This window comes from Miscanthus floridulus, chromosome 2 (genome assembly GCF_019320115.1).
Source record: "Miscanthus floridulus cultivar M001 chromosome 2, ASM1932011v1, whole genome shotgun sequence".
NCBI classification, from domain to species: domain Eukaryota; kingdom Viridiplantae; phylum Streptophyta; class Magnoliopsida; order Poales; family Poaceae; genus Miscanthus; species Miscanthus floridulus.
The window spans coordinates 52,640,994-52,713,082 of NC_089581.1; the positions used below are offsets into that span (position 1 = coordinate 52,640,994).

The 72,089-nt window shown below is 46.3% G+C and overlaps 2 protein-coding genes and 1 pseudogene across 3 annotated transcripts; 2 read left to right on the top strand and 1 right to left on the bottom strand.

The window, feature by feature from the left end:
* Positions 1-1,581: 1,581 nt before the first annotated feature.
* On the top strand, positions 1,582-6,343 carry LOC136538794 (cytochrome P450 84A1-like). Its single transcript, XM_066530750.1, has 2 exons — positions 1,582-2,622; positions 5,219-6,343. Exons 1-2 carry the CDS (start codon positions 1,666-1,668, stop codon positions 5,849-5,851), a joined length of 1,590 nt encoding a protein of 529 aa, XP_066386847.1. The 5' UTR covers positions 1,582-1,665; the 3' UTR covers positions 5,852-6,343.
* Positions 6,344-28,815: 22,472 nt separating this feature from the next.
* Positions 28,816-47,607, top strand: LOC136538795 (uncharacterized; annotated as a pseudogene).
* Positions 47,608-48,298: 691 nt separating this feature from the next.
* Positions 48,299-60,365, bottom strand: LOC136524018 (zinc finger CCCH domain-containing protein 44-like). 2 transcript variants are annotated; one of them, XM_066517509.1, is made up of 12 exons: positions 59,673-60,365; positions 59,489-59,568; positions 58,706-58,887; positions 55,529-56,480; positions 55,324-55,451; positions 54,108-54,167; positions 53,961-54,011; positions 53,779-53,851; positions 51,759-51,902; positions 49,863-51,668; positions 49,638-49,792; positions 48,299-49,520 (listed from the first exon to the last, which is right to left on the bottom strand). In XM_066517509.1, the coding sequence occupies exons 1-12, from the start codon at positions 60,116-60,118 to the stop codon at positions 48,579-48,581; spliced, it is 5,019 nt and encodes a 1,672-aa protein (XP_066373606.1). In that variant the 5' UTR covers positions 60,119-60,365; the 3' UTR covers positions 48,299-48,578. The 2 variants fall into 2 exon arrangements, with proteins under 2 accessions (XP_066373606.1, XP_066373610.1); XM_066517513.1 differs by lacking the exon at positions 53,961-54,011.
* Positions 60,366-72,089: the final 11,724 nt, after the last annotated feature.

Genomic DNA, 72,089 nt, shown 5'->3' on the forward strand with positions numbered 1-72,089 from the left:
ACCGTCTGACCAGTTAGTGTGTAGCTGAGTCTCCAGCCCTAGCTAGCCCATAGTCCATAACGTCGAGCGCGGAGCCTGTGCACGTGTAGGAGGAATAGGCGTGACCAAGGAGCCGCTGCCAACCACCCATAACGCAGAGCGTAGAGCCCGTAGCACATGTAGGGAGGAGCCGGAGACAGGGCCGTCTCTGGAGGTGTCCGGGCATCAACGCGACTGTTCGGGGGTTCGGAAAATCGTTTGGAGAGCAAACATGGAGAAAACAGCTTGGAGAAACATCATGGCGATATACGGAGATTGAAGAATATTTAGAAGAATATTAAAGCGTAACTTAGCTTTAGACAGAAAGTCTGGTCGGCGACGTATGGCGTTATCTGGTCGGTGTTGACGGCGAACACCTGGCGGGCGGTGAGTTGTTGGTGAAGGCGACCTCAGAGGTGGTTCCGAGATCGGATCTGCTGTCGCAGGGGCTGGTGTAGCCAGCGATGAATCATCGTCGTGGACCGGCATGGATCTCCACGAGATTGATGACGAGAACGCGCTGTTGATTTGAGGTCCATCTGGCTCGCCATGGATCAAGCGCACACCCCTACCTGGCGCACCAACTGTCGACAAAAGATGCTCGGCAGTCCACCGAGGGGTATCCCACGATGATAGATTTATCGTAGAGGTGAGCGAGATCAGGAACGAGATGGTAATACAAGCACCAAGATACAAGATTTAGACAGGTTCGGCCGTCAGTATGACGTAATACCTACATCCTGTGTTCTGATGTATTGCATTAAGATGTATCGATCTGTCCACTAGGGGACCCCTGCCTCTCTTTATATACTCTAGAGGGGCAGGGTTACAAGAAAAGTATTATATTTGGTACTATATAATAACTTGCGGTGCACACCGAGCAGCGTCGTGTACGCCTTGATTTTGTGGGCTGGGCCACCTCTGATGGTGCGGCCGTACGGATTCCACTGAATCCATCCGTTAATTAACTTGCTGCATAGTAGTATAGCATAATACACAAAAAACTTGAGGGGTTAAAAGGAAAACCTGTTGTGCTCTAGTAAATCAATATTTTCTTGGATTAATTTAATATCCTTGTTCTCACTGTCAACTGTGTGAGTACTCCAGCTCTATGCCTTTCTCATGATCCTAGAAGACAAACCATAACCCAATTTCAAATGCAAATAAAGAAATAAATAAAAATGTATTCAAAGAGATCCTATTCCTATCACCATTAGCCACAATCCAATCTGAAAGTTTTTTTTTTACTAAAATCTCTATTTCTAACCATTAGGAAAGATATAGAGAGTGTTTTGGAGTTGCTGCGAGTATTCCTGCTCCGTCCCTTTCTCATGACTAGCAGGCGAGCCATAACCCAGTTTGAAACGAATACAAAAAGAATAAATAAAAATGTATATAGGTGTATATTAAAAGAGATCCTATTCCTATCACCATAAGCCACACTATCTGATCAAGTTTTCAACCCAAACTGTAAGACCTCGTCCTCGGTCCTCACCTACTCCTCCGGCTATATATAAGCCGTACTCCTGCCCCCTTTCTCAGCTCTACTCGAAGAGCGCTCTACCACCACACCACAAGTCCACAATCTAAAACCCAAACGACAAAAAAGAAGGGGGGGAAATAAAAGGTGCTAGCTGCCGATAGATCATGGCGGCCGTGGCCAAGATCGCCCTCGAGTGGCTCCAAGACCCTCTGAGCTGCGTGTTCCTGGTCACGCTGGCCGTGGTGCTCCTGCAGCTGCGACGGCGGGGCAAAGCGCCGCTGCCGCCTGGCCCGAAGCCGCTGCCGATCGTGGGCAACATGGCGATGATGGATCAGCTGACCCACCGCGGCCTGGCGGCGCTTGCCGAGAAGTACGGCGGGCTGCTGCACCTCCGCCTGGGCCGTCTGCACGCGTTCGCGGTGTCCACGCCCGAGTACGCGCGCGAGGTGCTGCAGACGCAGGACGGCGTGTTCTCGAACCGCCCGGCCACCATCGCCATCGCGTACCTGACGTACGACCGCGCGGACATGGCGTTCGCGCACTACGGGCCCTTCTGGCGCCAGATGCGCAAGCTGTGCGTGATGAAGCTCTTCAGCCGGCGCCGCGCCGAGACGTGGGTGGCCGTGCGCGACGAGTGCGCGGCGCTGGTCCGCGGCGTGGCGTCGTCGTCCGGCGGCGGCGAGAAGGCGGTGAACCTGGGCGAGCTCATCTTCAACCTGACCAAGAACGTGACGTTCCGGGCCGCGTTCGGCACCCGCGACGGCGAGGACCAGGAGGAGTTCATCGCCATCCTGCAGGAGTTCTCCAAGCTGTTCGGCGCCTTCAACATCGGCGACTTCCTGCCGTGGCTGGGGTGGATGGACCTGCAGGGGATCAACCGCCGCCTCCGTGCCGCCCGCTCCGCGCTGGACCGGTTCATCGACAAGATCATCGACGAGCACGTGAGGCGCGGGAAGAGCCCCGACGACGCCGACGCCGACATGGTCGACGACATGCTCGCCTTCTTCGCCGAGGCCAAGCCGGCCGCCGTGAACGGCGGCAAGGGAGGCGCGGCCGCGAACGGCGACGACCTGCAGAGCACGCTCCGCCTCACGCGCGACAACATCAAGGCTATCATCATGGTACGTACACACGTCATCCTCTCACCTCCTGGCTCCTGCCGTCACGCTAATCACGCCGGTCGGCCGGCCAAAATCGAGATGTGCATGACAATGAACAGTGCTAACATGCATGCGTGTGCAGGCGATAGGATTCGATATGTATATATAGTACATCCTGAGATACGGATAAGTATATGTCTATAAATGGCATGCATGTGTGTGATTCGGTAAAAATATCACGACAGTATGCATTAAATTGGTACAGGTGGTGCTGGGTAAGTGGATTTTTGGCTGGGAATTAAATCAGTCAATTGATTAGTCTGAATACTAGATCGATGATTGCCAGACCATGCATGCATGCAAAATACAGCACATGTCTACCATGCGCACAGGCAAGCGCTTGCTGTATTTTAGTAATAATAATTGACAGAACGGGCACGTTTGGCCTGAGTAAGGGCAGTCCTAATGAAAGAAACTAGTAGTTTCTATAACATAGGATACCGCACAAAAAAAGTACTACTTTTCAACCTATGATTTCTATGAGTAATAATTATTTTTTATTTCTCTCTCCCAACTCTATCTTTTTCCTCCAATGGGAGTGCGACGCGAGCTCTCTAGAAATTGGTGATTTCTCCCCGATAGCGATTTCATGGTTTCTTGGTGCATTGGGTCAAGAGTAGACCTGATTTCTTCATGAAGAAACAATTTCTATGATTTTTGCTCTCTTTCTTCATTAATTACGTTGCCATATCAGCGTTTTACCTACGTGATAAGTCATTTAATGAGGATAGAAACCATCATCAATACACCATTGGGAGTAGAACGAAGCATACTCTTCTAGGTAAATCAGAAGTGCTCTGTGCTTTCTCTGCTAGCTGGTGACAGAGTGTCGTCGTCTTGTTTGTTCCTGCATATATGTGGACAATATATATCCATCTCTCTTTAATTCCCCCCGCCGCGGAGCTCACGATCGAGCTTAGAGTACGTCAGGCCGCGCGGAAGGCGTAACCCAATTTTCTTCACCTTCTCTTTCAGTATATATTTCTCCTCTTTTGATTTGAATTCGTCCTCCGGCTTCTCTACGCAGCTATAGTATATTATATATACAAATACGTACGTGGACAGGCCGACAGGCACCAACCACTGTCACGATCGACTTATATACGTACGTGGACAGCTATATATACAAATTCGTACTCCGGCTTCCTCTGCGAGGATATTTTCCCGACAGATATACGGCTATATTAATTGTTCAATATTACTATTGTGACGGCCCCCTAGTAGTATAGTAGTTTGCACATTCAACATCCAAAAAAAAAAAACACTCACGCACGGTCGCTATATACATACCGGCCGGTAGTAGGTGTACTTGTATGCATGTGTCCTCGTTTTTGGTTCATACACGTAGCCTATATATAACGATATGTACTATAGTATTATGTGGCCATGCTCGAGTCTCACAAAGTACTGTGCATATTTTGCATTGATGTTCTCTCTCTCTCTCTCTCTCTCTCTCTCTCTCTCTCTCTCTCTCTCTCTCTCTCTCTCTCTCTCTATATATATATATATATATATATATATATATATATATATATATATATATATATATATATATATATATATATATATATATATATATATATATCACCACGCACTAACTTTTGTCGTCTAGTCCGATTTTGCGCATGACGGAAGTCGTCGTACAAAGTTTTGGACGGCACCCAACTCTTGCATACTATAGGCTTCGTACAAAGTTTTGGACGGCACCCAACTCTTGCATGTATATTATATATATACTATAGGCTACTACCCTGCATCATTCTTTAACGTATATATACTGTATTGTTATATATGAGTTCTTTCCAGATGACGTTGAAAGTAGATAAACGTGACGAAAGCTTCCCAGTTTGAGCCAACCATTGGAGACCACATGCATGTCACCTTTTGATGCATTTTCTTTTAAGGCTTGGTTTAAATGTAGGGTATAAAGTTTTGGGGTGTCATATAGGGGTGTCGTATGAGGTATTTGGATATAATAAATAATAAATTATAGAATCCGTCAGTAATTCACGAAACGAATTTATTAAACCTAATTAACCGTCATTAACACATGTGTTAATGTAACACCACATTGTCAAATATGGACTAATTAACCGTCCTTGAATGCATCATGTAATAATCAAGCTTCCGTCATGGACACAACTAGCACGAGCAGTGGCGGATCCAAGGGGGGGCTAGGGGGGTAGCAGCCCCCTATGAGAGTGATTTTCCTTTATATTTACTGTAGAAAAAACGTGATTTCACCGTTAATCTTCGACATTTGTTCTAAATCTCTATTGATTAGCCTCCGAGGTGCTCATCTTGGCTCCGCTAATGAGCACGAGTGCATGCTGATCATGTGGTGGCGTCATATAGACGCTCCCTATATTTATATTAGAAAAAAAACATCATAAACAGTACTCTACTGCAGCTGTATCATTCATATATATATATATATATATATATATATATATATATATATATCCAAATTAATTGTTTTTCTTTCTGTTAGTTTTGCTGGATATATAGAACTAATGACGATGCGTATGTATATATGTATGGACGACGACGCATGCAGGACGTGATGTTTGGCGGGACGGAGACGGTGGCGTCGGCGATCGAGTGGGCGATGGCGGAGATGATGCACAGCCCCGACGACCTCTGCCGCCTGCAGCAGGAGCTCGCCGACGTCGTGGGCCTGAACAGGAACGTGAACGAGTCGGACCTGGACAAGCTCCCCTTCCTCAAGTGCGTCATCAAGGAAACGCTCCGGCTGCACCCGCCGATCCCGCTGCTCCTGCACGAGACCGCCGACGACTGCGTTGTGGGCGGCTACTCCGTGCCCAAGGGGTCCCGCGTCATGATCAACGTGTGGGCCATCGGCCGCCACCGGGGCTCCTGGAAGGACGCCGACGTGTTCCGCCCGTCCCGGTTCACGCCAGAGGGGGAGGCCGCCGGGCTCGACTTCAAGGGCGGCTGCTTCGAGTTCCTGCCATTCGGGTCTGGCCGCCGGTCCTGCCCCGGCACGGCGCTGGGCCTGTACGCGCTGGAGCTCGCCGTTGCCCAGCTCGCGCACGGCTTCAACTGGTCGCTGCCCGACGGGATGAAGCCCTCGGAGCTGGACATGAGCGACATCTTCGGGCTCACCGCGCCGCGCGCCACAAGGCTCTACGCCGTGCCCACGCCCCGGCTCAACTGCCCCTTGTACTGATGACGGCGTACGTGCGCGGCGACTGTCATTACGCATGAACGCGTTTGGACTTTGGACTTTGGGGGACTGGGGTGTGCGGGAGTTTTTTTTAGGAGTTTGGTGGCTTTCTCTGTCGTCTTTTTTTTTTCTGTTTATTGTAATTTTCCGGACCCTTCATTAAAACCATGCCTCATGGATGCTCTAAGGTACTCAATCCATCCCAAATCATAAGACGTTTGACTTTTTTGACATCAAATTTGACCACTCGTCTTATTCAAAAATTTATGCAAAATATCACGTCTTTTGTCATGGCTTGGTTTATTAATAAAAGTTCTTCCAGAATGACTTAAATTTGACTATATTTACACAATTTTTTTTGAATAAGACGAGTGGTCAAACTTGAGGTCAAAAAAGTCAAACGTCTTATAATTTGGGATGGAGGGAGTAATAATAAGGGTATTCTCATGGCTAGCTGTGCATGCCTAGGCAAGGAAGTAAAATGATCCAAGTTGTGGCTGCAAGAACTCAAATTTTATAAAATATGTTGGTCACAGACCAAATTCCACTTCTACGGTCGTTCATTGATTCCTTTCCAAGCGAACCATCCGACCGCCTCGTCTCCTTCCCTTTTTGGCTTTCTGTCCCGTCCCGTTCCCTTTCCTTTTCCATCCACGCCCATGACTCCACGTGATGAGCCAGTGTCCGCCGCCGAAAATTTCATTTTGAAATATTTCCCCCTGCGCCTCCCCTTCCCCCTTCCACGCGATGCCCAAACAAAGCAGGCGGCAATTTTGAATAGTGCGGTCATTCATCATCTCTCCCCATCGCCCCCTCCTCCTCGGGACGACCTCGCCGGCCGTCGGATTCAACTTCGAGGGGTTCACCAGGTTCGTCGCAAAGGTATTGCTGAGATCTTTTCTCTCACATCTCGTCGTGATTGCATCAATGGGCTATTCGATTCGAGGTCATATCGATTAGTTTTCTAGGTTTTCTCTCTCCCGGCTCTTTCTCTGCCTTGCGCAGCCGCCGCAGGTTCACCGTTGACCCCTGCTTCCACGCCGGCGGCCTCGTGCTTCTAACTGCTACCGCCCTCCTCTCTTTCCATCTTCCTCCGCTACCCTACGCGGCCGCCGCGGTTTCAGCTGCCCCGGGCCTGAGCCCGGCTCCTGCACCGCGTGCTGCTGACTGCCATCACTCTCTGGTCTCTACCTTCGTTAGAGTGGTGCAAATATATGTTTTCCAACACCGTTTCTCTGAGTTCCTTACTCATTCTTATTTGACATTTGTTTCTTTTTCAAATAATTTATTCATAAGCATCTCTTGTTTTTTTTCACAATTGTGATTAATTAATTTGTTGGACTTATTTTTGCACATAACTTGTATGTATGAAGTACGGGTATGAATTGTGCTAATATTTTCCTTATATTGAACTTGTTTTATTAAATTATATGCATGTAGTTAACTTGTATATTGTAGTTATTATATGTTGTAGTTTCTATATTATGTTTTAAGTTTTTTTTGTCAAACTTTATGTCTAACTTTGTGCACACAACCTGTACATATTAAGTTTGTGTCAAAATTTTTATATCTAACTTTCTTCACATGTATAACTTTCTGGACATAACATGTATGTCTAACTTTCTCCACATAAGTTTATGTCTAAATATGTTGACATAATCTGTAGCTATTAACTTTTATGTCTAAGTTTTTTTTTGCACATAAGTTGTTTGGTTTATTATATTGTGCACATAACTTGTAAATAATTAACATTTGTGTTGGACTTGGTTTATTAAATTATATGCTTAAGTTTTGTTTTGCTACCTATCCGTCTACTTTTTATTCTCAAATGGGTACTTAATTACCCATTGTGATAATGCTTTTTAATATGTATTTATTAAATCTTATATGCATATTTGTCAGCTTGAACTTCAAAATGCCGATCTTGTTCCAAGTGATATTTCTTATCACTTCTCAGAGAGATATGTTGGATTCTGTCTAGACAATGCTGACTTTGTAAGTTTTGTTAATTTAATTCATTCCATATTATCTGTATGTGTGTGTGGCTTTGTGATATACGTGTCCTTTTCTATTTAAAAATGATGAGAAATGTTATGTTTTATGAATGGATTTGTCATATTCATTTCATATTGAAATTCATAAAATCTTTTTGTTTTTTTCTAAAGATTTTTGTTCCAGCTTGCAAGAATAGATATTGGTATGTTGTTATTGCAAACACGAGGAAACATAGATTTGAAGTCATCTGTCCATTTAAGGACTTCAGTATTGTCAAAGAAGATGCTCTCGTAATTGTGAGGAACTTTCGCAAAGTCTTCAAGTTTTCATATCCATTATCAAGAAGAGTTGATGTTTACAGGATGGGCATTACTTTTGGTAGTGTGTCCAATTTAACTAGCCAGTATGCTTCTTTTGACTTATTCACCATTTTTTTGAAAAATTCTTATCATTTGTCAAACCTTTTAAAGTATTGAAAGGACCGCTTTGATGCCTAGAGAGGGGTGAATAGGCTTTACAAACTTTTACGACAAATATTAGCACATAAAATCTTCACAACATAGGCAAACCCGGTCAGACCGGGATCACAACCCGGTCAGGCCGACTCTAGGTCAGATCGGGGTCACAACTAGGTCAGACCAGGATCACAACCAGGTCAGACCGGGATTGTCGGTACTTCCGATAGCTACCGGAAGTTTCGACACTTCTACGCCCAAAAGTGCTTCGAGTCTTTATCCCCTTATATGTAGATGCAACTTGGAGTATGGCAATGCTTATAGATATGTGAGCGCTTTCACACAGCTCCTGCAAACACAAATCACCACACCCGAGTAGCACAAGCGGAATCACAAATAATATATGCAATGTAAATAAGTGTGAGGCAAACCAAAGGGGAGACACGAGGATTTGTTTGACCAGAGTTCGGAACACCCAAAGGTGCCCTATGTCTCCACTGTGGAAGCCGATGAGGACCCAACCAAGGTCAACTCGTGGCTAGACCTGAAACAGTCTCTTTCCACCAATTCCACTAAGGGGTCTTCTTTCCTCTTTCAGCGGGGAGGCTAGCCCTTCTTACAAGGCCACCATAGCAGCCCACACACCCTAGAGTGCTTGTCGGTGACACTTTGCCACCTAGGAACAAAGTTCGTAGAGAAACGAACGCAACAAACCAAAACTCTTCGACTTGCTCAAGTGCTCAAGGTTGGGACAGCTCACACAATGTCTCTCAAGCTCTCTAAAGCCACAAAGGCAAGCTCACAAAGATTGGTTCACTCTCTAATAAAAGAATATGGAAGTTTGGAGCTAGAACACTCACAAAGAGGAAGAGAGGAGTGGCCAAGTGCTTCTGGTCATGTGTGGAAGTGGGGAGAACCAGCAGCAACAAAAGGAGGAGAGGGAGATGTATAAATAGTCACCAAAGCCAAACTAGCCGCTGGGCTGAGTTAGCGAACCCGGTCTGACTAGGTTGAGAACCCGGTCTGACCGGGATTCAAACAGAACTAGCCGTTGGGCTAAAGTCGGTCTGACTGGGATGAATCCTAGCCTAACCTCCTGCTGGTGTGACCTGCATGTCATCCTGGCCTGACCTGGTTTGGCTGGCAAGTTAGAATTTTGGAGTTTTCTCTCACTCTTTCTTTCTCTCAAGTCTTTCTCACATAGGATAACTTGAGCACTATTATTGCTTGTCTCAAACTTTAGTGATGCATCCCTCTTAAGTGTTGCAAAACTCAACTCAAATAAAGATAAAAAGATTTGAACCACCAATTTGAGCTTTTCTTCAACTTAGACTTGATTGCCACTTTGATCATGCAATGTTGAGGGTCTTCATCACTTCAACTTCTTGAGCTTGTCCATCTTGAGCATGTGACTTGTGTCGAAGATTTTAAGTCACGATGAACATTTGATTTGATCTTCCACATTGACAAACACCACTTGATTAGTGCCTCGACTAAATGCAAGTAAATTCCTTCTTCACTTTTAGCTGGGTCCATCGGCCGCTAAGCCGTCTCTTGCCCTTCACCTTTTGCTTAGTACCTCAAAGAGACTTTCTCGCTATCTTCTCCTTCTCAAGATTAACATGTCTTATCAATGATTCTAACCAAGATATGAATACCATTTCATTTGCATTGTTGTCTTATGGTTGAACTAGATTGTTTCCAATAATCCTCACAAGCTTGACAGCTATCTTTGATATTTGTTCTTACAAGCTTTATAATTGAGACCATTCCATATATGCAACACTTTATGTCTCATTTATTTGATATCACACTTGCTTGTAAAACCTTGCTTCACAATAAACCTTGAACTCAATTTGACATTTATATGATCACCACACATTTTATGAGTCCGACACATAATAATTCACTTGGGACAAAATACCTGCAAGTCTCATAAATACTATTAGTCCCTTAATCATGTTGTCATTCAATGCGCAAAAACCCACAAAGGCCTAGATGCACTTTCAAGTATTAATATTTAAAAATATTATTTGCAGAAATGACAGTGGAGTTTCTGTTCTTGAATTACTTAAATCTTATGATGGCCTGACTCACCTTTATTTCAAAGAGGTATTACTTTGTTCTTGAATTATGGCTTTCTCAAGTTCTATTTTTTATAATTGTGATCATTTGATTAGAGCATATTGTCTACATCTTTAGATTAGTTGATAAGATGTTTTCCAAATTTTTATGTTATGCAGGAGCATGCAAAGCCTATTCGTGAGGCATTGACATACTATTTGTGCACCCATGAGGAGAATTAATTCTTGTTACCTGCAATACGTGACATAGCTGATCAACATGTAAGATTTCATATTTGTAACTATTATTTTGTCTTTGATGGAATTCTTATCTTTGCTCCTTCTTAAACTTGTCAGGGTATAAAGCTTTCAAATTATACATAAACAAGGTATAACAGATATGATTTTCTACTTAACTTATTACATTCATTGCTATTGAAATAGTTTCTTTTTATAGATTTGTTCTATATAGTCTTTTTCTGGTGCTATGTTAAATAACAGAGTTATTTATCTGTCTTTTTGTTTTTCATGTCTATGCTACCTAACTTAGTTCATTAGCTTTGTTGTACTGATTTATGCATCTAACTCCTCTTTTTATGTGTATGCCACCTAACTTACTTGATTAACTTAGTGTACATAGTTATGTATCTGACTTGTGTTTTCATGTGCATGCATGCTAGCTACCTTATTTGACTAACTTACTGTTAAGAGTAATGCATCTAACTTGTGTTTTGTATTTGTTATTTTAAACATTGAAATTAAAATATTTTGTAGATCTTTCGATTGAAGAAACAGATTTGCTTAATGTCATAGTTATAGAGATGTTGAGATTATTGCTGCAGAAGTTATGAAAGTTATTATTTATCTGGTTTTGGAAAGGTTGCATCATATTTATGGAATTTACTGCGCAGTATGCGTTGTAAAATTTACTTTTATTTCATCCCTCACCCCTTTATAAACCCTTTTCACATGTTCCCAAATGATTAGTTTTTGAAAAGAGAAAAAAGGCTGACGAAACCTAAAAGAAAACGTGGGAGCACTGCTAAATTAGCAATGTTAAGTTATTCATCGAAGTTATGCTGTTTAATTCAGTTATCTAAGTTATGTGCGCATGGTTCTAAAAAAAGAAAAAAGAAAGTGTGGGAACGCGTGAGATCCAGCACGTCCGCGCGCAGCCCGTGCCCGAAAAGAGAATAGAGCGCCTGCGCGCCTAAAAAGAGAAAGAGAACAAGAACGAATGCTTTCCTTTTTAGGCAACTATGCTGGTCGGAAAATTGATCGTGGGTTTCATTCTGAATGAACATTTGCCAACTAGCTGCCTCGGGTCACAGATTCCGTGAGTTTTCATGAGAAATTTAATAAATACTTCTTTGGCCCCTTTGTACTGTATACACAAGTTATGTATGTCCCTATTTCTTTTTAATTTAGAGCATCTTTACTTGATCTCCTGTCTATAACTACAAACTAGCAATTTAGAAAATACGTGGAGGTACCTCCTATCTTATCTTCTATACCTTAAGACAAAGAGGGTCTAAGTGTCCACGTAAATCTTTAGTGAACCCCAAGGGTGCTGTTAAGGCATGTTGTATCGAATAATTTTCTACCTTAATATAAAGACGCGTAAACTTTTTACGTGATCGAAAAAGACCTTATCTTCTTAATACCTATGAAGTACTATATAATAGTATAACTATAAGTTTTTAGAAGATCTAGAACTAGCCTACTCTTCTCTGACCATGAAAGAATATATAGGAGGCAAATTTCAGGTGATCCTTACTATATATGCACGATTTGATCCATTCTTCTAATTCGATTTTAGATGCATATTCATTTTCTTTCACGACGTGCATGCCTGACAGGCGGGCCTCTTCTGCATAGCGGGCCTGACGTACGCAGTGGCTAAGTCTCTTCATTTCTTGCAATAAGCTAATAAGGCTGTCTAAAAATTCCATTCAACTACTCGACCCGCGGGGGTATGATGGCCCGGAAATTATGCTTAAGAAGAAGATCTTCTCACGCAGGTCGAGAAAACCCCCCGAATCTCTGCCCCACCTATACACAACGGCACTGCAACCCACATGAGAAAAGACCGGACCTTAGACCTGTACTTTAACGTGGAACAGACGATTCAATTACCTAGGCCTCGACTACGTACAAGGGAGCTCTCATAACTTAGCATAATGCTCTCTATTTCTATTTTCTCCATAATTTAATGCACTTGTGAGAAAGCCATGTTGACACGATGCCATATGTATCATCAGTTGCATTTTTTACCAAGGGAAGGAAGAGTTATATATATTAAAACCTTTAGTATAGTGTATCTCTAAATTACATATGAAAAACTTGAAATAATAAAAATATCCAATATTCTATCTAGATTTTTTTCATCGTTTTTCCTTAGTGGTTCGCATTGTCAAACAATGAACCTAGAGTAGTCCCTATGCCAAATCTAACCATCAACTTCAAAACAATAGACATCACTACCACAGAAACGATTTTCGGAGGCGGGCACAATTTTTGGAGGCTGGCAGCGAGTCCGCGGGGGCCCTGCGTGTGCCAGCGGCGGAGGGGCCCTTGCTAGCATAAATATCCGCCAGTGCGGCCCCGCGCGTGCGCCATCACCGGAGAGGGTCGCACTCACCGAATCCACCATCGGTGCAGCCCCACACGTGCGCCGTTGTTAGATCCAAGCTGCTTGTGCAGCTTGCGGGACGCATGGCCACCCGCCGCTGGGATGCGCGGCCCCCTTCGACGGCTTGGTTGTGCCTGCTAGTTATTGTTTTGTTACAAGAAGCTTGGTTGTGCCTTCTACTTATTGTAACTTTTGACCAACATTATCCATGATTGTCCACATATAGCATAATAAATAATGACGCGAATAGTGGAAATGATAAAAAGTTCACTATATAGAGTATGACAAAGGACAAGAACAAACCAGAGGAGGATGAATAGGAGCCTTGAATTTTTCTCGTTGAACAGATGAGTGATGATAGACTAAGTCTGTAAGGGTCTAGATGGCTAGAGGGGTGAATAACCTACAAATACACAACACTAAAGCAAACTGGTTAGATTCAAACACAATCCTACTAGCCACTACTTTCCCTAGACTACACCACCTCTAAGCAAGCCACCTAAACAATTCTAGTAGCAAGTTAACTCTACCTCTCTAGTGCACACAAGCAACCAAGAGGCTAGCAACTACTCTAGTTGAGCTAAACTAGTAAAGCAAATAATCTAGCTACTCTACTAAACAAGAGCTACAACTACAACTAGAGAGTTACTCAAGAAAACAATAGCTACACAAGCTAAGTACACAAATGAAATGCACAAGTGTAGAATTGTAAACCATCATGGCAAGAGATGACATAAGATTTATGGTTGCTTGTCGATAACCTACGTCCTCGTTTAGGCGAATCTTTTGATGACCGGTTCACGTACTAACAAGCCTCTCAAGTTTCATTCTAACTTGGGTGCCGGAAGAATCTAATCAACCAAAAGCACTCTAACTAGCCCCGAGCACTCCACTAGAGTTGCTCTTCATGATCTTCTGTGGGACGAGGCGAGTCTTCTTGGTCGTCTTTCTCCACTCTCGGTTCATCGTGCATGACTCCATTTGACCTTTGCCAATCCACCACATCGGCCCACCCAACTGTACATCCATAAGCCCAGAATATTGCACAACGTACTCAACACTACACAACACGACACCTGTCGTAATTAGCCATGAAATATGTGAAAGAAATCAGAGGAGTAGAAATTGGAGGTAACGTTGGCTCCCCTATCTTAGGTAACGGACAGCTTCGTGTTACTTGCACAGAATAGCTCCAGCGTGGCCTTTTACGTGCATAATCCAACAACCAAGCAGCTGCCAGGAGATCTAGATTAGTTACAGCAAGCTCATCCGTCTATTAAGTCTATCCATCAACCATGTCTATATCTCGTGGCCTGCGATATTCTTAGGTTTTCGATCAGATTACAAATAGATTAGATTGACTCTAAGTCTCTTTACATCCATCCTAATGGATAGGAATAGAAATTTTAATAAAAAAAATTACTCTTCAATGGTTCCTTTAATTAGATCTCTAAGAATAGTTATCCTCTATTTTGAGAGCAGGGCTGCTTTCTAGAGTGAGCACAAGATATAGAGAAGTTGTTAGAGAACGAAAAAATATAGAAAACAATTATTATTCAAATAACTCTCCAAATGATGATTTAGAGATTGATTTTAAGAGAGACTCTTAGAAATGCTCTAAACAGTCTTTCTTAAACTCTCTCTATATCATTATTTAAAGAGTCATTTGACTAAAAATCGTTTTCTATATATCTTTTCACCCTCCAACCTCTAACAACTTTTCTATATCTTGTACGTGCCCTAGAGAGCTAATGTCGCTCTTTATCTTTGGCTAGCCAGAAATCCAAAATACAAGATGACAATATTTAGATATCTAATTAAAGAAGTTGTTGGAGATTTTTTTACCAAAATCTCCATTCATATCAATAAAGAAGAATATAATAAGAGCCTTGGAGTTGCTCTCACGACCACATCAAAATTTATACGTGACTACGTACATACTGCTATATATGTACAAAAATATGAACTAAACCAGAAAGATCTCAAATCACTTAAGAGCAACTCCAGCAGTGGCACCCAAATCAGGGCCCCTATTTTTAATTTGGGTGCTCCCCCTACTTTTGTTGGCTCAGTTTTTTTACTTTCACTTCAACAGTAGCACCCAAATTTGGCCCCCCAAATCCATACATGTAGACACTGACAAAAGGAACCAGCTTGTCTTTCTCTACGCTCTATCAGCTGAGCTATACATGTGGAAAGGAGGGGAAGCGGCAATACAGGAGTGCCGCTCGTCCTCGCGGTGAGCAGGGAGCTCCGCTCGTCAAGGCGTGTGTAAGGAAAAGGGATCCTAGGCCCATTTACTTTGGATTTTGGTGTTTGACCAACACAACTAAATTAGACCAATAAATTTACAAGTGTTTGTTTTGTAGTTCAATAGAATATAAAACGTGACTTGGACGAAGGCGACGTGATGATCCGATGATCAACACCTCAAGAAAGACATGTGAAGATGCATAGAAGACATACAAGGTCAAGCAAAGTCCAAGCACGAAGATTGGAACCAAGCCGGATGCAAGATCGCGAAGAAACGAGCCCGACAGAGGTGACCGGACGCAGCTCTATGAGTGACCGGACGCACCGGTGCTCGGCAACACCAGGCGTTGGCAGCTGTGACCGGACACTGAGCAGCAGTGACCGAACGCTGAGCGAAATAAGTGACCGGACGCACTGGTGTCACTGTTTATCGTCACGGCGGTGTTTTCAGCGTGACCGGAAGCAGCACAGTGGATGACCGGACGCACGAAGTGCAGCGTCCGATCGAGTCCAGAGAGGTTCCAGAGCGGCGCCAGCGCGACTGGACGTGTCCGATCGATGATGACCGAACTCTGAGCTGAGTCCGATCAACGCGCACGCTCCAATGGTCGGGACGACTGGACGCGTCCGGTTAGGACGTGATCAGCGTCCGGTCAGTAGTAGAAAAGCGGGCTTTTGTCCCCAATGGCTACTTTCTCAGTGGGGCTTATAAATAGACCCCCCAACCGGCCATTTGAGAAAAGTGGAGCTGAGCAAACATACCAAGGGTGTTAATACATCATTTTAGTGATCTCCACTTGTATAGTTCTTAGTGATTCATTATGTGATTAGCGTAGGTGCTTTGCGAAGTGCTTAGGTTGATTAGACCACCGCTTATGCGCTTGCTCTAGGTTTAGACCTAGTGTTTAGTGAGGTTTGCATACGTCTTACCACCTGGTGCTTGTGCGCACCATTATTGTATATTGGAGGGGCTTGTAGTCTTGTGAGATCACACCAACCACGTTTGTGGTGTGGCTGCCACCGTGTACCGGAGTGAACAAGGCCACGACGTTTCGGCTGGAAGCTTGATAGTAAAAACGGCGGGAAGCGGTTCGGGAGAGGCTTGCCGGAAGGCACACTGGAGACCCACCTGTGCGTGGGGAAGACCCGAGGCTATCCACAGAGTTACTCGACCGGGAGCTTGGCCCATACGAGGGATTCCTTGTAAGGGGCTCCAACGAGGACTAGGGAGAAGCTTACGCGCTTCTCGATACCTCGGTAAAAATACTAGAGTCATCGACGAGAGTTTGCATATCTCTACCTTACGCTTTAGCTTTCGCATTTACATTGTTTACGTAACTCCTTTTGCGATAGAGATAGCAACACACTAGCAAAACCGTAGTTCCACATTGAGATAGTTTATCTTTCACATATGTTTTGCTAAGGTTAGAAAAAGAGACCATAGTTTAGAGTTAGAATTTTAAGTCGCCTAATTCACCCCCTCTTAGGCGTCACGGTCCCCTTTCAGCATGGCAGCGAGATCTGCTCGTCGGGGACTTGGGGAAGCGACGAGATCCGCTCGTCGGGGCGTGGGGGAAGCGGCGAGATCCGCTCATCGGGGCGTTTGGGAAGCGGCGAGATCCACGTTGGCAAAGCGGCGAGATCCACTCATGCCCATCGGGGTGTTGGGGAAGCGGCGAGATCCTCTCGTCGGGGCATTTGGAAGTAGCGAAATCCACTCGTCGGGTGCTGGGAAGCGGCACCGGGAGGAGCTCCGGCAAAGGCCCCGTCGGGTTGGGGCCGCGTCCGCCGGAGTGAGGGGAGGGGAGCGGCTACCGGAGCAAGGGAGGCCACCGGTGGTAGGGAAGGTCAGCCGCCGGAGGTAGCCGAGGTCGCCGGTGAAGAAGAATACGTATGGGCGCGGGTGAGAAACGGCCACAACAGCCATATGGGGGCCAGGGGTGAGCCCCCATTCTCCTATAGGAATAGGGTCTGGAGGGTGAATTTATGTGCCCACCCCGAATTGGGAGCTCTAGTAGGGGCTCTTATTTAGCTATGGGGATTTAAGTAGGGGCTCTGCTGGAGTTGCTCTAACTCTTGCATCAAGCCTTCGTCACACATATAGATGAGACCAAAGCATTTTTGAACTGGGTGTCTCACTATATCACTATATACTGTAGAGCTTATCTAATCCTGACGAAAGGCGATGCTCATTCTACTACTTAAAAAATGTTCCCTTTGTGTTGAAGAGATTGAAGTAATTGGTTGTCAGCAGCAACATGATATATATTTGAGCCTTTTGGCTTTAGTGGTAAAACTAGTGATAAGGACTGCTTCACGGCATTGGTGGAAACTGCTAGATTCCAGTGCTTGAGGTGATCAAATTCATCATGGGTTAAACATCAACGTAAAAAAAAAGGTTGAAATGAAACACATTGTCTTTGCGCATCGCTCTCGAATCTTGGTTGGGATGTTCGCCAAAAAAAAAATGGTGCATAAATGATATCCCACTGATTCTAAGTAGTACTCCTACTAGCTACATCTTCCTAACTCCACCAGCAAGGTAATAAGGACACATTAACTAATTAGTTTCAAAATTTACACTTCAATCAATAAGAAAAGGTCGGAAATGGCAATGGATTCACTAATTGTTGTACAGAACGAAACTTTTTTTTTCTTTTGACAAAAGAGGGGGAAGATTGGGACAACGCATACGCAATGGAAGAGTGGACAGAGACGTTACACATATCTTCTCATTGCAGGGCGAAAAGGCGAAGATGAAGATTAGCTGATCTCTACATTTACCGGCTGAAAGAGAAGGCCAACTATTCTGGGAGGCGCGGAAAGGTAGCTACTAGCTAATTCTTTGTCTGCTAAAGGAGTAACAGATACCGTTTGGTTTGGTCAGCGGCCGCGATGTGACCGCGGCGTTCGGGTCCAGCTGGTCGGCCGGCCCCCGAGTGATCGCCGTCGACGGCGCTATCGGTTCGTGCAGTGCGTCACCTGTACCGGTACGTGTGGCTGCCGCACACGCGACGTCACACGCCGGATCCGGAAAGCTTTAGCATAGATTTCTGAAAATGATGGAAACGAACAGCTTGGGCATTGTCTAAGTTAACACAGTACTCCAGATGATGAAATGTCCTGTACGTCCGGATGATGAAATGACCTGTACTCGTCTGTCCATATTACATAATACTCCCTAAGTCCAAGAAAGAATACAATTATGGGTTGCATGCTAGTTAAAATGGTTCATGTTTGACCAAGTTTCTAGCTAGCGAATAGTATTCACATTTATAGCTCCAAATTAATTATTATAAAAATACATTTCATAAATATGTTGTAAGTATTTCATATGGATGTTGCAAACTTAGATCATGATGTTACATATGTTACAATGATTGCACACGTATGTTGCAAGATTTTGTTTCCAATGTTTCATCTATTTTTTCGACATATGTTGTAAGTGTGCTTATCTGGATATTGTATATGTTTTGCGCATATGTTGTAAGTATTTTATATATATGTTGCTTATGTTCACAATGGTTTTAAGCAATTTTCGGTGTTTTTGCAAGTGTTTTAGATGCATGTTTCAAGTGTTTCATCAATTTTATGACATATGTTGTAAGTGTTGCATCTAGATGTTTCAAAAGTAGATCGAGTGTTGCATCCTCATCCTCGCCTTCTGTTGCCTCACCATGGTGTCTCCTTCGCCTCCAGCGCCGCCCGTGAGCTCCGACACAGCCGTCTGGGTCATTCCCGTTCTAAGTGCTCAAGTTGGGTGTAGGGTAGCGGTGGAGGAGCAGGGGCAGTGTTGGCCTACGGATCGGATGGGGATGGCCTACGGATGCAGATAGGTCACATCGGCTAGCGAGGCACACGGGACTGTGAATGAGCGCGGCGTGGGCTCTAGAGCAGCGTCCGAACGCTAGCCCTTCCGTACATCTTGGGACAGAGGAAGTACATCTTTTTTATAGTCACCATGAACTGAGGTACTCCTTTTGTGCCAAAACAACACATCTCATTACCGCAGACTAAATTTATAAAAAAAATATTATTAGTATTTGTATCTCTACTATATTTAATACTCGTTTCGCTAAAATTTGGCTTATGCTGATGCTTATGTTGATTTGTTGTGAGAGAAAAACATTGTTCATTCGCTGAAAAATACTGCTGAAGTAGTTCAAGCGAACAGAGTGAAATAAGTTAACTCCTAAAATTACTCTAAGTCAAACTATTTAAAGTTTGATAAACTTTATATGAAATGGTAACAACTCCCATAGCACAAAATTATATATATATATATATATATATATATATATATATATATATATATATATATATATATATATATATATATATATATATATAACGGTGTATCTAGTGATATTAGCGCATGTTTTGATGAGCTAGGGTTAGTTATTAGTTGGGCTAAAAATTAGTTCAAAATATCTAAGCTTGGTCAGCTAGTTGGCTAATAATTAGTTAAAGTCTTGATAAAAAATTAGCCGACCTATTAACCCTCTTGTTTGGGCACTATGGCTAGTTTCAACTAATTTTAGGTAGCTAGCAATTCGATGTTGTATCCAAGCAGTCCTTAATTTGGTGCCATAAATATTGGTGTTATTTTGTATAAAGTTGGTCAAATTTGAATTAGTTTGATTTAGGACAACTCTAGAAGTTGATTTAATTTGACAAGGAAGAACTTATAAAAAATATATTTATAGGTTATTCACTATTAATATAATGATACTTATTATGCACGATAAATATTAATATATTTATATATTTAATCAAATTTAAAAGTTTGATTTTTAAAGAAAAACATGATGCACAGTTATTTTAGGAGCAACCGATTGAGGCACTTACTGAGAAGGTGTTTGGATCCTTAGAGCTAAAGTTTAGCCCTTGTCAGTTGTCACGTTGTATTTTTGGATGCTAATTAGGAAGACTAAACATGAGCTAATTATAAAACTAATTGCAGAAGCCGTGGCTAATTCACGAGACGAATCTATTAAGCCTAATCAATCCATCATTAGACATGTTTATTGTAGCACCATATTATCAAATCATAGATTCGTCTCGTGAATTAACTCTAGTTTATGTAATTAGTTTTATAATAAACCTATGTTTACTTTTAATTAGCATCCCAACATATGATGTGACGGGGTTAAACTTTAACCTCCTGCTATGTAAACGGGGCCAGATTTTCTCGACGCATACTGTTCCTGTATTCCAAAGTCCGAACATTAATAAATATTTGATTGATCCGGCCGGTCATGTTGCCACCAACCCTGATTTGATGATTTTAACAGCCGGCGGCCGCCGACGCGACACTGGCCTTTCAATTCTCTCTCGCAGCGGGGCAGGAACGAGCACCGGACAAATGGGTAAATGGCCACCAAGCGCTACGCCCAGCAGACTTTTGCAGCCGATCTTTTCGCGGCCAAGAACAGAGGCTATGGTCCGCGCCACGAGCTGCAGGAAGTGTCGGAAAGGCCTGGACGAAAAAAAGACGACATGGAAACATCCACCAGAGGCCGTCACCTACTCACCTCTACGACTACGAGGGCGTTCCAGACCGGCATTGGTTCTCGCAGAATTTACGGTCCCTGTGCTGCCGCGTCTACGACTACGAGTTCCACTGGTGCGCGTGCGAAATGTGCAAACGCGTCGGGACGTCCAGGGTCATGGCTTCGTGCCTCCATTTTCCCTCTGCCATTGAAATTGAAATTGAAATGTACCGCGAGACGTACGAGTGCCGAGGTCATCACGCCAGCACCCAACGAACAGGACGACACGAACGTTTTAGTCCTGCCAGTTTTGCAGGTACTACGTACAAATGTCCTCCCTACAATGCAGGCCATCCGAACGAATCAATTTTTTTTTTTGGTATACGGGCCACGATGTGATGGTGGCATGGTGCTGCTGCTAAGCAAGGCCGTCAGGTCCATGAAGGGAGAACGCACGCGCTCGCAGGGGATTGTCAGACGGTTGGGCTGCTAGGCAAGCACGTCGCCGCCATGCACGAAACGAAACCCACAAGTGGGGAGGGGGCTGGGAAGGCGGAGGGAAAGAGGGAGATTATCACTAATTATTTTAAAGATCTTTTCAGGAGTTCGAATGCTGGAGGGACGGCCGAGCAGCTGCTGGGTGCGGTCGTCTCTAAAGTGATCAGCGAGATGAATGATTTATTGTGCCGCGAATTCACTGGAGAAGAAGTTAAGAAAGCCTTGGACAATAGGTGATTTGAAGGCTCCGGGACCTGATGGTATGCCATCAGGTTTCTACAAGAGTTGTTGGGACTTAATGGGAGAGAAGATTACAAATGAAGTATTGGGTGTGTTGGCGGGTGGTGATATCCCGGAGGGCTGGAATAACACTACAATTGCTCTTATTCCAAAAGTCCAGACTCCGGAACAGATGAAAGATCTACGACCAATAAGTTTATGCAATGTCCTGTACAAGGTGGTGTCGAAGGTACTTGCAAATAGGCTCAAGATTGTTTTACCAAATATTATTTTCCCTTCTCAGAGTGCTTTTGTCCCGGGTAGATTAATTTCGGATAACACTTTGATTGCTTATGAGATCCTGCATTATATGAGAAATAAAAGAAGGGGAAAAATTGGGTATGCGGTGATTAAGCTTGATATGAGTAAGGCATGTGATAGAGTTGAGTGGATTTTCTTGAGACACATGATGACCAGATTGGGGTTTGCAGCTAACTAGGTGGAGCTAATTATGAAGTGTGTGTGCACAGTTAAGTATAAAGTGAAAGTCAATGGTTCCTTTACTGAAGAAATTATTCCAGAAAGAGGGCTTAGACAGGGAGATCCATTTTCACCCTATTTGTTCTTGATGTGTGCCGAAGGGTTTTCAGCCCTCTTGCAGAAAGCAGAAATGGATGGCGAGATTGGGGGAGTTAAAATCTGTCGTGGGGCTCCAAGCATCTCTCACCTGCTGTTCGCCGACGATTCTTTGATTTTAGTTCGTGCAAACGGGGAAGATGCAGCAAAGTTACAGGATATCCTGGATTTGTATGCGGAGTGTTCAGGTCAGGTTATTAACAAGGACAAATCAGCCATCATGTTTAGCAAAAATACAAACCATGCAAGCAAGATGGTGATGATGCAGCAAATGGGGATTGCTCGGAAATCTTTCAACGAGAGATATATAGGCTTACCTGTGCATGTGGGAAATAACAAGGCGCAAGTGTTTAATCATCTAAAGGAACGGATCTGGCAAAGAATTCAAGGTTGGAAGAAAAAAACTTCTCTCTAATGCTGGAAAGGAGATAATGATTAAAGCGGTGGCGCAAGCGATTCCAATTTATGCCATGGGGTGTTTTGATATCACTAAAGAAGTGTGTGACCAAATTAATTAGCAGACAGGTATGCAGATACTGGTGGAGCCATAATGACAAGGAAAATAAAATGCACTGGTTATCCTGGGAGAAGCTAAAAGGGCCGAAGAAGCAAGGGGGTCTTGGCTTTAGAGATGCACATGCTTTTAACATGGCCATGCTGGCCAAACAAAGCTGGAGGCTACTACAGAAGCCGGACTCTCTATGTGCCACAATTCTTAGAGCAAAGTACTACAGAAATGGTGATCTTCTATTAGCAAAGTCAAAAGAAGGGATGTCTTACACATGGAGGAGCATTCTTAAGGGCCTTGATCTTTTGAAAAAGGGCATCATATGAAGAGTGGGAAATGGCGAGAAAATAAAAATCTGGGAAGACCCATGGCTGCCTAGAGGCTTTACTCGCAGGCCGATAACTCCAAGGCGTGGCATCTTGTTGTCGAGAGTGGCTGATTTGTTACACCCAGCTACGGGGCAGTAGGACAAAGAGCTAATCGAGGAGCTATTTTGGCCTGAAGATGTACCAGAGATACTAGCTTTGCCGGTGCACACAGATATGGAGGACGTCCTAGCGTGGCATTTTGATTCCAAAGGACTTTTTTTCAGTCAAGTCGGCATATAGATTATTTTGTGATGATCACCATCTGAAAAGCACATCTGGGTCTGGAGCTACTAGTGGTGAAAATGAAGGTGAAGAGGAGAAAATATGGGCGCATATATGGAAGCTGGATGCCCCAAACCGGCTGAAACATTTCGCCTGGAGACTTGCTCATAACTCTCTAGCCACAAGATCAAATCTGGAGAGGAGAGGAATGAAAGTTGGACTGCGTTGTGTGGTCTGTGATCGAGTAGGAGAAGATGGGGGCCATCTATTTTTCGGTTGTAAAACAGTGAAAGAGATTTGGAGATGTGCTGGGCTAGAACATATGCGGCTACGGCTGGCAGAATGTCAAGATGCAATGGAAGTGGTGAAGTTGATTTTAGCACAATAAATGGAGATGCCCGGCTACAGTTTTTATTCTTGATGAGCAATTGGTGGCATGAGAGGAATGCTATTAGAGAAGGGGAGCGGAGGCGATCAGCAACATATCTTGCAAATCTATGCTGGAAGCAAACACAGGAGCTAAAGGCTTTGCACAGTCCCATGCAGGGACTGCCACTACCAGAGACCGGCTCTTTGCCGAGTGCCAGGCGGTTTGCCGAGTGTTATTTTTCGGGCACTCGGCAAAGACGCCTTTGCCGAGTGTTTTTTTTACACTCGGCAAAGAGGCTCTTTGCCGAGTATTTTTTTTTTTGACACTCGGCAAAGAGCTTCTTTGCCGAGTGTTTTTTTTTGACACTTGGCAAAGAAAATTTCAAAGCACATTTTGAAACAGTAAATTAATTCAAATGAAAAAGTTTTCAACTACAAAGTTGTATAACTCATCAAGATGTACAATGTTTGTTTTGGTCTTTTCTTCATACGACAAAGTGAAAATAAATTTGTTCACAAATCTAACATATCGCTCTTGTAGTTTATGAAACTACAAGAGAGATATATAAGATTTGTGAACAATGTTAGAACGACCATGTTGGATGAACAGATGACCAAACAACCAAAATAAACTTTGTAGATCTCGAAAAGTTATGAAACTTTGTAATTGGCAACTTTTTTATTTGAAAACATCTTGTCATGCAAAACTGCGTTTGAATTTCAAAATTTTAAAATTCGAACTTTTCAAACGACCTCGGATGAAAAAACAACCAAAATAAACTCTGTAGATCTCGAAAAGTTATGAAACATTGTAGTTGACAACTTTTTGATTTGAAAACATCTTGTCATGCAAAACTGTGTTTGAATTTCAAAAATTTAAAATTCAAATTTTGTAAACGACCTTGGATGGAAAAACTTCCTAAACTAAAAGTGTAGATCTCAAAAAGTTATGAAACTTTGTAGTTTACAACTTTTTGATTTGAAAACATCTTGTCATGCAAAACTATGTTTGAATTTCAAAATTTTAAAATTCAAATTTTGTAAACGACCTCGGATGGAAAAACTTCCTAAACTAAAAGTGTAGATCTCGAAAAGTTATGAAACTTTGTAGTTTACAACTTTTTTATTTGAATTCGTTTAGGGCCTCAAACATGCAATTTATACCCGGTTTAGTATAATATATTGGGAACTAAAACGGAATCCAGACACAAGTGAGAGTGTGGTGTAGTGGTAGAGGAGGTACGTGCACAGCGGGAGGTCTCGGGTTCGAATCGCGTCAGCCGCGTAGCCATGAAATTCACGCGAAAAATGTCGTAGATAGGTGGGCGCTGGCCGGTAGGGGCCTCCATCGATAAAAAAAATTCCATTTATTTTTGGGTAAAAATTCCTATTTTTTTCGGTTTCAACTTTGCCGAGTGCCCGATAAAAGACACTCGGCAAAGTTGGCTTTGCCGTCACTGTTTTTGGCGAGTACTGTTCGCCGAGTGTTACACTCGGCGAACCATTTGCGGAGTGTTTTATGTCTTTTGCCGAGTGTTTCGGGCACTCGGCAAACTCAAGGAGTCCGGTAGTGTGCACAGTAGCATGCAATGGGTGGGATCAACTGGATCAAGGACGAGAAAATGGCAGCGCCCGAGTAGTGGCAGCCTGAAAATAAATGTCGATGGCTCCTTCAGAGTGAGGACGAAAATCATGGGGATACGTGATCCGTGACGATGAGGGTCGAGCTATCCAATCCGGTTTCGGACGGCAACGCTTCGCTTGCAATCCTATGCACATTGAGCTTCGAGCCTGCGTCGAAGGTCTGAAAGCGGCAGCAGATTTGGGATGTGGTGATATCATTCTTGAAACTGATGCTATACAGGTCGTAGATGCACTCCTGGAGGATGATTTCAGATTGTCCACAATGGGTGGGCTGGTGCATGAAAACTAAAAGAATTACTAGCTGAAAACTTTGTCTCCCCAATTGAAATATGTACCAAGAGAATGTAATCATGTAGCGCATGAATTAGCTTCTTTAGGGAGCATGAGTGTAGAGGAAACGTCCTCTGTAATGGCCAGAGTGCCTGATTGTATATTGTACTTGGTGTCAAGCGATTCAGCTGACATGGTTGGTTGGAAGTTTAAATTCCCTAAAAAAAAAAGAAACCCACAAGCGCGAAGCGGGCATGGCGCGTTTGCGCGATGCACTGGTCTGCGGCCTGCTGCTCTGCTACTGCTAACTCTCTCTACACGTACTACTGGACATGGGTGCAGGAGTTTTAGGGAGAGGAAATATTACAGAGAAGTCATGGAGTTTTTTCGCTAAGGATATGGGTTGTGACTGATGATTCTATCATACGCTGTGTTTAATGTCATTTGTAGTTTCTTTTACCACGTTTAGACACCATACATTTCGATGACCTAACCCACGAGTGATGTTGGTTATTTGAATGGGAAAAAAATCCATCTATTTTCTCTATTGTCAATAAAACAGCTACAGGCCACGGCACAACGGCGTCTAGTGGCAAGTCACAACTCCTTATAAAAAATACAAGAGCTCCCCCGACCAAGAAGTCATGGAGCTAGCTCGAACAATATAGAGACAGAATCAGCCATATCAGAAGGCACTTCAATCATAACAGAGTAGTATGGTCGATAAGCCGGATGGTTTCTGTCGCTAATAAGCCGGCTGATTCTGTTTTATTGTGAGAAAAAATATTGCACCATGGTTGATAAGTTCAAGCGAACAGGACGTTAATCTTGTAGGAAAAGGTGAAGAATTAGTGAGATCTCGATTCTAAATTAGTGTACGTGAATGTATAATCTGAATTCTGGATTAAAAAAGAGAGAGGATATTTGGATCTCATTCTTATATAGTGATTATTGTTTTCGTATAGTGAAAACCACCAAATAGTAGGTTTGGCATAGATAGTTGAATTCTAAAATATCATTTCTTGAATCTAAAAGTGTTTGGATCTCCTTCTCATTTTTCCATTTTGACCTTCTTTGACTACACTCATATCTACCTCGATCCACACATATTTGGGTAGATTGGAGTGAAAAATTAACTATTTTCATCTTAATTTACCCCAACACATATGGATTAAGGTGAATATGACTCCAGCTAAACAAACCCTGATTCTTATTTTGAGTTCAAACAGGGCCTCAGTAATACCTTAATATTTACTAGTATTAATAGAAGACCTACAGGACAGTGCACAATTTCGTGTAGTGGCTAGTGTATGCATGTTTTGGAAATGGGTGTAGTGTAGACGTTGCTGTTGTGTTTATCTGTCGTTCGATCAATTTATTTAATTCCATTCCAGGAGAGCATGGCCGGCCAGTTCCAACGTTTTCGGTCCATATCCTTTTTGTGCCACAGCTGACGATGGGTGTCGACCGCTGACTGCTGATTCTGACTCTTTTGAGTGTCACGAGTCGCGATCGACCCATCTGGGATCTGCCCATCTGGACAGGCCCGACACACGAGAGGCCAGAGAAATGTGGTAGGTAAATGGTGGGCGGGGCGGCCGCGGCTAGCTTGCTTGCTTGCGGTTGGTGAGAAACAGGATGAAAACGGATCGGATATTGACGGATATCACCGATATTATATTTGTTTTTATATTTCTGTCTGGATTCGGATTCGAATACGGATAGTGTCAACTATGTCGGATATGATACGATTGGATATTGACATCATAAATATACGATTTGAGTATTCGGATACGGATACGGTATCGGATATTGGATATCCGGACTCGAATACGGACAGATCTCAACCCCTCTAAATGGATTCGGTTTCGAATATGGTCGAAAAATATTCGTACCGTTTTCATCCCTAGTGAGAAAGCGACCCGTTTGAAACTTTCAAGTTTGATTTCAATTACCCGCGAGGGCGTACAGATATAGCCATACGCATAAGTCAACCGCTGCTAATATATAGTCCGTACAAGTCGACATCCGGAATTAATATTTTGCAAAATATTAAAAAAAAGAAAAAGTCTACTTAACCCCCCACCTTTCATACATGGTCTACTTCACCCCCCAACTATGAAACCGTCTGTTTTACCCCCTGAATTTTCTAAAACCGTCTATTTTACCCCTGGGTGGTTTTTTGACAGCTGTTGCTACAGTAACAGCGGGTTGTTACAGTAACGGTGGGTTTGCTACAGTAATGGCTGGTTTGAATTTCCTTTTTTTTATATTTTCGGTGAATCTTTGAAAAATCACAATAAATCATAGAAAAATCATAAAATAAAAATTTAATTTTGTTGGACTCCACATGAGTAGATCTACATAGTGAATATATAATACGGTATGCTTTAGTACAAAATTTTTACTGTAGCCTTAGATTAATTGGAAAATCTAATTTTGTCTGTAATTAATTGGAATAATTCATAGCTGCAGCTTCTATGGTCCAATTGTGGTGAAATTTTTATGGTACGCTAATTATTGTATGCTTGAACTATAGTAAAAATTTCGTACTCATTGGACTATGTATAACTTAGTTATAGATAAATTCTAATTAATTACAAACAAAATTAGATTTTCCAATTAATCTAAAGCTACAAAAAAAATTGTACTAAAGCATACCGTATTATATATTCACTATGTAGATTTACTCATGTGGAGTCCAATAAAATTAGATTTTTCATTTTATGATTTTTCTATGATTTACTATGATTTTTCAAAAATTCACCGAAAATAAAAAAAAAAAGAAAATTCAAAACCACCGGCACTGTATCAAACACACCGTTGCTGTAGCAGACCCACTGTACTGTAGCAAAACCGCCCCTGAAAACCGCCCAGGGGGTAAAATAGACGGTTTTAGAAAGTTCAGGGGGTAAAACAGACGGTTTTATAGTTTGGGGGTGAGGTAGACCAAGTATGAAAGGTGGGGTGTTAAATAGATTTTTTCCTTAAAAAAAATAGCAGCAGGGTTGAGGATTTGGGCTGGACAGGGAAGCATGATGGGTCAATTCAACCGTGGGCTGAGTATAGCGCAAAGATAGTCTGGGCATCAGGTGCTCTCGGCCGGCGCCTCTCCAAAAAGCCCACTGCATCTGGGCATCCCACCAAGTCCTACAACCCAACCCAACCGATCGGCCCGTACCGACCGAAACGCCCTGCACCATGGCGCCCGCGCCAGCCCGCGGGCGAGCAGAGCCGCGACGGTTCCTGTGAAGCTGTGATCGATCGATCAGCGATCGACGCCCAGCCTCGCCTCCTCCTCGCCGAACCGAGCCAACCAGTCAGTCAGTCACTCACCCCTGGCCCCCGCCCCCGCGTACGTCCTCCCTCCCACCGCACACGCGCCGGCCGGCGATCAGGGCGGGGGCTCCCAGGCTGTGCTGCGGCGATGGCTACGTCGTCGACGCTGGGCCAGACGCGGCGGTATGCGGCGGGGGCGCTCCTGGCGCTCGCGCTCCGCCAGGCGCAGACGCACCAGACCGTCCTCCTTGGCTCGCACGGCCTCGACGACGAGCCCCACACCGACGCGGCCACCGCCGTCGAACCCGACGCCCGCGACCTCTGGACACACGAGTCCCGCGGCCTCCTCCGCCCCGTCCTCAGGTGACGACGATCGATCATGTATTGCATGGTCTCTCCATTTCCCCCTGCCCAATGCAGGCATTCTTCTCCATCAAATGCGGGCATGACGATACGTGAAACGTGACACCGTTTCTTGTAGGTTTCTTGAGATCGACCCCAAGGCCTGGGTCGGGGTGGAGAAGACGGCCGCGTCCTCTGATCCCAAGCACCACATTGGCGCCGTACGCACCAAAGATTTCTTCTTCAGTTCACCACGATCGTATTAGTGCCAAAACAATTCATCTTGAAAACTACTGTGCGTCCTCTTGCCGTGGATGCAGTTCCTTCGTAAAGTGTTCGAGGACGAAGACGACGACGAGAAGGCCCGGTCCGAGCGATCCGATCAGGAGCTGGCGCTCGCCAAGGCCGTGGACGCGATGGCCACATGGGCCTGGAGAGCGGCGGCGTCGGATCGGCGGCCGAGGCGCTCAAACCAGAGAGCCACGTCTCCGACGACGATGACGACCCGGCGTTGGCGGCGTCGACGCGCACCAAGGACTACCGGAAGATGGCGGTGCTGTACATGCTCCTCTCCGCGTGCGTCGCGGACGTGAACATGGCCGAGGAGGGCATGGGGTCCCCGCGCGTCACCAAGGGCTTCGACACCCGCCACCGCGTCGCGCTCCGGCTGCTCGCCACCTGGCTCGACGTCACCTGGAACAAGATGGTTCGTCGCCCATTGCACCATGCATCCAGCATCGATAGCTACGAGATTACATACGCTATATATGTTGTTGCATTGCATCCAGTCGAGTATCGAGTGCGGCTTTGTGATTGGGTATCTTGGCATTGTAGGAAGCTGTCGAGATAATGGTTGCTTGCTCTGCTATGGCTGCAGCAAAGGAGGAGGAACAGTCACGTGAGAATTCGTCACCGAATAGCAGATGGGACAACTGGAAGCGTGGCGGGATCATCGGCGCAGCCGCGCTGACAGGAGGAACATTGATGGCTATATCTGGGGGTATGGATTGGATTCACATGAATTCATAGCAGGGTTCATTTGAAATGTTAGATCGTTCTTGCTAAGTTTGGACACTATATATGTGGTCAACTTTGCTGAATTTTTGCACTAATCCGACAGGCTTGGCAGCACCGGCAATTGCTGCAGGGTTCACTGCTCTAGTTCCGACATTGCATACACTTGTGCCTATTATAGGTGCTAGTGGTTTTGCTGCCATAGCTACTGCTGCTGGACACACTGCTGGCTCTGTAGCAGTTGCAGCATCGTTTGGAGGTGAGCCTAACAAAATGTTGCTTGACTATTACTACTCTGGTGACAATTTCTTCATTTCACATTATTCTTTTTTCTTGATTCTTATTCCTATATTTTGTACCACGCACCTATTGTTGGTGAAAATATAGTAGTCGTCATCATCGTCACCGTAGTAGTAATAATAGTAGTGAACCGGTTAAATTAGGGAATAAGTGAAGAAACAGTAAACGTATTGCTGATTTTTATGCATCTATGTACTGGCACTAAATTCAAAAGTGTCTGACCATGAGTTCATATCGAGTTAGCGACTAAATCATCATCTTTTGAAATCAGCTGCTGGAGCTGAGTTGACTGGGACCAAAATGGCCACAAGAATCGGAAATGTGAAAGAATTTGAGTTCAAAACTCTGGATCACCGGCTCAGGTGAGTCGACCACTCACCAGTCTTATCGACCACGGCCGAGCACGATAGACGTTGTCCGACCACACACTATGATCAGAGGTAAAAGAAGAGGAAGAACAGAGCATACACACACGTCAGAGACACCAGCGTTTGTCGGAGCCTTGTATAGGAGATGGTAAATCTGAACTCTGTTTACTGAGTTGCAGTGGCAAACTATATACACAACTCTATCCATCTAGTCCTAGTATAGCTGTCATGCTGCTACAATTACTAGATAACACAGCAGGACTGATTTATGCGTCTATCCCTGCATGTGGCTACAGAGAGGCAGGTGAGCCATTCAGCGCCTGCCCCTTCAGCGGCTACAGCACCACAGCAGGGAGCCATTTCGGCGCCGCCTTCTCTTTCTGTGTGTTCACACAAGGAAGCAGTAGATTATCTAGCAATTCTTTCCCTAATCATACTGCTATCCCTTGTACCCCCTCCATGTCGATCATCTCCTTCAGCTCTGTGAGTCGAAGACGTCCGAGCGGCTTGGTGAGGACGTCCGCGAGTTGCCGACCAGTTTCGACGAACTCGATAACGATCTGCCCTTCATCGACACAGTCCCTGAGGAAGTGGAACTTCACGTCGATGTGCTTGCTCCGGTCGTGGAGAACCGGATTCTTCGCGAGGGCGATGGCGGCCTAGTTGTCCACCATCAATGCTGGTGGGTGAGCTTCCGCACCGGTCAGCTCGCCCAGCAGCCGGCGTAGCCACACAACTTGGCACACCGCTGTGGCCGCCGCGACGTACTCTGCCTCGCACGTAGACAGCGCCACCACCTTCTGTTTTAGCGACAACCATGAAATTGGAGCCGACCCGAGAAAGACGAGCACGCCAGAGGTGCTCCGTCGTCCGTCGATGTCCCCCGCCATGTCTGCATCACTGAATACAGTGAGCTGCAGCCTACTCCCGTTGGTCTTAGGGAAGATGATCCCCTGATCCACCGTCCCCTTGACGTAGCGCAGTAGCCGCTTCACCGCAGCCCAGTGATCCTCTCTGGGATCCTCCATGAAGCGACTAACGTAGCACACGGCGAACACAATGTCCGGCCTCGTATGGACTAGGTAGCGCAGACCGCCGACGATGCTCCGGTAGAGTGTTGCATCCACCTTCACCGCGGTGCTGGCCTTCATCAGCTTCAGCCGCTCCTTCATCGGAGTTATGCATGGCTTGCACTCAGCCATGCCGCTCCACTCCAACAGCGTCGAGGCATGCGCGCTCTGACCGAGTGTGAGTTCCTCTTCCCCCTGTCTCACCTCGATGCTGAGGTAATAGGAGAGTGTACCGAGATTGATCATTCAAAAACGAGCCGCCATCTCACGCTTGAAGCTGTTGATGTCCTCTGCACGCGCGCCGGTGATGATCAAGTCGTCCACATACATGCCGACGACGAGCTCCTCCTTCCCCCATCGCCGTGTGTAGAGCGCGTGCTCGGTTGTGCACCGCTGGAACCTAAGCTCGCCCAGTGTGGCGTCAAGCTTGGCGTTCCATGCTTGTGGGGCCTGGCGTAGCCCGTAGAGCCCCTTGCGCAGTCGGAGCACCCTATGCTCTACTCCCTTGACAGCAAAACCTAGAGGTTGCTTGACGAAGACCATCTCTGTCAGCTCGCCGTTGAGGAAGACCGATTTAACGTCCAAGTGATGGACACGCCAGTCCTTTGCTGCTGCCAAGGCTAGTAGCAAACAGACAGACTTCATGCGCACTACTGGCGCAAACACTTCCTTGAAGTCGATGCCCTCGCGCTGAACAAAGCCCCAGGCAATGAGGTGCGCCTTGTGCTTGACAATGGCGCCGAGCTCGTCCTGCTTGACCTTGTACACCCATTTCCGGCTGATCGGACGGCATCCTGGAGGTGGATCAACGAGCTCTCAAGTCTCGTTTTCCTCGATCGCCTTCATTTCCTCCAGCATCGCTCATCGCCAGTTTCCATCGTGCTCTGCCAGCGCGAACGTGGATGGTTCCTCTACACTGACGAGCAGCAGCTCTTGGTCATTGAGCAGCCAACCAGCCAGTCCTGAGGGCCCTTTGCCACCGACGATGTCATCTAGCCTATGGAACCGCACCTCCTCACCTTCGTGGAAGGCATCCATGAACTCAGTGATGTCACCTGGAGGTGAGGCAAACTCGATCGGCATCAATGGAGTTCCCTATTCCACCGGAGTGCTTGGCATTGCACCCAGAGTGCTCGGCACCCTAGTTCTAGTGCTCGGCACTACTTCTGGACAGCTCATCACTACTCATGCAGTGCTCAGCACCACTGTAGGAGTGCTTAGCCTCAGTCTTGGAGTGGTCGGCACCATTGTAAGACCTCTTGGCTCCGCTACGGGAGTGCTCGGCACCCGTCCTAGAGTGGTCGCCACCACTGTAGAACCTCCCGGCACCACTCCTTGCATGCTCGGCATCCCTCCAGGAGTGCTTGGCACTCCTCCTTGAGTGCTCAGCATCCCCTCCCGAAGTGCTCGACACTACCCTAGGAGTGCTTGGCTCTGTTGCTGGAGTGCTTGGCACCCCTCCCGGAGTGCTCGACACCTCTTCCCCAGTATCTCCACCACCATGGATGACCAAGTGCTCGACGACGAAGGTGCTGGTGAAGCCGCTAGCTTTCCCCGCGCTTGGACTGTTCTAGTCCCAAGCCGCCTTCTCGTCGAACACGACGTCGTGCGAGACAAGTACCTTGTCTCCGCATGGGTCGTAGAGCCGGTATGCCTTGGTACCCTTTGCGTAGCCCAAGAACACCATCGGTGTGCTCCTGTCCTCCAGCTTGGTGAGGATCGGCTTCGTCTTCCTGACATGGCCGATGCAGCCGAATGTCCGGAGGAAGGACACGCTCGGCTTGTGCCCATACCAAGCTTCGAACGGCGTCTTGCCCATCAAGGCCTTGGTCGGAGTGCAGTTGAGGATGAACACCGCCGTGGTCACCGCCTCACCCCAGAACCTTGCCGGCATGCCTTTGGCCTTCATCATGGATTGAGCCATGCCGACCACCGTCTAGTTCTGTCGCTCCACCATGCCATTTTGCTGTGGCGAGTACGACACGATGTGGTGTCGCACCACACCCTCATCTGCGCAGTACGCAACGAACTCCACCGAAGTGAATTCGCCGCCGTGATCAGTCCTCAACACACGGAGCTTCTTGTCACTCTCGGCCTCCGCACGCATCTTGAACTTCTTGATCATCGCCGCCGCTTCGTCCTTGCTCGTCAGGAGTTGCAGCCACATGTAGCGACTGCAATCATCCACGAGCAGGCGGAAGTACCGCCGACCACCGTTTGTGGCTGGTGTGATCGGCCCGCAGAGGTTGCCGTGGACGAGCTCGAGAGCGTTCTTCGCCCGATACTTGGCCGCCTTTGGGAACGGTAGCCTCCTCTGCTTCCTGGCCAGACAGCTGTCACACAGCTCGCCTCCGTGCTTGATGTGGGGTAGCCCTCGGACCATCATCTCCAGCCGACCAAGCGCGTTAAAGCTAAGATGTCTAAACCGGGCATGCCACAGCCACGGTTCCTTGGTGTGCCTTGCCACCAGGCACACCGGTTGCTCTACCTTCAGGTCGAGCAGATACAACCGGTTTAGGGACCTCTTCACCTTCGCGAGAAGTTGCTGGTCCCGGTCCTTGATCCTAAGGACTCCGTCCTTGATCAGTATCTCGCTACCACGCTCATCCAGCTGACCAATGCTGATGATGCTTGAATGTAGCTGTGGGATGTAATATACATCCGTTAGCGTGCGGTGCTCCCCGTTCTAGCACCTAAAGATGATGGTGCCGCACCCTTGGATTACCACCCTTGAGCCATCACCAAACTTCACTGTACCGGTAACATCGTCGTTGAGCTAGAAGGCTGCCTTGGAGCCCATCATGTGGTTACTGGCACCAGACTCCAGACACCACTGCTTCTCTTGGTCGGCGCCCACACATCCGAGGTGGACTTGGGCGTGTGGTTCGTTGAGGTTGATAGCCTTCAGGGCCTTCCCAGGTCCTTCTACCATCGTCGCCTCTTCCTTCTCCTCGGCCTCGATGTCGTGCAATGCACAGAACGTCGCCATTAGAATAGTGGCCTCATCATCATCATAAGCTTGCGCCAGATGAGCCTCAACCTTCTTCTCCTGCTTATGATTTGGGCACTCCCGTACCCAATGGCCCGTCTTCCTACAGCGTCGGCAGGCGTTGGGGTCGACCTGCTTCTTCTTCTTCGAAGAAGCCTTGCCGCGGCGCTTGTCATCGCCACCGCGGCTGGAGGAGGCTACCTTCTCGGAGTTCCTCCGAGCAGCCCACTCCTTCTCTGTCAGCAGCAGTTTGCCGCTGTCCTTTGTTGCTATCGCCTGCTCCAGACGCTCGTCCACCGCCTGCAAATGGCCTGTCACATCCTCAATGGTGAGGGTGGACAAGTCCAGCATCGTCTCTATGGAGAGAGCGATCTGGATGTACTTTGCCGACACGGAGTGAAGGTACTTGGAGGTCGCCTCCTCTTCATCGATGGTGACGCCGTGGCTCTTCAGCTTGCTGATGAGCGTCTGCAGGCGGAGGGAGAAGTCCTCTGCCATTTCACCATCCTTGAACTTGAGGTTGGCGTACTCCTACTTCAGAAGCTGGGCCGTCGCCTTCTTTGCACGGTCGGAACCGACGCGCATCACCGCAATAGCCTCCCACGCCTCGTTAGCAGAGCTCTTTGCCCTCAACGACTCCCTGTACTCCACCGGTACAGCAGCGATGATAGCCTCCAACGCTGACATATCATCTTCCTCATTGTCGGTGCCCTTGTCAACAGCATTCCAGAGCCGTCGGTCTCTGAGCTTGACTTTCATGGTCACCGACCACTCTCCATAGTTGGTGCGAGTCAGCATCGGCCAACTGGTGCCGCTGACCTCCCACACCATGCGAACAACGACCTCCTGTCGTGGTTGGGTAGCCACATCAGTGCCACTGCTGTCGCCCATCTCCGAACCATTCGTCATCGCCAGCGGTTAGTCCGGCGACGGCGCTTGTACGGCTCTGATACCACTTGTTAGCCCACTGGATCACCGGCTAAGGTGAGTCGACCACTCACCAGTCTTGCCGACCACGGCCGAGCACGACAGACGCTGTCCGACCACACACTATGGTCAGAGGTAGAAGAAGAGGGAGAACAGAGCATACACACACGGCAGAGACACCAGCATTGGCCGGAGCCCTGTATAGGAGATGACAAATCTGAACTCTTTTTACTGAGTTACAGTGGCAAACTATATATACAACTATATCCATCTAGTCCTAGTACAGCTGTCATGCTGCTACAGTGACTAGATAACACAGCAGGACTGACTTCTGCGTCTGTCCCTGCATGTGGCTACAGAGAGGCAGGTGAGCCGTTCGACGCCTGCCCCTGCAGCGGCTACAGTACCACAACATTGAGCCTTTTCGACGCCGCCTTCCCTTGCTGTATGTTCACACAAGGAAGCATTAGAATATCTAACAAAGACCATTGGCCAGAACCATAGCCAGGGTGTGAGTCTTTTATTCTCCTTCTATGTGCAGTGTGACTTGCTTGATGCTCAAGTGGTCTAAAAGGGCACAAACCAAGTTCTTGTATTTCAGGAATCAGGAAAAACATACGAGTGAAATTTATTGATCAGATATTCGTTGCTGTTTTTTTTTCTTTCAGCGCCTAGCAGTTGGCATCTTTGTTTCTGGATTTGCTTTTTCCGAGGACGATTATTCAAAGCCTTGGGAAGGATGGAAAACTAACTTAGAGAGGTACCCATTTCTTTAGCAGTTGAATGGTGAACATTGCATTTCTTATGCAGTTCCATATTGCAGAAATATAAAAAGAAATGTATCTTGAATAAAGAGTTCAGATAACATGGATAGAAGTGAGTTTCTCAAGGTCATTATATGTGTGGAAAACAGCTTGCAGTGCATTAACCCTTGTTTTGAAGATTACCTTGTGTAACTAGAGCATAGCTGAAATTTGTACTGATATGATATTGCAGGTACGTTCTGCAGTGGGAGTCTAAGCATGTAATTGGCGTCAGCACAGCAATACAGGATTGGCTAGCCTCAAGTAATTTTCACCTGAACTGATAATTTGCTTTGCATTCCATATTAATTGAAACAATCTGGTTATAACTGTAGGATTAGCAATTGAGTTGATGAGGGAAGGTGCAATGCAGACTGTGTTAAATGGTATTATTTCAGCATTTGCCTGGCCTGCTACCTTGGTATCTGCTGCAGACTTTATCGACAGCAAATGGTCTGTTGCTATTGACAGGTAGCCCTACAAACTCTAGTTAGCAAGCATTTTCTGGTTATTATTTTGTGCTCTTCTTTTCTACACGATGTACATTGTTTTGAGCCATGTAAAACTGAATTCTGAATTTCACTATTGAAACTTAAGAGCTCTACTAAAAGCAACTAAGCACTACGAGATTTTGGTTCTTTCTTAAATTTAGCCTCCTCTAACGAAATAGCTGATCTGTTCACTAGATAGATCTAGTGCATGCTTCGGCTTGATTAATCAGCTGGTAGATGCATCCAGGTCAGATAAAGCTGGGAAAATGCTTGCTGACGTTCTGCTCAAGGGATTGCAAGGAAGCAGGTTCCTCTGCCTACAATGTACTTTCTTCAGTAAACTTCCTTTCTCTATGGAGCTAATATTGGCCCCGGCAGCAAAATGATTCCAGGCCTGTCACTCTGGTCGGGTTTTCGCTAGGAGCTCGTGTTGTTTTCAAGTGCCTGCAGGAGTTAGCGCAATTGGGAAATAACGGTACATGTAAACTGTCTGCACATTGAAGATAATTTGTAGTTGTTTATTCTGCTGACATGTTTGTGACTGACAGTGGGAATCGTTGAGAGGGCCGTGCTCATAGGTGCGCCGGTTTCAGTTCAAGGTGAGATGTGGGAGTCTGCCAGGAAGGTATGATGAATCTGAGCACCAAACATGACACTGATGCATGGTTGCTCCCTGAAGCAACCACCGTTCCTGCTAGCATAATCGCATGGCATTGCCTCATTGCAGATGGTCGCCGGAAGATTCGTGAACGTGTACTCCACGAACGACTGGATTCTCGGCGTCACTTTCCGCGCTAGGTACAATCCCCACCCATGCTCCCAGTATTTCGGAGATCCAGCTTACAAGATGGCCACCTACGGCAGTTTGTGCTGTGGCTGTTTTTTTTTAGGTCAACTTCGGGCGGATCAAAACGGATCCCCACCTGCATTCCATTCGACAGATACCCAGGAGGACCCGGTTGGTGGAAGGCAGAGCCTTGCACAGTTTACAATAGAGGATTACATGGTTGAGGGGGCGTTTAGATTACATAGACAACACTAGTCTCCAACTGTTAGCCATGGATTCTTCTTTCTTAGGGATGTGGCAGCTCCAGTTCTTAATGGACTCCTTGCACGCCGAGGTGAGACGGACGATGTCGGGTGGCACTCAGCGGAAGACGACATTGTTCCTGTGCTTCCAGATTTCCCAGCATAGCAGTAGGAGCAGGGGGTGCAGTACCTTCTTCGTGACATGTGGTGGAGGCTGAGTGTTCCATAGCTCCTTCACCTTGGCGACGTTGCCTGGGCACCACCCGATGTTTGCCCAGAAGGATTGGACGAATGGACATTCGGAGAAGATGTGATCCGCCGTCTCCTCTGTGGCCCTGCAAATCTCACAGGTTGCATCGTCAACGATGTTCTTGCGGGCGAGGGCCGCACGACAGTGAATCCTGCTCTGCGTGACGAGCCAGCCGAAGAATTTGATGCGCGGCGGGGCGAAGTTCTTCCAGACGAAGAAGTAGGAGGCGCAGCCGTGGTCACCACGTGTCGAGGCTTTGTAGATGAGCCACGACACCAGCTGGTGCCCGCCATCCTCGAAGAAGCAGGAGCGCTCATCCGGTTCCAGACCCAGCGTGACTTCCTGGAGCATCTCGGAGAGCTGACCAAGCTCCACCGTCGCTTGTGGCGTCAGCCGGCGCTGGAACAGGTCGCGCAGGCTCGAGCGCACGACGTCGCGCACGATCGTGGTGCTGGCGACGTAGTGGCTATAGAGGGCCAGGAGCCGATCAACCAACGGCGCGTCGCCTAGCAAGCAGTCTTTCCAGAAGTTCGTGCTGCGCCCGTCTCCGATCGAGACCTTGGTGATGTGTTGGTACGCCGAGAGTAGGTCACGGAGCGCCGCCCAGTGCGTGCCGTGGAGCGCGCCACTCAAGTCCGCTCGGTTGACGTGGTCCGTGGCCCAGAGAGCCCAAGGCGATCCGTCCGGTTGGTGAAGCTGGTGGAGAAGCTTGAGTAGCAAGCAGGCGTTCTGGGTGTCGATGCGTTTGATCCTCAACCCGCCATCTTGGACATCCTCCCATGCAATGAGGTTGTGCGTCGGAGGCCGTGCCCGTGCCTGTCCATAGGAACGCGTGGCGGCGCGCATCCAGCGCCTTGATCACCTCGGGTGGCAGCGCCATGGCGCCCATGGCGTACATCGGTAGGCCGCCCAGCACGACATTGATCAGCACCACCCTGCCGGCCGTGCTCAGGAGAGCTTTCCAGCTAACGAGGTACCTATCCACCTTGGCAATGAGCGGGGCGAAGGCCAAGATCGGCAGCTTGACATTGGAGACGGGAGCCCCAGGTAATGTTTGGGGGAACTTCCCCTCCTTGCATTGCAGGAGGTCCATGTAGGCTTGCAGGTCGCCAGCGGGGGGGGGGGGGGGGGGGGGGGGGGGGGGGGGGGGGGGGGGGGGGGACATGCATAGGCATGGTCATGCTTTTTCCAAAGTTGATCACCAGGCCGGTACTAGCGGAGAAGCTATCGAGGGCAGTCTTCGGTGGCTGGACACTCTCCATGTCGGCGCGGAGCAGGATGATGGCGTCATCGGCGTATTGGAGAACGGGGGCCGTGCCATCGGTCAGTGGATGCTTGATCGCTGTGTCCGCTTTGATCGTGGATTGGAGGACGTCCGCGACCAATAGGAAGAGGTATGGCGACAGTGCATCCCCTTGCCGGAGCCCCCTCTTGCAGGTTATCCATGGTCCGGGAGCTCCATTCAAGAGCACCGCGGACTTGGACATGGCGAGGAGCTGGTGCAACCAGTCGCCACCACTTTTCTAGGGAAGCCATGCACCTTCAGGATCTTGAGGAGGCTCGCCCAGTTTACCGAGTCAAAAGCCTTCGTGAAATCCAGCTTGATCACCAGAGTTGGCGCCCGGCGTTTGTGGCAGCACTGTACTAGCTCGGTGGCAAGGACGAAGTTCTCGGCGATGGATCTCCCCTTGATGAAGCCAGTCTTGTCTATGTCCACGAGCTTGGTAATCTGCAGCTGCAATCTGGAGGTTAGGAGTTTGGTCAGGATCTTGACGGGACAGTTTTGCAGCGACACCGGGTGAAACGCGGCGGGCGACGTGGCTGCCTCTGTTTTGGGGATCAAGACGATGACCGCTCTGTTGATGCGCTGTAGATCAGCTTCTCCGTGGTTGAAAGCATGTAGGTAGTGCATGACGTCGCCCTTGACGGTTTCCCAGGCCGCCGAGTAGAAGCTAGCCCCGATGCCATCTGGGCCGGGGCGCTGTCCACCGCCATGGCACGCACCGCCGGAGCGCCCCTTGCTCCGAGAATGGGGCGATGAGCGGTGCCGGGTCTGCAAGCTGAGCACCGGTGTATAGCTGCTCGAGGTCAGAGCTCCATGTCATGGCCACCTCACCGCCTAGGATGTTGGTGTAGTAGGCGGTGAGCGTGGCCATCTTGTCGTCGTGGCTGATCAGCTGCATGCCGTCCACCTCTAGAGCACGGATGGCGTTTCGGCGTGCTTTGCAGGAGGCCCTGGCATGGAAGAATTTTGTGTTGGCGTTGCCTTCCCGAAGGGCTCAGAACTTCCCACGCTGCTTCTAGTACGCGGCTCGCTGGGCGATGAGCAGGGCGAGCCGGTCACGACACAGCTCGAGTAGACGTCGTTCACCTGCGGAAAGCACCCTGGACTCCTCATAGATGTCCAGGAGCAACACAATAAAAAGAAGCATTGTTAGTCATCGGGCCAGGCACGGTGTTTCTTGGACCAGGCCTTGGCGCCATGGCGAAGAGCCTTGATCCGCCCCACCAGACTGCTAGTCGCGTTCGACGGCACAAATGCTCTAGACAAGACCGGGAGGACAGAGGGGAGGAAGGTAGGGTGTTTGAGCCAAGCGTTCTCAAAGCGAAAGCGGAAGGATTTTGGATTGGAGGTGGGCGCGGTGAGGATCAGTGGGACGTGGTCCGAGGTAGAGCCTAGACGGGAGTTGAGATTGAAGCTGGGGAAGAGTTGGGCGAACCCCCCGTTGATGAATGCGCGGTCGAGCCTGGCTAAGGTGGGCATTGCTCGCTTGTTAGACCAAGTGTACAGACGGTCTTGGAGGGGGAGCTCGATTAGGACGAGGCCATCAATCGCCAAGTTGAACTTGGCCACCAGCCTTTGATCGAAGTTGGCATTGTTCTTGTCCCCAGGGGCGCGGTTGAGGTTGAAGTCTCCAATGACAACCAGTTCATGTCGTCGGTGGGCGACATGGCGCCGAGGTCAGCTAGGAAGGCGTCCATGTCCCTGTGATCCGAGGGGGCATAGACGTTGGTGATGGCGAAGGAGTAGGTGGAGGCGGTAGAGGTGAAAGGGATGGTGACAGAGTAGGTGGTCTAGGTCGGGGCACCCGCCGTGACAACCCCGTGTCCCAGGCGGTGAGGCTGCCCCCTGGATCCGATAGCGGGGGCAAAGTCGAAGCCATTGAGGTAGGGGGAGGAAAGATTTGCATTTGTGAGCGTCAATGTTGTGGAGCTTGGTCTCCTGTAAGCAGACGATGTGAAGGTGGGAGATGGAGATGGTGTCTCGGACAACATCGCGCTTGTCCTAGCGGCCCAGGCCACAGACATTCCAGGACATAACTGAGTAGATGAAGCGGTTCTCATTCATGGATGAACGATTACAACTCCTAAGGGATTACAACGGCATAAAACTAGGAAAGGAAAGGACCCCGTGGGGGAGACACAATGGCAGCCACCTTCACGAACGCAGCCGGAGTGGGTGGAGAAAATGTCCTACACGCTGACAGGCAAGGCACTACCGGTGACTCGGGGGGGGGGGGGGGGTCGAGGTGCACGGTGCGGCGAGATGTGGCCCTAGTGATCCACAAAAGCCAGGGCCATCAGGGCTCCTAGAGGAGCCCTATCATGGAGCGACGATGATGCTCCTCACGACTACGTCCATTGCCTAGGCGCCGGAGCAGACGATGCCAGGAGCTTTGGCCAGGCACTTGATGTCAAGCGCGCTAAGGGGGGTCCTGCGCTTCAGCAGCTTGCACCCCTTGACTTGCTTCTTGAGTGCGACGACCAGGCCCTCGTGGAGTGCCTTGAGGTGGGTGGCCTTGGCTGCCACTAGGACGAAGGTCTCAGGCTCCTCAGCAAGGCGGGCACTGCTGTGTCGGGGGGCCATCAGGCAGGGGCGGTGTCCCTAGTTGTGCCTTGCTGGAGGCTTGTCGTTATCAGCTGGCGATGGCGGTGGTGGAGGAGGAACGTTGTCGTCCTCATACCAGGGCAGGGCGAGGAGAGGTGGAGCCTCGGGGAGCCTGTTAGCGGTGTCGAAGGAAAGGGTGAGAAGAGGAGCGCGGGAAGGAATAGGGGAACGGGGGGAGTTCAAACCAGTAGTAGTAGCTGAAGCTGGGTAAGAAGCCTAGGCCCCCGCTAAACTGTCCCAGAGGCCTAACTGAAAGGATCAAGATGCCCAAGAGGGGGAGGGGTAAATTGTGCTAATTCTAAAATTCTTTGCAATAATTAAACCCTATACTTAGCCCACTTCACCCCTTGTGCCTAGAATGTGATTCTAATGATCTACCGCACAAAAGTTTAGCATTCTAAGTTTCAATCCTACCCTAGCATGGCAATTCTAAGAATGTAAAGACAAGAATTTAATTGCTCAAAAGTAAATACTCAAAGTAAAGAGAGGAGAAGGGACGCGATGATGTTTTGCCGAGGTATCAAAGAGTCGCCACTCACCACTAGTCCTCATTGGAGCACCCGCGCAAGGGTGTAGCTCCCCCTTGATCCGCGCAAGGATCAAGTGCTCTCTACGGGTTGATTCTTCGACACTCCATAATGGTGAATCACCCACAACCGCTCATAACTTGAGTTGGGTCATCCACAAGCTCCGTCGGATAATCACTAAACTGCCAATCACCACTAAGCCGTCTAGGTGATGGCGATCACCAAGAGTAACAAGCACGAACTCTCACTTGACCACAACAAGCCTAATAAGAATGGTGGATGAACACTTGCTACTCTCCTTGTACTAATGAGGCCTTAATCTTGGATTCTCAAATCTCAATCACCTTATTAGGCTCTTGCTCTCCAAAACACTCTCAAGGGTGTTTCTCAGCTGATCAAATAGGCAAGAGACCTCCCTTAGATGAATAGAGGAAGTATTTATACCCCCTCATTCAAAATGAACCGTTAGGAGGTTGCGTCAGTGTTCTGCGGGGTGACCGGACGCTCCGGTCAGTTCTCCTCGTCACAGAGCCGTTAAGTTGTGATCGAACTCTGACCTGCGTCCAGTCAGCACTGACCAGACGCGTCCAGTCACGAAAATAGCTCTATGGACCCTTACTGATGTTGACCGGACGCTGGCCCCTAGAGTTCGGTCACTTTGTTGTTCAGTGTCAGGTTAGTAACCGAAACCTGATCAACGTCCGATCAGCACTAACCGGACGCGTTCGATCAGGATTCTCCCTCTTCGGAACCTTACTGGAGTTGACCGGACTCTGGCACCCAGCGTCCGGTCACTTTTCACTCAGTGTCCGATCGCAACCAGACGACTTCACCTCAATCAAATGAATTGATCGGACTCTACTGCCAGCGTCCGGTCACAACCGGATCAGCGTTCGATCAACATTTGACCCTCCATTCACTTCCAACTCGACAACATATGTGAATGAAGTTTGCTCCAGTTGATCTTAGGGCTACTTCAGAGCTTTCTAGTGCTAGATTTGACAAGTGTGCACCACACCTAACCCACTAGACTCACCTAGGTCAAGCTACTAGTCCATACCCCCTTTAATAGTACGGCCCAAGAAAAAACAAAGTCCTAAACTACTCTAAGTGTCTCTTCAACACCAAACGATATTTAGAACTAGTCCATCCTTAACCTTGTCGTCCATCATTTGAAAACCGAAATGATTTCCATCGTAGGGACATGACAACCATAATTGCCCAATCAATTGTCATTATCATGACCTAACTTAATTGCCTCTACAAAACACACGTTAATCATAGTAATCACGTATTGTCATTAATCACTGAAACCTAACTAGGGGTCTAGGGGTCTAGATGCTTTCACTAACAACAGCACCATGGAGGATGGGCCCAAAAGCAACGGGCAAGCCTAGGAAGTCGGGGGGGGAGCATTGCCGCCATTTGGCGAACCTAGCGGGCGCGGGAAGAATGGGCGGAGGTTGCCCATCTCGTCGAGTTGCTCTACCCGGGGCTAGACCCAGAGGACGGAGACGGTGAAGGAGGAGCCAAGGACGCGCCCCTGTGGCCCCCGGCCATGGTTCCCGATCCACTGGTCCTCGTCGATGCCGTCTGGCTTGACCCTGGCGACCACCACGTGCAACGCGGAGTAGTCGTTGTCGAGGAGGCACTCGGGGTCGATCTCCACGACGGTCTCGATCTTCTGGAAGGTGGCCTTGATGCCCTTCAGGTGCCAGTGCTCTCCTAGGAACTCGATTGCAGAGATGGCCACCAGCCAGGGTTGGTCGAGGACGAAGCGGTTGGAAGACTCCTCGGCGCGCTCGATGGTGAGCCTGGCGCCGTCATGGATGATGGGGCTGAGGTTGGCGACCGCATCTCGATCAGCCTTGGAGTCAAACTTGAGGAGCATGTGTCCGCAGGAGGAGGGGATGAGCCAGCAGTGGGTGTTGGGAGCGACGGCGAAGAGGATAGAGCAGATGTAGGGTGCAGGGGTGGCGATGGGGCTGTCGTTGTTGATGAATGCAAAGGTGGTCCTCCACACCCTATCCATGTACCCCTCTGGCATCCAGAGCAGCTCGCCATTGCCCCCGGCGGGAGTGTTAGACGACACGGCGTGAAAGAGCGAGCCGTCAGAGTCGACCTCCTCCTCGGACTCACTGGGGACGTCGCTGGAGGGGAGCGTGAAGTCGGCATACTCGTCGTAGTCCTCGCGTCCCACAGGAGTGTTGGTGCCCATGTGGCGAGCCGGGGAAGGAGCAGGGAGGGTGGAGCGATCAGCCGGTGGCTCGTTAAGGTCGGCCAGAGCAGTGGGGTGGGTGGGGGATCCAGAGACGTGGACGGTGGATCTCACGGAGCTCAGGATGGGAGACGGGGGTGGGCGTAGTCATCGGCGGAAGGACGGAGTTGGGAGAGCGAATGAAGGGGCAAAAGGTGGAGGCCAAGGAGGAGGAGATGGAGATGAGGGGGTGGATGACAGTGGGGTGAAGGGGAGGGCGGGGAACTCAAAGGTTGAGGGGATGGCAGGAAGCGCTCATGAAGGGCGCCGCGAGGCAGGCCAAGGGGTGCCCCGACGAGGCGGCAACGACGTGGAGCGGCAGTGGCTCTCCATGTGGCCAGAAGTACCACACCGCCGGCACCGGACCAGATCACGACAATCTTTGATGTGGTTTTGAGGGGATGGCAGGAAGCGCTCGTGAAGGGCGCCGCGAGGCAGGCCAAGGGGTGCCCCGACGAGGCGGCAACGACGTGGAGCGACAGTGGCTCTCCATGTGGCCAGAAGTACCACACCGCCGGCACCGGACCGGATCACGACAATCTTTGATGTGGTGGTCAGAGGCGAAGCAGCGAAGGCAAACGGAGGGAGGGATGCGGAACCTGGGTGGAGATGGGGGTTTAAGAAGGCCGAGGCGTGGCGGGGTTAGGAGAGCCTCCTTGAAGGATGTGGCAGTCCGAGTAATGGCAGCGCTTGGCTCGATGATCGCCCCGATCAAGTCGGTGTCAGCCATGACGGAGAGAGACGTGGCGAGGGGAGGAGAGGAGGGGAGAGTAGGGAGGGATGAATTAGTGGTAGATGAGGGAAGAGTATTTGCGGACAGAGGTGGGGTGAGGGAGGGGTTAGAGGCAGATGATGACGGCGCTGGGCTCGATGGCCGCCCTGATCATGTCGATGTCGGTCATGGCGTGAGACGTGGCGGAGGAAGGGGAGGGGAGCAGAGGAGGGAGAGAGGGGTTGGAGGCTGATGAGAGCTGGACGACGTAAGCAAATCCGCTGACGGATTTTCTCCCTTGCAGGCGCGAGTGAGGCCATGTTTAGTTCCCCCAATTTCCTTAATTTGGCACTATGCAAAAAGAAGATTCTCCGTCACATCAAACTTGCGGTACATGCATGAAGTACTAAATGTAGACGAAATCAAAAACTAATTGCACAGTTTGATTGTACTTTACGAGACGAACGTTTTGAGCCTAATTAGTCAATGTTTGAACAATTATTACCAAATACAAACAAAATGCTACAGTGTGCTACAGTGGATCGAGAGCTGGCAGGCATTTCGGGGTTTGCCAAAGGAACACTCGAGTGGTCAGCGGGGACGTCGGGGGTTGGGGAGTTAAGGCGGTCTCTAGACGTCGCCACTCAGCCGCCTGGCGTAGCCGCTCCGCCTCGAAGACTGCGTGATTTTGGGAGTAGTGCATGGAGAGCTCGAGCTTGCCTCGCCCGAACGGGATGTTGATGGCCATGAAGGCGGCGACGGAGGGGCTCGCGACATCGGTGGCAAAAAGAAACCGTGCAACAGGGCGACCACGGATTCGAACCGGGGGGACGGCTAGTTGGAACGACAGAACATTCCCTACCTGGAAGCGGTTGAGGTCCACCGGGAGCACCGGAGTCACCTAGATGGCCGCCGGCGACGGTAGTGGAAAACCGAAGAGGGAAGAGGCGGTGGTCGAATGGAAATCAAGAAGGAGGAGGTCCTGGAAGAGGGAGCCTGGTCTGGGAGCTTGAGCCAGGCCGCGTACCTGGTTAGTCGAGGGTTGGGCGCGGCTCCCTTCAAGGGCGGCGCCATGACCATCGATGGTCGCCGCGGGAGGAGATGGGGTGCTTTCCGGTGGCGGGGCGGCATCTTGGGGTGCCGCACCGGAGGCTGGTGGTGGTGTCTCGTCGTGGGTCGGTGGCGAGGGCGCCTGGCGCGATGGCAGGGGGGCTCCCGGCGAGGAACCCGGCAGGGGCGCCGGGAGCGGGGTCGCTCTCCCCCATCCTTGTATTCGATCCGAAGCGTGGTATTGACTTCACTCCTCTGATTCCCTCTTGTGCTGTGGCTGTGACTGACAAAATGTTTTACGCTGACTCAGCCTGCTCACACAAGGTTTGGCCGGCATCCAGGACGTACATGTCCCTGGAGTAGAAAACGTAAGTGCTCTTGTCATCCAACCTGTTCCGCAACATCAACAAGTTTGTCTCTAACTGCACCCGTTTTACTTGAATGAATCACTGCTGAACGCACAGGTTGACGTTACCGAGCTCGTTGTCGAGCACTCTTCGTACCTGTCGCTTCTCGAGAAAATTCTCGATCATCTTGAGCTAAACACCTACTACCCTGTGTTCCATCCCTGCACAAAATAAAGAGCGCCATGCAATGCCCATGCATGGGCTACATACTGTGTTTCAGAGTTTGCACAGCAGGTTGCTACAGACAGCCTGAATTTAGCGGTAGACTAGTAAGGGATGTTCTGCTGCTGAAGTGCCTCTGAAATTTGCTGTGTTCTTTTTTTACGAATTGTAGAAACAAACCTTATTCGCCTGTTACGGTTGTCGCGAAAACTTGCCGGGCAGAGTGTGCCTCTGCCTTTCGCAGGAGGCGGGTGGACGTTTCATCGCCGGGGCCGCGGAAGTTCCTTCCACAGGAATGGCAGAATGGCCAGTGGACTGCCGCTGCCGTGGTGGAGGTCAAGGTGACCGGGCGGCGCCGCGGCACGTCGTGGGCATGACCGTGGCGGCACGCGCGGTGCCGTGACTTGCAGCCGAGCGATGGCGCATGTGGCGACGTGACAGAGGGCACGGCGGGCAACCAAGAGGCTGTTGTTTGGTTCTACGCTACCGTTTGCCACGCCTCAGAATGTGGCGACGCCATAAATTCTTCCTCACGTTTGGTTGATCAAAAAGTTGATACAGCTACAATAAAAAGAGAGTAGAAAGTCATGTGGTGTTGGTTTTCACCGCACATGGAGCGTAGCAGGATGCGGCCCGTAACCAAAGAGTCTACCTACGTAGGTGGAGGGGTCCAGTGGCACACCACGACACGACGAGGCAGCATCCATATAAAGCGCCATGCAGGCCCGGCCAGGAGTGCTTGGCTGGAGTTAAAAAAAAAAAAAAGAGGAGTGCTTGGCTGCCGGTGCCGCGTTAGTTCGGGTACGAGGACAGCATTCCGTTCACATGTCTGCCGCGGGCCGGTGGCCGCTCTTTTGTAGGCATTCGGATGATTTGCACGCCCCTCTTCCGTAGGCATTCGGACGTGCAGCCCTCCTATGTACGATTGCACAGCACCCTGACCTAGGGAGAAAATTCATGTTTGTAGCTGCCCACAACTCCGTTTAACTGAACAAAAGGGGTGCACTCCTGCACCAAAAGCGGAGAATCTTCATCCCAGGCCATCAGTACCTGCGATAAACTTCAAATCCTAATTTAGCCATGCTCCTCCTCTCGAAGGATATGTACTACTACCAGCTTAATGGTGCCGACACGGTTAATAAGCGTTCTCCTATACTCACTACGACGAAACCATATGCTGCTATACAAAAATGTGAGGGCGACCAGGCAATCGGGCGTTCCGCTTCCACGGCAATGGCAATCACCGGTGCAGGTACTGGCATTTCGAACCCTTCCAGCAGTGGCCATTCTCGTAGTATTTACATACCCCCCTCTGAGACTGCCCTCTTGACGAGGGTCTTGACGAACCACCACTGCCATGGTCATGACGATGGTCAAACCTCCTAGGGTAGTTTGAGCTACCCCACCGCGAATCACTGCTGTGAAAATGCCTGTCATGTTGGTGATTCCCCTGGCTGCCCCGACCGGGGTTACCAGACGATGGATGCCAGCTCCTGTTGCTTCCGAGAGCCTCTACCCAGCCTGCATTCTTGTCGCTGTTTCCCTGTTGTCTCTTGGATGCTTCCAAAGAGTTTCCTGGAGCCTCTTCCCAACCAGCAGCACCCTTGTCGCTGCTTCCCTGTTTCTTTGCCAAAGAGTGCCTCCCTGTTGGTGTCGTCGCTTGGTGACTAGAAGACAATTTACGGTTTTCGCTGGCACCAGATGTGACCTTTGAGCTCTCACGACCTGATGAATGCCAACCTGCAGCTTTTCTGCTTCCCTCTGGAGATGAACTTGTTTGTTGCCAGCCATCCACTTTTGCACTCCGATCTGTAGAAGAACCAGAGGGTTGCCAACCTGCAGATTTTGTACCCCCCTGGGTAAAAGAACCTGATCGTTGCCAGCCATGAGCTTTTCCGCTCCCCTCTGGTGATGTACTTGACCGTTGCCAAGCTGAGGCTTTTCTGCTCCCATCTGGGGATGAACTTCGCTGCCAACCTGAAGATTTTGTGCTCCCTTGCGTAGAGGGACACGATGCTTGTGAACCTGCAGCATTACCAATCCCTGCAAGTGATAAGGCTGGTGGTTTCCAACCCGAAGCTTTTGCACTCCCCTCTAGAGATGAGCCTGGCGGTTGCCAACCCAAAGCTTTTGTGCTCCCATCTAGAGATGGGCCTGATGCAGTGCTTGCTTTTGGTTTTACCTAAGAGTGTCAGAAGCAATATATTAGCTAGAACATTGTGTTACTAAGTTTTTTCCTCTAGTCAAGAGACGAATCAAGTTGGAATCTTACACCAGTTAGATATATGATTAACATTACCTGTTCTGGCACTAAAGAACCTGAGGCACTTGAGTTTGCATGTTCCATCTTTTTCTCCCCTTGTGTTGGTAATGTTTCGACAAAAGCACTAACTCCTTGGTCCGCTCTCGCCTCCTCTATGATGCATGAGGCGTCTTTTCCATCAGCTCCAAGACCTGTAGAAGAATTTTGTAAGACTAAAAGTTGTGTAAGGAAGCAAAGACAGAAAAAGATAGGCATCTTAACCTGATGAAGTCTGGATACCAGGTGTTGGTGAAGGCATTGACCACATGTCATTACCAGGGTCATCTTGGACGCCCCATAGAGCAGAATCAACAGCTTCACCCTGATAGTAACTTGGTTCACCCCAAGGGGACAATGCAATAGGACTAGAGCATTGTGGTTGTTCTTCCTCAGCTGAAGCTGGCACTAAATTTTGTAAAGGACAATCTTGTTCTGTTAACGATTCCAACACATCTGATACAGCAATGCCTTCAGCATCTGATACAGGATTGACCACTTCGTTATTTCTCTTTATCGCATTCTCTTCAAACAGATGCTCTAATTGATTGATTGAGTCCCTATCTGTTGGACATGATCTTTCCTTAAGTGGTTGCAAGCTATCAATTTTACTAGTAGGTGCGCGGACACATGTCTTTGTAGCTAAATTCTCATGTGCTACTGATGTTGATCCTGACTGGTTCACGGAAGTCTCCTTTCCCTCCAGTTTTGGTATAGGACTAGGGTAATCGGACTCAAGATGTTGAGTTTTCAAGGAAAAGAGTGAGCCACTTTTAGGTTCAGGAAGCCGATCAAATGATTCACTTGATGTGTCAGGTTGGCATGTTTTACGCTGATCCATGTTTGCCTCGATCTTCCTTGAATTAGATGTAGATGTTGGATCTGGTTGGGGAATGCAGGCAGGAGCCCCTGACTGACAAGACACAGCAGAAGCAGAACTCGAATCTCTGTCTTCAACAGGATTTGTTGGAGAACAAGTCTCTGGCTTTGCTAAAGCAATAGATAACTGTAGGTCATGAGTTCCAGCATTTGTAGCTGAACTCCATGAAGAACCTTCCTGCTGGCACATGGCTTTGAACTCCGGACGACTTGTAGTACTAAGGGAAGTGGCAGGGTCTCTCTCAGATTGTTGTGGAGTAAGAACTGAGACATGTGAACTACATTTAGATTCAGTTTGCATTTGGTGCTTCCCAGTGCAACCATCAGGATGCTGCTGCGCATTACTCTTCCGACTATGATTGGTGGTTGGACTCCAAATACCACCACTGTCCTGACTACTGTTCCATTCACCAACCCTGTCTCTTGAGAGCCTTTCATCATGAGAACCGGGTGGTACATATGGGCCAGCTGAAGATAGAATTGTGGATGAATAGTTAACCTGATTCTGGACCTCATGCAAAGCATGAGCATCTTTCGGAGATCTTGATGGCAAAGTTCCACCCAGAGGCTTTAGATCTTTTGTTGGATCATAACACTCAGCAGACGAGCTAGATAATGCAGAAGAACAGACCATGTTATAACCCATAGGGGAGGAAGAGTTATTTGCATTTGAGTTAATTCTATCTTGACCAGAGCCTGCCCATATTGATTTATCACTGGTTGTAACTGCTGAAGGCTGAATAAAATCTTTCTGCTGCTTTGGGAGCACTTCAGTCAACAGTAGTGAGTTCTCCTCACTCTCAAATGTAAGCCATATTCTCAGGTCACGTGGGAAAAAACTTGCCCACCTGGATAACTGCAAAAGAGTAAATGGGCCCTGAACATTTTCATTAGGGTCCTTGTAGTGCCAAACCTTTTCTGGCTCGGTGTCATTTGATAAAACTCCAAGTGATGCAGGCTCAGGTGCCATGTTGTTTAAATTAATGTTACTTCCTGCACCTGATCTATGGTCCACATCCTCTGTAGGTAGACTGCTAATGTGACCGCTTGCATCCAGACTCTTTTGTGTATGATTCTCCACAGAATTCAGTTCTGTCCCTTTTCTTCCTGGAAATAATTGATCTGGTCCATTCCGATGCATGGTCCAATCAACTACATACAAATCAGAAAGCAAGTTCGCAGAAGTTCAATATAACCAAACACATCATTATAGAATAATAACAGTTCAGGTAAATTTAGTACCAGCTTTCTTATAATCTGGTTCTTCAGCGGATTCATAACTTGGATCCATCCGGGGATCAACATGTACTTCTGGAACTTCATTAACCATGCGTTCTTTTTCTTCAGGAGTGTTCAGAAGCTGCAACTTTTCCACACACTCTCTCAATGTATGATATAGTTAAGGATCATAAATATTGATTATCATTATTGACGTAGGCAAAGTGGGACCTTTAAGACACCTGAGGCTATTCAATAAATTTGAAGATAAACAAAGAAAGGAACCCCTGCTAATAATAATTTCCTCTAGCAAGATTCAGGCCGCAAAATTATGGTAATAAAAAAGAAGGCCATAGCATAAATCTTTGAGCTTTCACAGATGTGTCACATCAAATGCAACAAAATACGAATCATATTTGTCAAAAGCTGCTTTGATAGAGGATCTTCTCTAACACTAGGTAAAAAAAAAAGGTGCAAAAATTCATTTCTCAACACTCAGAATTCGAGGATGACAAGATTTCTATGCTCTTCAAAAAATTACAAATCAATAAGGCCAATCCAAAGGCACAAAAGTGAACAAAAGAATAAAGACAATTTATATGAAACCTAAGGTACCTTGAAAACCTATAAAGTATTTCTAGCACAGGTTTCGCTGAAACTTTAAAACCTGTAATAGGGACAATTGAAGATTCCTATGTCAACTTTGCTTGAATAGTATATCCTTATCGATTAATTCTTTACCAAAATACCAAATAACAGTTTTAATGACGATATTAAAATGTTATCTCCATCGAGCACACAAAACTAGGCATGGTGTAAGAAAAAGCCAAGTGATAATGTATCCAAATAAATGGTCCACATGGGCAGAGGCAGACGCAGCATGATTCCTGGGTATTCCCAGGAATACCCAACTTATTTTGCAAAAGGCCATGTATATGTAAAATATATGCATGTATATATATAGTTTTGTGTTTGACCAAAATGATTTTTGAGTTCCTGAGCAGCCCATCAAACTCTAGCTACTCTCTTTCTAGTCCCGCACTCCTGCATTAGTATGTTGGTCATCCTCCTGCTTATGAGGTAACCTATGTCAACAGCCTTATCATAATATAATACATGACTCTAGGCATGTTTGGAAGCTATTGTCCACTTACCCAACATGTTGGCAGGCCAAGCATTGGCGAAGGACTTGGTTGTCTAAGTTTAGTTGTGTGCCAATGTCTCCTTTTTTTTTGTCTTGTGTGGGCGCACTTGGTGCCAATCCAAACAACCACGCTGCCACCAGTAAATAGACGCAAATTGGTTGTGCAAGCTGGCGGCAACATCCAAACGTGTCCTCAATCTCTTTCTATCTCTCGAGTCTTGCCACCCATCACCATTTTTAGCCCCTACCTCCTTAACTCTTTGTCTGAATCAAAACCCTAGGTTAGGCCTGCTACCGGCGCAGCACCCAAGCGACAGCCAAGAGTATAAGAATAACCGAATCAAAACCCTAGGTTAGGCCTGCTACCGGCGCAGCGCCTAAGCAACAGCCAAAAGTATAAGAATAACCGATTCGTGAACAATGGAGCGGTCTACCGGCAAGTAGTGCCAGCACCCAACATGCTGTAAGGCCACACACAGCCTATAATGTTTAGTCAACCATGCAGCACACGAATGTTTAGTTTCATGTAGATCCTAATAGAGTTTTAAAAAAATGAATAACAAACCAATTAGCATGAATTATCTCTATGGTGGTATCTAGAATGTGAATCATTTGCGCTCATATTTATCTTATCACATATAATTTTGTGTTTAAGTCTTTTATGTTGGAAATACCCAACTTTGAAAATCCTAGCTCTGCCACTGATGGTCCAGTGTAAGGATTTGGGGGGCAAGACACCTCCCTGGAGGCAACCCTGTTCGTTTCGCTGAAAAGCCAGGCTGAAAAATACTGTTCGCTGATTTGTTGTGAGAAAAAACACTGTACCATGGCTGATAAGCCACTCTAACACACAGGACCAAGGAAAATGTAAGAGCAGCGCATTATTAAGAGAAAAAGGATATTCCTTTCGACGTCCAGTTTCACTAGCACGATCACGAAGATGGCTCAGCCTCTGTTTCTCATTTTCCAACCACTGGAAAAGAATTTAGCAAAGCATGTCAGGTTATAAGTAAAGCTAGAGGAATTCTAAAGTAATCATGGCTCAGCAAGCGGCAAATGTTCCTTTAAAAGATTTTGCCTACATCTTTAAATCGCAGAGATTGGAAGATTTTAGCTTTCTCATAGACATCTCCCTGATTGATTAAAAAGGAAAGAGGAGATATCAGACTATGTAAATTTGATAGACTTGGGAATCAGATCTGTCATCATATATTGAATCATAGCAGTACCACTTTTAACCGGGCAGTTAGACCAAACTTCATACTCTGACGTAAGCGCTTGCATTCCTCCTACACAATGCATGCAAATGAACAGTGTAAATAGCTAGTTATATTAAAATGACGAAAAAACAGTCCAACATGTATATAATAGATTCAATATGGGCAATAATGAGAACTAAGCATTTAAATAGCTAGCTAAATTAAAATGGTGAAAAAAACAGTCCAACATGTATACTCCCTCTGTCTCTTTTTATTTGTCGCTATGGTATTCCTGCTGGTCAAACTTTCCTAAGTTTGACTAGGTTTGTAGAAAACATTGGCAACGTTTGTATCTCCAAATAAGTTTATTATGAAAATAGATTCAATGATCTATCTAATCATATATACCATAAATGGGAACAATATCGCAGTACCCCCGGAGGGCCATGCCAAAACCTGTATGTTAGATATCTACCAATATTAATATTTTCTTGTATATATTTGGTCAAAGTTGAATACATTTGACTTCTCGTGAAGTGAGAACGACAGATAAATAGGGACGGAGGGAGTACAATATATCTATCATGGGACGATATTATGGGACGATTTATACATTATCAGCAACTTCCAAGAATGTAAACAGTATACCGCATCATAAAGGTATTTAGCCAAAAACAAGAACAAATTAAGAGGCCAAGGAAACAAGCAACATACTGCATTTTATCAAATCGAATGGAATAACTGAGATCAGATTTTGTACAACTGTGTTTGAAAAACATATGTACTGTATACGATGACATTCAACACCAATCTCTCACTGAACTCTTGTGATTTTAATTGTATTAAGATTTAAGATCCAGATTGACTTTACCGTAATTTTAGCGAAGAAAACAAGGTATATTCTATGTTGGGAGCAATGATTTTCATTACTGAAGTGAACTTTAAAATAAAGATAAGTGCTAAAAAAACATTACCAACAGAAAACCCAAGTATGATATTTTTGGTGTTATAAAAAAATCACAAACTGAACTGTAAAACAATCTATAATATTTTTGTAATAATGCTGATTTGTGCTAAAGGTATATAGTGAGTTAATTAAACAACAAAGGGGAACCGATATATAATATATATCACAATCAGGAAGGTTCATTCTACAGTACTAGCCTACTAGGTCTCGAAAATTAAATGTCTGCACTACATATCCTTGGATACATCATCATAGAATTGTTGTCTTATATTTAATTACCTCTGTGAAATCCTGATTTGAGATCGTATCCATTGTGATAATCTCTTTTTTTTCTAAATTAGATATCTCAAGAGCATAATCTGTTGTCTTCTTACCGACAGTGTATCGCTCTGCAACTTTATGTGTACCTACATATAGAATTAAACCCAGGTAGTATAAGCATTTAGCATCACAGGTCTATACTCTGTAGTATTAGTAATCTTACCAAGAACTTTCACCAGTCGGTACATATCTTGCTTGTTGCCAAGACCAGAAATTCTTATCCTCACAAAAGCGCCAGCAATTTTGTCAGAGAATGCAGCAACCTCATCAATAAGATCCTCCATCACGCTGCGACGCAAGTAAATTAGATTGATATTGTGCATGTCAATGGCTGCATAATCCTCTGGATTAATTGTCAGTTCTCTTTCAATCTTCTTATGAGCCTTCCTCCTCTTATCAGAACCTAATTTATCGGTCAACTCATTATATCCTCCATTGTTTACTTGAGCCGAATCTGAATCAATTGCTCTCTGACTATCTGCATTCAATGTTGGAGCCTGTTTCACAAGATAATGCATTTCCAAAAGCTTTAGCATCTCAATATGACCAACACGTGGTTTTCTAAACAAACTGCTAAGCCTTGCATCACAGATAATCAGACTTTTTCTGCGAGGATCACGGAGGTTATTTTGCTTTATATATTCAAGCAAAAGAACCTGGACATCAAACTGGGAAATATAAGAACTATCACCATTTCTCATGTGTCCAATGAATTCCAATAGCTCAGATGATGCCCATTTTGTGTCACCTGGCAAGGACATCCCTTCACCTGTTGATCCATTTGGTAAGCTTCCAGCACTGTTAATTGAGGTTCCACACTTCCTTGAAGTAATGCCACCGTCTATTTTACGTTTTCGTCCTCTTTTTCCTGAAGAGTTATTCTGTCTCCGTTTCTTTGAGGAAATGTCAAAAGTAGCATCTTGGTCATTGCTCGCATCATATAGTTCATCAGATGACTCCTCTTTCTCTCTCCTACCAGCAGTAGTAGGAACAGTCCAATGGGTCTTGGCACTTTTTAGCTCTTCAATCGTTAGTGAATGCTTCCCTTTCAGATCCAACCAATATAACTTGAAAAGATACTCCCAGCTATTTTGATCATCAAAATCAACACCAACCTGAAAGGGCGAAATAGGATCACCAACAGACCTAGGATGGAACCATTACTTGCTCAAGGTATTTGTGCGTCAACAAAGTAGTACTGCTTGTTTCAGGCAGGTGTTTGCAAAAAGCAAAAGTTTACAAGATTGACCAGCCAATACAGTTGTGTCATGTATCAGGATCAATGTCTATTTTGTTAAGGCATGAGTTACTAAAATTATTATGACATTTTGAGTTTTAAAGGTTTTTCATTGACTTGGAGAAGGCTTATGACAAGATACCAAGAAATGTTATGTGGTGGTCTTTGGACAAACATAAAGTCCCATCAAAGTACGTGACCCTCATCAAGGACATGTACAACAATGTTGTGACTAGTGTTCGAACAAATGATGGTAACACAGATTACTTCCCGATTAAAATTGGACTTCATCAAGGGTCAGCCTTAAGCCCGTATCTCTTTGCCTTGGTAATGGATGAGGTTACCAGGAACATACAAGGGGATATCCCTTGGTGTATGTTGTTCGCTGATGATGTAGTGTTAGTTGACGAAAGCCAGGCGGGAGTAAATAGGAAACTAGAGTTATGGCGGCAGACCCTTGAGTCTAAAGGTTTTAGATTGAGTAGAACTAAAACCGAATACATGAGATGCGACTTTGGCGGAATTGTACAGGAGGAGGGAGATGTGAGTTTGGAAGGTCAAGTAGTGACTAAGAAGGATACCTTTCGGTATCTGGGATCGATGCTACAGAGGGATGGAGATATTCATTGGCAGATCCACGGGGGGGGGGGGGGGGGGGGGGTTACTGTAGAAAAAACGTGATTTCACCGTTAATCTTCGACATTTGTTCTAAATCTCTATTGATTAGCCCCCCCCCCCCCCCCCCGAGGTACTCATCTTGGCTCCGCTAATGGAGATATTGATGCGGACGTTAGCCATAGAATCAAAGCAGGGTGGATCAAATGGCGACAAGCTTCTGGCATTCTCTGTGACAAGAGGGTACCGCAAAAGCTAAAAGGCAAGTTCTATAGAACGGCGATTAGACCGGCTATGTTGTATGGAGCAGAATGTTGGCCTACAAAGATTCGACATGTTCAACAACTGAGTGTTGCAGAAATGCGTATGTTGCGATGGATTTGCGGTCACACAAGAATGGACCGAGTTCGGAACGATGATATACGTGATCGCCTAGAGGTAGCACCAATTGAAGAAAAACTTGTCCAACATCGGTTGAGGTGGTTTGGCCATGTCCAAAGGAGACCTCCAGAGGCACCAGTGCATTGTGGAGTCCTAAGCCAAGCTAATAATATGAGGAGAGGTAGAGAAAGACCGAAATTGACATGGGGGAGGCAATAAAAAGAGATTTAAAAGCTTGGGATATACCTAGAGATTTATGTTTGAACAGGAGTACTTGGAAAGCAGCTATTGAAATGCCTGAACCGTGACTTGGGGCTCTTGATGGGTTTCAACTCTAGCCTACCCCAACTTGTTTGGGACTGAAAGGCTATGTTGTTGTTGTTGTTGTTTGAGTTTTAAAGGTGATGCCATTTTTTTTTACTCCACGTACATTATCCAACACTCCTTCAATTTAAAACTATTTTTTCAACAGTAAATTGAAGCCAAGGCCACCCGTACCCAAAACTTAGCTAATACACTGGATAAATCAACAAAAAAAAGGTAACAATAGTATATGCACAATATGCCATAGCAAATTTTGAAACACTAATGTAAAACCTCAGGAAAGGCATGGCATTTGATATGACAATTGAAAATAGCGTAAAAGATGCAAAATAACAAGGGATCTTAACACAAAACCATGGCTCAGTAGCAAGATGAGAAATTCGTTGTATAAAAATATCAATAAGAAATTAAATCACAGTGTATGCCAAATTATCCCTTATCAATTATCAAGACTTGTCTTCCGACATTAACACAACTTATGGACTGACAGTCTCATGCCTTGTGGTGCCAATTTATGACTTCTTGATGCCATGTCAGCCTGCTGGCTGAAAGTATTTATTTAATCATATCCTGAAGGTTGAAGGCTCAATCGGAAATTTTAAAAGTATAGGTATTCAAATGAACCTTAAGTAAAGCTTGGGACCAATAGCGATATTTATTCAATTATTTTTACTTCTTCACTGAGAGCAGCACCTAACTTTCTTTCCATACATATCTGTGTATAAAAGACGCTTCTCTAGCTGAAGAAGTGGAAAGCACAAATAAGAGTTAAAAGTTGGGTACCTTTGCACCATCATCTTTGGATTCTATCAGTAATATAGTACCATAACATGTGTCACAGAAGCCCTTGTTCCCTCTAAAGCCAAAGAATTTGCCTTGTTTGACACATCCTTTGCAGACAGAGTACGTACAAGTATAACACATGTACTGTACTGCCTTTTCGCAGCTGCTGCAGATGTGCCAACCTGATATGTGTGGCATCAAGAAATAAGTGCATATGAAACCATCACATTTGAATTGTAACAACTCGTACATGCACATATCCATCATTGTACTTCTATAAATCATCACAACAAGATAATTTTGTCCTATCCAGATACCATATAATGCCAAAGGACACATTCTTCTCTCCTATGTCAATCCAAGTACAGCAAATACCTTTTGGCTCAGCCTTTAAACATAAATCTCCAACAAAGAATCACATTGCAAGAGCTATACTGCTAATTTTGTCCTCTTCTACCAATTCAACATATGCGTAGTAACATTGATTGAATCAGCTCCCATTTGCATGCTGGAGTAAAATGAGATGGCAAGATTACCATAACTGACTAACTCATTTAATATGGGAGTATATGCATTAATTACCATCTGTTTCTGCTCGAATGTATACTTATTTATTTCAAACATTTCCTATTTCTTCAACAGCTCTTGGCTTGCATTATCTCAATGTCAAAGTGCTATAATAACATCCACTTAAGCATTAATATTTGTAGTACTCAGTATCTATTCAAGAAATGAGTAGACATTAAACACTGAGAAGGCGCAGTCCAGATGAGAATAGCTCACCACAATCCCACTTGCCCCGACTCCGAAAGAAGGATTCGTCTCGCTTGATGCATGAAGGATGGTACACCTTCGGGCAACCCCTAAATGCAAAGTGAAGCTTATCAGCACGCGCAATCAAGTGGAAGCTGCATTACTGTTCCATACGTACGTAATACAACAGCTAATCGCGCGCGCGCGCACACACCTCCGGTCGCAAACCACGAGGTTGCCCCCATCGAAGCAGATGAAGCACACGACCTCCTCGTCCTTCTTGTTCACGGGCTTCACCGGCGCAGGCACCGGCGCCGCACCGTCCCTGTTCTTCGGCGGCCTCCCTCTCTTCCTCTTCACCGGTGCCGCGGCGGCGGGCGGCTGCTGCTGCTGCTGCGGGGGCGAGGCCGCAGCCCCCATGATCGATCCGAGGAACTGCTGGTCATCAAAGCCCTCCCCGTGGCGAGGCGGAGACGGGTCCTTCTTCGTCGCCGCCGCGGGAGGAGTCGGCTGCGGCTGCAGGTGCAGATGGGGCGCGGCCCTTCGCGCGGGCGGAGGCGGCTCCGGGACGGGAGGCAGTGGCGGGAGGCGGAGCTCTGGGGGCCACTCGGCCTCGCCCGGGGAGAGCACCTCGGCGCCGGGGCCCGTCCCCCCGTCCATGGATCAGCAGCCCCACCCAAGGCTTAGCCCAAAAACCCTAACCCTAGCTCGTCCTCCACCCCTCCCTCGTTCGAGGCCTACTCGTCGTCCGTCGCCGCGCGGCCTCCCACTCACGGCCCCGAAAATGAGGTAGTTGGTGTACGACTGCGAGCGGTGGGCAGGCAGGGAGAAAGAGATGATACAGCAAGCGAGGGCGAGGCGGAAGCTCGAAATGGGAAGGCAGCGGGCAAACGGGCGAGCTGGCGAGCTGGCGGGCTAGCGTAAACAGGGGATGGGAAGCCTTTCCAGTAAAAAAATCGCGGCGGTCTGGGTGGTTTTGGGGTCCGGCCGGGCCGGGAGCGGGGGAGCGGGGCGCACCGCACCGGCACGGCAGGGCAGGCGCACGGAACAGAGAAAAAGGCGTGGCGGGGCCGCGTTCTTTTCTTTTCTTTTCTTTTCGGCGCCGGGCGCGGCGCTGGTCCCTCGGCGCGGCGGGGCCTTCTCCTGCTCGGCTCGGCGCGGCGATTGGACGAGCGGGCGGGAACCGGAGGATTCGGACCCGGACGCGGACCCGGAGGAGACTGGCCAGAGACGTGTGTTGGCAGTGTTGCCTTGCCTGTAGACGACGACGGGGTGGCGTGGTTGGTCGCTGCAGTTATTGGGCTCACCTCACCCCGCTCACGCAGTGGGTGGCCGAGGAGGCGGTGGCCGCCGTGCCGGTGCCGTGCGTGGCATCGTGGGTGCGCACGGCCTTTTGACCTGTGCGCGAGATGCGGAGGTGAGTCGTTTTTGTTTCGCCTTCATGTCACCGCGGTTCCCGGCGACTCCTGGCGTCCGTTCTCCGGTTTCTGCATAACGCGGGCGCAGTGGGCGTCGGCCGTCGTTCGTGCTTGCTGGGGTTCACAGTCTGAACGCAGGGACGGCTGTGTCGCTTCGGTTCGTGCGCGCGCGATCCGGCCACTCGGGACTCGGGAGTGGCGATACGTAGCTCCAACGTGTGGCTGCCTGTGAGGCTGTCCATGTTTATCCTGACACGGCGAGGGGCGAGCGTCGTGGATCTTGTTCAGCACCTGATTGCCAGAAACCCGATCCTTTGGTTGCGCGCATTGCAGGCACGACATGCGTCGCCATCGTATCTGACCCAGCCTGCCTTTTTTCTGCACATGGTGGTTTTTGCCTCTGTGCCTGTGTGTGCTCGACTCGCCCCACGGTCCAACTGCTATGCTCCGGCAGTCCGGCCCACCGGCAACTAATGCACCAAGTATTGTTTGTGTACATTTGGTCTCCTTGATTGAAAAACCCATCGCTGTTACTGTTTCGTGGGCAGTTGAGTGCAAAGTTGGCTAAGCCTGCTTAAAATAAACAGCATGACGTGCACCAGGTTTCTGATCGGAGGGGGTTACGCCGTTTCGGCCTTTTTAGCTAGTGGAGATAGCGAAGGCTCCTTTGGTTTTTAGTGTGCCGACGATGTGGACGGATGAGCAAGACAAGACCACGTAGCCCGTCTAAAAGCTGCACGGGTAAACACAGGCCACACTAAAATATATAGTACACGTCTGAAAAGCACATGGTACTTGGTCGGAATCGGATGCTAATCCGGGACGTAAGAAAAATTGTGGTTTCGACTTTGGAGCATCGGCCAAAGAACCGAAGAAAGAATCTTGCGAAAATGTGGCACAGCGGGCACGACGACAACACAAAAACCTGGGACGTTTGACGCGCGCGCCGCGCATCCAAACACGTCGTGACACGTCAGTCAGCTGTTGCGCACGGACTCGTTCCCCAGGGGACAGCCGGACAGCGATCGATCGATAAGCAGCCTAGCACGGAGTACTCCCTCCGTCTCAAAATACTCTCAGTCTGTGTTTAGTTGCAGGAATTTAGATTTTGGGTTACTGTAGCACGTTCGTTTTTATTTGACAAATAGTATTCAAACATGGACTAATTAGGCTCAAAACGTTTGTCTCGCAATTTCCCACCAAACTGTGCAATTAGTTTTTCTTTTCGTCTACATTTAATTTTCCATGCACGGGTCATAAACATTTGATGTGACATGTGCCGTAGCAATTTTTTTGGAAGTTAGGTGAAACTAAACAAGGGCTCAAAATAGATAACGTTATAGGTCTGCATCCACGTCTGATCCTACCCTAGCTTACCATCAAGTATCGCTTCATTGCCGTTCACTAGCTGAAGATGAAAAGAAAAAAAGAAAAGAATCTACCGATGTAGAGAGTTGAATAAACATTTCCTGGCCGGAGCGCTGCTCCCGAGCTCCATCTGTAGACATCACAGTCAGGTGGAGTGATTCCCTTGTAGGGGTAGTTGCGTATTTTTATTGCCACGTGATCATGTTATATCGAATGTTTGATACATGTATGGAGTATTAAATATAGATTAATTACAAAACTAATTGCATAACTTGCGACTAATTTGCGAGACGGATCTTTTAAGCCTAATTAGTCCATGATTTGACAATGTGGTGCTACAGTAAACATGTGCTAATGATAGAATAATTAGGCTTAAAAAAAGTATCTCGTAAATTAGCCTCTATCTATGTAATTGGTTTTGTAGTTAATCTATATTTAATGCTCTTTATTAGTATCTAAACATTCGATGTGACATGAATTTTAGGAGCGACTAAAGAATCAAACACCCCCTTATAATATGAGACAGACTTAGCCATGTTTGGTTCTCAGGGACGAGAGAGTAGAGACTAAAGGAGGACTAAAACAGGAACTAAATATTTCAGGGTTAAAAGGGATTAAAGGGCTAAACAAAGACTAAAATATCATTTTTCTTCCTTTGACAGAGGTGAGGGAGGAGAGAAAGGGAGGGATAAGGACTATAAAGTTAGTCCATTAATTCTAAAAAGTCTCTCTCAAAGGACTAGTGGACCAGAGACTAAAAATCCTCTAGTAATCTCTCCTACTTAGTTAAAATGGACTAAAAAGTAATCTCTAGTCTTTAGTCCCACGTAACAAACATGCCGTTAGTAGCTAGCATTTGCAGCGCAAGGACGACGACGCAGCAGGAAGCAGCACCCCTGGCCCCCTGCATCACGTACCCGAGTGACGCAATAACAACGTGCCCGTTCGTTCAGCGTTCTGCTGCGTACTATTGTACGTACTACTGGGGTAGGGGGGGTAGGGATACACGGCAGGACAGGGCCGCAGGGGTTTGGAGTTTGGATATTACTGTTTGGCCCGCGGCTCGCTCGGTTTGCTCTCCTGAGAAGCATATCACGGCTCCCCTTGGCCGTTGCGTGTTTGGTTGAAAAGTATATTGGACTATGTTATTCGGTTTTTAGTACGTTTGGTTAGTGGAGTTTATTACCCACCAACACTAACACAAACGGTGTCGCGATAGCCACTAATTGATTACCTCACGTCAAAAAAATTGCCGTTGAAAGCTTGCCTCGAAACCGAAAGGCGTTTCTCTAATGCTGTTTTCCGCGCAGCGTTTGACGGGATTCTCGCTGGGTAGCCATTCTCTAGCATTTGGTTGGGAGTGGTAGCGTTTGGTTGGAGAGTATATTGGACTGTTTTGTCCAATTCTTAGTACGTTTGGTTGGTGGAGCGCGTTGCCCACCAACACTTAACGCAAGCGGTGTCGTGATAGTCGCCGATTACTTCACGTCAAATGCACTGTTTGGAACCGAAAGGTGTTTCTCTAATGCGAGTTTTCGGCGCAGCGTTTGGCGAGATTCTCGCAGGGTAGCCATTCTCTAGTGTATTGTTGGGAGAGGTGGTGTTTGGTTGAAGAGTATATTAATGGACTATTTTGTCTGGATCTTAGTACGTTGGTTGGTGAAGTGCGTTGCCCACCGACACTTAACACAAGAGGTGCTGTGATAGTCACTTATGACTTCACGTCAAATGCACTGTTCGGAACCAACAGACGTTTCTCTAATGCGCGTTTTCCGCGCAACGTTTGACACGATTCTCGCTGGATAGCCATTCTCTAGTGTATGGTTGGGAGAGGCGGTGTTTAGTTGAAGAGTATATTAAACTATTTTGTCCGGATCTTAGTACGTTTGGTTAGCGAAGTGCGTTGTCCACCAACACTTAATGCAAGCGGTGTCGTGATAGTCACTGATTACTTCACGTCAGATACACTGTTCGGAACTGAAAGGCGTTTCTCTAATACGCATTTTCCGCGTAGCGTTTGACGAGATTCTCACCTGGTACCATGTATAGTCATCACCATCACAGAAACAAGCAAGGCAACTACTAAGATATGTCATATAATCTAGTCCATTGTTTTGAAGTAAGACATTGATTTTTTATGTTGTGTTTAAAGAAGAATCATTGCCGTGCTAGACTTGGGGTATGGCAAAGAAGGAATCTTGCCATAGCTTTTGAGAAACGAAACATACTGTTTATAGGAATGGGTGCTTATATGTGAACCACTGCTCTACAAAGCACCTCTAGGGTCCTTGGCTAAGATTGTCTAATTAACTCTATTATGGCGTGACAACAACTCATGCATTTGCCGCAACACGTGGGCTACGAACCAAAACAAGCGAATTGACGTACGCCCTGTTCGCTTGGCTTATAAGCCGTACTTTTTCAGCCAACGAACAGTATTTTTCTCTCATAACAAATCAGCCAACAGTACTTTCAGTCATGGCTTATCCAAGTAGTATGCCATAAAAACGAAGGCCACCGAACTGACTTCCTCGTAGAAAAAGTAGAGACGAGAATGGGTCGAGCTAAAAATTACCGGGCTATTCCAATTCTCAATATATTTGGTTGGTGAAGTGCGTTACCCACCAACACTTAACGCAAGCGGTGTCGTGATAATCATTGATTACCTCACGTCACATGAATTGCCGTTGAAAGCTTGCCTCGGAACCGAAAGTCGTTTCTCTAACACGTGTTTTCCGCACAGCGCTTCACGGGATTCTCGCTGGGTATCGCGAATAGTCAACACCAATGCAGAAAACAAGCAAGAAAATTTACCGACATATATGTCATACTATAGCCTAACCGAAGGACGTTTCTCTAATGCGTGTTTTATGCGCAGCGTTTCACGGGATTCTTTCCTGGTGTCGCGAATAGTTATTGTCGTGCTAGACTTGGGGTATGGCAAAGAAGGAATCTTGCCAGAAACGAAACATACGTTTATAGGAAAATGGGTGTATATATGTGAACCACTGCTCTACAAAAACCTCTGCCTTAGCTAAGATTGTCTAATTAATTAACTTTATTATGGCGTGACAACAACTCATGCATTTGCCGCCACACGTGGGCTACGAACCAAAACAAGCGAATTGACGTATGCCATAAAAACCGAGGTCACCGACCTGCCTACCTCGCAGAAAAATGTAGAGACGAGAATAGGTCGAGCACCAACGGCACGGTACCGCTGTTTGTTGATTACTACTCCTCAACTCGAGCGGCAGTATTAGAGCAAGGCTAATAATACAGCTGGTTTGCTGGCTGTAAGGTTTCTTATAGCCTTTTCTCAGCCCACTTATATAGTAGTTGGCTCTTTACAGTTAATACATGGCTCACTTATCTCTCTCACAGACTTTCTTGGTTCTTGTGCCCAAGCCGGCTGTAAGCTTACAGCCCGCTTCTCCTCTCTCTCCTCCCCTCTCTCCTCCACCTCAGCATTTAGTCGGCTTACAGCCTGCTATTATACTTGCTCTTACACGACGTAAAGACGGAGCACCATCTCTCGAAGCCAATATAGGAGATACACCGGTCAGGTCTGGCGGCTCCTGTTTAACTCGAGCGGCAGTACAGCTGCAACCCCACTGCGAGTCTCTGGGACGAATCAAACAGGCCTGCATCCTGCGTTTCCTCTTTCCCGCGATCCGCATGAGGCGGGCCATGTAGCTGATTCTCCGATCCGCGCGGCTTTAACTCCCTAGGATCTGCAGCTGCAGAGATCTCCATTACTCGCTCCTCAACTGAGAACAATTGTAGCTCACCTTTGCCAAAAGGGAGGCAACGAACGTCACTGCATCATGTTGTACCTTAAGCTAGCCACTCGTGCTTGTAGAATGGCTAGAGATCCATGATGGTTCATGGCGAGTTAGGCAATTGACATAGTGGATCTGGATACCAACAGGTCAATGTGCCTGGCGATCTGCACTCTCATTGCATTCACATTTTCACAGCCGTTGGGGATGAGCAGTCCGAGGACTCCCCTAATAAATGTCAAACACGTGATAATTCTTATCTGGATTGCGCGCTAAGAGCCTGTTTGGATGAGCTAGGGCTAATTAGTAACTGAGCTAAAAATTAAATCAAAATAGGTAAAATTGGCTAGATAGTTGGCTTAGAACTAATTAATTAAAGACTTGGCTAAAAAATAGTACTCTCTCCGTACCAAAAAAATAAAGTCGTTTTGGACAGCGACACGGTCTCCAAAGCATAACTTTGACTCTACGTTCTTATAAAAATATTTATCAAAAAGTGAAATATGTATATTTTTATGAAAAGTATTTTTAAGATAAATTTATTCATATGGTTTTCACATTTCTAAACTCAACAACTTAAAAGTTATTCATAATTTATATTCTCAATGTTTAACCCAAACCTTGTCCAAAACAACTCCATTTACGAGTATGGAGGGAGTACACCTATAAGCTCTCCTGTTCGGATACATTAGGATTAATTTTAATTATTTTTTAGCTAGCTAATAATTAGCTCTTATTTCCAAACAAACCCTAAATCAAGAGGTTAAATATGAAGTTCATATAAACTTTGTTCTGCTAACACTATCTTACTATCTTACTGCTCCCTCTAGTTCAGTTTATAAGGCGTCTAACAATGGCATGGTCTCCTAATTATACTCTGACCATTCATTTATGTTATATTATATACCATTTATTATTATGATCTTATGAGTATTGCATAGTACATTTTATTATAAATCAATAGTATCAGGTTTGTATTATAATAGTTAAAAAATGTCGGCCAAATTATTGGTTAAAGTTTATAAAGTTTGAGTGTTACATACATGAAATGACTTATAAACTAGATCGGAGGAATTGAATTTACTAATCAGAGGCTCCGACAGAGCCTCCACATTAATTTTCACTAAACGCGCTAGAAAAAAAGATAAATCATAGAAATTCTCACAATAATTAGAAATATATTGTATTTAATTTGATAGAGTATAATCCTCATTGTCAATAATAACCATGGGATCTATTATGTTTTATAAAAAGAACCACCTCTGCCATTATAAAGAATACTTAAAGTAATTCCTAATTTTGAATCTAAATTATTCACTTCTATCATTATGAAAGATAATGCAAAATAACTCCCTAAATTTCTATATAAATTACCCACATTTGCTATTATGAAAGATAATTTAAAATAACTCCCTCAACTTACATCTAAGTTACCCACCTATGTTGAAAGATAATTTAAGAATACCCCCTAATTTTTTGTCTAAATTGACCACATTTGCCATTTATGAAAGATAATTAAAAAACCCTAAATTTGTATATAAAATTACCCACCTCAATCATTTTATGAAATATAATTTATAACTCTAAGCATTTGCATCTAAATTACCTACATATACCATAACGAAAGACAATTTGAAATAATCCCTTAATTTTGCATCTAAATTGATCACATCTTCCTTTATGAAAGATAATTTAGAATAAGCCCCACATCTTGTATATAAATTATTGACATATGTCATTATGAACAATAATTCAAAATAACCCTGAATTTGCATCTAAATTACTTACATATGTCATTATAGAATATAGTTGAAAATAACCCATAATTTTGTATCAAAATTAATCACCTCTGCGAGTATGAAAGAGAATTTTAAATAACCTCATAATATGTTTTTTATACGGTGTCCACCTCATAATATGAAAGATAATACAAAGTAGAACCTATGTTTACATTCAAATTATCCACATATACCATTATGAAAGATGATATAATAATATCATTTAATTTGTTGTTTCTAAATTATTCACCTCAGTACGTGTAAGAAATAAACAAAAGTATCACTCAAATCTACCCGTAAATTCTAATATGATCTACTACAAATAATTCAACATCCCTAAAGTATGGTATACATTTTTAAAAAAATATATTAATATTTAAGCACACGACACGAGTCATCATAATTTAAACTTAGGTTTTAACTAAATGTATACTAAGATACACGAAGGTGTTATGCAAGGGAAAAGAAAATACGGATGGATGAAAAAACATATAAAGAAGTAAGTGATAAGTTTATCTTATACAAGGGAAAAGAAAACACGGATGGATGAAAATAACATATAAAGAAGTAAGTGATAAGTTTATCACAACTAGATATATATTACAAAGTATATATGTGTCTATTATGTTACAAATAAATAAAGAGAAAAACAATAAATTAATATAAGTAATTTTTATAAGTTATCATATTAAAATTAGAGTGAATTCGCTTGGTCCTTAAACTTTTCCCCACTTCTCACCTAGGTCCATCTTTTTTTCGACCATTTAGGTCCATGAACTTGGTTTACGTCCTGGCCGCCATCCAAAGCAGGCCACATAGGACTCTACTGCCTATGTGGCCGCTGATATGGCGCCACATGCTCTTTTTTTTTACTTTCTAAACTGCCTAAAACTTTGAAAAATTGTATAAAATTATAGAAAAGTCATAAAAATCCTATTTTTAGACTCCACATAGGACTCTATTGCCTATGTGTTTCTCAGTTTAATTCATAACTGCAGCTCTTGTGCTCCAATTGTAGTAAAAATTTTATGGTAGACTACTCATTATATGCTTGAGCTATGTTAAAAATTTCAGTTTCAGTGGATCATGTATGATTGAATTATTGATTTACCTATTTTTTTGCTTGTTTAATAGTTAATAAATAGTTAAAACATACCCATTATTATTTGGTAGTGTTGACGCCAAAATTTAGTTTGAGATGAGAAGACCCTAAGGTCGAAATTTATCAAGAAAGAGCCAGAACATTCAGCAAGATCGGCTAATTGAATTGCCATCAGAATCGACGGGATAAGGTGATGTCATCATCTCAAAGGAATGGGCCCTATCAGTAGAAACGACAAGACATAAAGCAAGAAGACGCATCAGACTTCATAGAAGGGAAAGATTGAGGTCCAAGTTATCATAATTTAGAAAGTTTATTTTCTTTACCAAGTTTTGTAACCAATCTTGTTCGGCCAGGACTCATAGTCAAGCCTCGAGTATAAATATCGAACCTCGACTATTGTAATAGACATCCACACATCAATCAAAACAAGTACCTTTACTTTTTTGGCCCCATGCCATCCTTAGGAGTAGGAGTAGAGTAGATCTCGGCGAGTTCTTCGAGCAAGTAGGGCTGCCATCAGTTAGGTCCAACCTTCGGCTTGTTTGTGAGTAAGGTTGCATCGGTTAGGTCTGACCTCTTGCAATCTTTGTATAAGTTAGTTATCATCAGTTATTGTAAGGTTGCATCGGACCAGCTCGTATCTCTTATAATTACTGATACAAGTTATCTTTTGATTCTTATCAAAATTTATACAGTTGCATCACTCCGGCTCGATCTCATACAAATTTTGATACGGATTAGTTATCGATATTGTGTTAAATAGTTTACTATTCAACATAATATCACCTATTGTTCGATCCAAATTAAAGATTTCTCGGTCTTCATCTTTCGATCTATCGTCTATCTAATGTTTTTATGCTAAGATCCAACTGTTGACGTTAGATCCCGTTGACCAACTGTTTTATCTTGGTCTTGATCGATCATAGTGGGTGTTTGAAGCCCTGTTTCCATTAGGGAATAGGTTTGTTAGTCATCAATCTCTGGTTTGCTGTCTTCGTTACCAACTTATTGGTAGCGCACTAGATCGGGTATTGTTGATCAATGGATCTACTCATTAAGGGAGACATGACATCATCCATTCGCTATATTTCTGTCGGCTATTTTAGCCGATAGCCTGAGCTTTCACGTGTATGGCACGCGTTCGTGATTCCGTCAAAACATAAGTATGTTTATAGATTGCTAGGCTTGCAGTTTGCCATTCTATTATCAATGTTGCATCGATTCGATCGACCTATTGATAGTGTCGCAAATTAGGTTTGGTCGTGAAAACATCTAGGCCCCTAAGTGGATTTCAGTGATTAATGTCAATACAATATTACTATGACTAACGTGTGTTTTGCAGAGGCAATTAAGTTAGGTCATGGTAATAGAGATCGATTGGGCAATCGAGGTTGTCATGCCCCTACGATGGAAATCGTTTCGGTTTTCAAAGGATGGACGACAAGGTTAAGGATAACTAGTTCTAAGTGTCAATTGAAGTTGGAGAGACACTTAGAGTAGTTTAGGACTTTGTTTTTTCCTTTGGCCGTACTATGAAGAGGGGTATGAACGGGTAGCTTGACCTAGTTGAGTCTAGTGAGTTAGGTGTGGTGCACACTTGTTAAAACTAGCTCTAGGTAGCTCCTATGAATGCCTAAGATCCTTTGGAGCAAACTTCATTCACATATGATCGAAAGTTGGAAGTGAATGGAGGGTCAAATACTGACCGGACGCTGGCTCTGGTGCGACCGGACGCTGGCCGCAGGGTCCGGTAAGTTCATTTGACTGTGAAGATCAAGTCTGGTGTGACCGGACGCTGGAAGGTCGTGTGACCGGACGCTGAGGGCCAGCGTCCGGTCGACTCCAGTAAGGGTCCAGACTTGAGAAAGTGCGACCGGGCGCGTCCGGTCAGTGGTGACCGGACCCTGCATATCCAGCGTCCGGTCGTTTACAGTAAGCATCCAAGAGCGACCGAACGCGTCCGGTCAGTGCTGACCGGATCCTAACAGCGTCCGGTCATCACTTGAAAACTGTTCGCGGGTTGAACTGACCGAAGCGTCCGGTCAAAACGATCGGAGCGTCTGGTCACCCCGTAGAAGCTCATAACAGTTCGTTTTTTAGGCTGCCTTATAAATAGAAGCTCCACTCGTGAGTGGAGTAACTTTTGCTCATTCCAACAGCTGAGAAACACATTTATGAGTGCCAAGAAGAGCAAGGTCCTAGTGAAGTGTTTGTGATTTGAGAATCCAAGAGAGTAGCCTCACTAGCAAATCAAGAGTAGCAAAGTGTGCATCCATCTTCTCATTAGGCTTCACGTGGTCAAGTGAGAGTTCGTGCTTGTTACTCTTGGTGATCGCCATCACCTAGACGGCTTGGTGGTGATTGGGAGCTTGGTGATCACCCGGCGGAGCTTGTGGGTGACCCAACTCAAGTTGTGAGCGGCTTTGGGTGATTCGCCGTGACGGAGTGTCGAAGAATCAACCCGTAGAGAGCACTTGATCCTTGCGCGGATCAAGGGGGAGCTACACCCTTGCGCGGGTGCTCCAACGAGGACTAGTGGGGAGTGGCGACTCTCCGATACCTCGGCAAAACATCGCCGCGTTCCTTTCTCTCCCTATTTACTTTGAGCACTTACTTTGAGTATTTACCTTGAGCAATTCAATACTTGTTTTACATTCATAGAATTGCTATGCTAGAGTAAGTTTGGAACATAGGGTGCAAGTCATTTGTGCGTTGATTTGATAGAAACATTTTTCTAGGCACAAGGGGTTAATTGGGCTATCCGTAGGATTTGATTATTGCAAGAAAATTTAGAATTAGCCCAATTCACCCCCCCTCTTGGGCATCTTGATCCTTTCAATTGGTATCAAAGCCTCGTGCTCACGTTTTTAAGCCTAACCGCTTAGAGCAAGATGTCTCACGGGGATGGTCCTCCTCCTATCTTCGAGGGGGATGATTTTCCATATTGGAAAATTCGCATAGAGGCTTACCTAGAAGCTCTAGATGTTGGAATTCTTAGAGCCGCCTCTCAAGGGTTCCCAACACCTAAGAATGCTGCACAACTTCAAGGCGATGAAGTAAACTATGAAAAATGGAATGCAAAGGCTCGCAACACCATCTTTAGAGGCCTTTGCAAAGATGTGTTTAATCGTGTAAGGAACCACAAAGACGCCCATGCACTATGGTCGGACGTTTGTGCGC

What these genes read in the sequence shown, in the direction of transcription:
- LOC136524018 (XM_066517509.1), bottom strand. Translation starts at nt 60,118, where the DNA reads ATGGACGGGGGGACGGGCCCCGGCGCCGAGGTGCTCTCCCCGGGCGAG. An exon ending in CAAATCAGGATTTCACAGAG is followed by an intron (nt 54,168 to 55,323) that starts GTAATTAAATAT and finishes TGCATTGTGTAG; the next exon opens with GAGGAATGCAAGCGCTTACG. An exon ending in GTTCTTTAGTGCCAGAACAG is followed by an intron (nt 49,521 to 49,637) that starts GTAATGTTAATC and finishes TGACACTCTTAG; the next exon opens with GTAAAACCAAAAGCAAGCAC.
- LOC136538794 (XM_066530750.1), top strand. Translation starts at nt 1,666, where the DNA reads ATGGCGGCCGTGGCCAAGATCGCCCTCGAGTGGCTCCAAGACCCTCTG. An exon ending in ACATCAAGGCTATCATCATG is followed by an intron (nt 2,623 to 5,218) that starts GTACGTACACAC and finishes CGACGCATGCAG; the next exon opens with GACGTGATGTTTGGCGGGAC.